The following is a 53,808-nucleotide window of genomic DNA, read 5'->3' as shown; positions in this document are numbered from 1 at the left end:
CTCCTCCTCCACCTCCTCCTCATAGCTGCAAGCGCCGGTTTGTAAAAGTCTCACTCGTGACCAAGACTCTAGGCAAGCGATTGGTCTTTGTGGCATTTTCAAGACCCTGTGGGAGCTAACTCCCAGTGTTGGAGGCATCTAACACAGCAGTATCTGATTTCCATGCATAAACTTTTCATTTGCTCAATTTATGGTCACATCTTTTCTGAAACTTCAAAAGCGCTCTGATTAATGAGTCATGCCTTCTCTTCTCAGTCAATGCGAAGCCTGTCGTGGCAAGTTTGCCCCTCAGTATTTCCGGAATTCTTCTGCCTGCAGGTTGTGTCACCTCCAGAGTAAGATAGAGAGACTCAACGAGAAATACGAGGAGAAGTGCAAGCAGTATGAGGACGTCGTGCAACAGCTTGAAGCACTAAAAGAGTTCGTTGTCTCTAATACAGGTTGCACCTCCACAGATGTTCCTGCCATCCCTGACAGACCTGCCTCCTCCACTCCAGGGGCTCCTGCCCGCCCACATGCTGTGCTTGCAGAGTCACCATTCACTTTAGTCAGTAATCGTGCCACCACCACTAATGTTAAGAAATCTTTGCCCATCTCAACACACAACAGGTACCAGATCCTAGCTGAAGAAAAGGAAGATGCACAAGAGACGAGACTGGTCGGAGACTCAATAGTCAGAGGTCAGCTCTCTGAGTTCTGTGGCAGGGCTCGTAGGACACGTAAGCGTCTATGCATGCCTGGTGGACGCTTAGACGACATCACGGCAGCATGCGACGAGGCAGCCTGCGGATCTAATAATAATACCCTCTTTATTACTCACGCAGGTACAAATGATGTCGAAAACACTAGGTCTGAAGAGCTCATGGAAAAGTTCAAGAGGATGATACAGCGCTAAATCCAATAACATTATTGTTTCAGGTATCCTCCCCCGGACCAGGGCACCGGCTGCCTTCTACAACAGAGCCTTCAGCACTAACAGCCGTCTTTGTTCTCTCTGCGCAGAGGAAGGTGTAGACTTTGTTAATCTTTGGGACAACTTTTACAATAAACCTTCTCTGTTTCAGCCGGATGGTTTACACCTGAATGGAATTGGAGCAGCGCGACTTGGCAGACTCCTTAGTAATAAAGTTTCTATTTTCAGACCAAAAAAAGACCAGCAAGATCGTGTAGCTCCAGACTCTTAGTAGACTCCTCGCACAACCCAACCTCCATGTGCAACACTATAAAAGCTTGCCTAATCAATGCTCGCAGCCTTAGAAATAAATTTTCAGATTTAGAAACCCTGGCAGCTGTAGAAAACTACCACATTATTGGTATTACTGAATCTTGGCTGAACTCTGCGAACAGAGACTTTCTTGTGGAATACAACTTGCCAGGCTATGAAATGTTCAGCAGTGAAAGAAAAGACAGGATAGGAGGCGGTGTATTGCTGTATGTGAAAGCCAGTCTTCAGCCAACCATACTAAAAACTGAAAAGATTAACAATATAGATTCAGTCTTCTTGCATTTAAGAGTACGTTCTAAGAAAACTGCTATAGGTCTTATTTATAGGCCTCCGGTTCACAATGTTTCCTCTGATAAGAATTTACAAGATCAAATTACTGAAATAAGTAACACTTTTGATAGTCATCTGTGGAGACTTCAATCTACCTGTTAACTCATGGGGAAATCCACTTAACTCTCACTCTGGTCACGACTTGTATAATAATTTATTAGAATGTTCCCTAAAGCAACACGTTCAAGAACCCACACGAGGTGACAACATATTAGATCTTGTTCTTTCAACAAACGATGACTTAATATCTAACGTTAATATTGGTCCTGAATTTAGTACGGGTGACCACAAGATTGTCTCTTTTAACATCAGCCTTCAAGCATATAAGGACATTGTTAGCAACGAAAAAGTTTTCATTTATAAAAAAGGAGACTACGAGAGACTCAGGTCAATTCTTTCTGTCGCAGATTGGAACGCTGAACTTGGCGAAAGTAACATTGAAGAATCATGGGCGAAATTTAAGTAGCTACTTTTTATAAAATGGTGTGAAGACATGTATCCCTATGCGTAAAAAACGTCCATGCAAGAGAAACAAACCTAAATGGTGGACAAACAACACTGAGTCACAACTACTGCAGAAAAATCGTGCCTACAGTAAATATTTGTTCTCTCAGAATGAGGCCGATAAACTAGAATATGACAGACTCCGACGCGAATCAAAAAAGCTCATTAGACAGAGTAAGAAAAATCTAGAAATGTATATTGCAAGCATTGCTAAATCCAGTCCCAAAGAATTTTACGGTTACGTTCGAAATAAAAAAGTCATTACATCTCACATTAATCACATTACACTAGATAACGGTAATTTTGTCACCGAAGAAACTCAGATCGCGGACACACTGAATGATTATTTTGCTTCAATTTTTACAGAGGAAAATATTCATACAATCCCCGAACCACTCCTTATGCTCCACAACATAACCCCCTTAATTGTCTGCGTTTTTCATGAAAAAGAAATAATCAATTGATAAAATGAAAACTGACAAAGCCCCCGGCCCAGATGGTATTGCACCACGTGTCCTGAAAGAAACTAGATTTCAAATTTGTAAGCCCCTTTCATTGCTTTTCACCAAATCATTTAAATGCGGTAAGGTTCCCGAGGATTGGAAGTTAGCTTACGTTAAGGCGATAATTCACTTCCAAGTCCAGTTCTGGTCACCCCATTACAAGAAAGATATAGACAAGCTGGAGAGAGTCCAAAGAAGAGTTACCAAGTTGATCCCACGACTGCGGAACAAGCCTTATGAGGAGCGCTTGAGGGAACTCAACTTGTTCAGCTTAGAGAAACGGCGAATGCGAGGAGACTTAACTGAGCTGTTTAAAATGTGTCGGGGCTTTGATAACGTAAATGTAAACAACTATATCATCATTGACAGTTCCAACACCACTAGAAATAATGGTTACAAGATTATAGGTAAGCGTTTCAGATCAGACGAGGCTAAGTATTATTTCTTCAATAAAATTATAAGTGTCTGGAACTCTCATCCAGCATATATTGTCGATAGTAATACAATAGAAACTTTTAAACAAAGGTTGGACAATCACCTCGCAGCAATCCCTCATATAATATACTTTGCGTACTTTTTTTTTTTTTTTTAGTTACTGTAGTGAATAGTATAATTTCTCTTTCATCCTTTCCTATCACATCTTAGCCTTTCCTTCTCCCTATGCTCTCTTGTTTTCCTTCCTTTGAACCCTAGTGTCCTCCAGCCTCTAACTCTTAGAATCTGTAGTGGTAGTGGTAGAATAGACACACAGACAGCCTCGTTAGGCCCAGTAGGGCTGTTGCTGTCTGTTCATTCCTTTGTATTCCTTTGTATTCCTCCTCCTCTTGTGCCAATAAAAAAAAAAAAAAAAGCCCACTAAAATGCCAGTCCCATAAAAGGGTCCAAAGCGGTAGTCAAAAATTGAAGGATAAGTGTCTTGAAACCTCCCTCTTGAAGGAATTCACGTCATAGGAAGGTGGAAATACAGAAGCAGGCAGGGAGTTCCAGAGTTTACCAGAGAAAGTGATGAATGATTGAGAATACTGGTTCACCCTTGCGTTAGAGAGGTGGACAGAATAGGGATGAGAGAAAGAAGAGTCTTGTGCAACGAGGCCATGGGAAGAGGGGAGGCATGCAGTTAGCAAGATCAGAAGAGCAATTAGCATGAAATTAGCGGTAGAAGACAGCTAGAGATGTAACACTGTGGCGATGAGAGAGGCTGAAGACAGTCAGTTAGAGGAGAGGAGTTGATGAGATGAAAAGCTTTTGATTCCACCCTGTCTAGAAGAGCAGTATGAGTAGAACCTCCCTCAGACATGTGAAACATACCCTATACATGGATGGATAAGGATGGTACAGAGTTAGCAGATAAGGGGGGGGGGGGTGAGAAAAACTGGCGGAGACATCTCAGAACACCTAAATTCTTAGAAGCTGTTTTAGATAAAGATGAGATGTCAAGTTTCCGGTTCAGATTATAAGTAAAGGACAGACCGAGGATATTCAGTGTAGAAGAGGGGGACAGTTGAGTGTCACTGAAAAAGAGGGGATAGTTGTCTGGAAGGTTGTGTCGAGTTGATAGATGAAGCCATGAGTTTTTGAGACATTGAACAATACTAAGTTTGCTCTCCCCCAATCAGAAATTTTAGAGAGATCCAAAGTCATGCGCTCTGTGGCTTCCCTGCGTGAAAGGTTTACTTCCTGTAGGGAAGTAAAGTCCTCTAGGGTTGGACGTCTATGAAAAGACGTGGAATAAGTGCAGGGTGGTATCATCAGCGTAGGAGTGTTTGGTTTAGATCATTGATGATTAATAGGAAGAGAGTGGGTGACAGGACAGAACCCTGAGGAGCTGCACTGTTAATAAAATTAAAACAGTGACTGTCTACTACAGCAGCAATAGAACAGTCAGAAAGGAAACTCGAGATGAAGCAACAGAGAGAAGGATAGAAGCCATAGGAGGGTAGTTTGGAAATCAAAGCTTTGTGCCAGACTCTATCAAAAGCTTTAGATATGCTTAATTCAACAGCAAAAGTTTCACCAAATTCTCTAAAAGAGGATGACCAAGACTCAGTAAGGAAAGCCAGAAGATCACCAGTAGAGCGGCCTTGACGGAATCCATACTGACAATCAGATAGAAGTTGTGAAGTGATAGATGTTTAAGAATCTTCTTGTTGAGGATAGATTCAAAAACTTAAATAGGCAGGAAATTACAGCAATAGGACGGTAGTTTGAGGAATTAGAACGGTCACCCTTTTTAGGAACAGGCTGAATGTAGGCAAACTTCCAGCAAGAAGGAAAGGTAGATGTTGACAGACAGAGTTAAAAGAGTTTGACTAGGCAAGGTGCAAGCACGGAGGCACAGTTTCAGAGAACAATAGGAGGGACCCCATCAGGTCCATAAGCCTTCCGAGGGCATGAAAAACATTATTGCGAAGAATTTCAATAGGTAGCATGAAGTAGTCAGATGGTGGAGGAGAGGGAGGAACAACCCCTGAATCGTCCAAGATAGAGTTTTTAGCAAAGGTTTGAACGAAGAGTTCAGCTTTAGACATAGATGTGATAGCACTAATGCCATCTGGTTGAAATAAAGGAAAGAAAGAAGAAGCAAAGTTATTGGAGATATTTTTAGCTAGATACCAGGCATCACAAGGGGAGTTAGATCTTGAAAGTTTTTCACACTTTCTATCAATAAAGGAGTTTTTTCGCTAGTTGAAGAACAGACTTGCCATGGTTCTGAGCAGAAAAAAATAAAGTGCATGAGATTCTGGTGATGGAAGGCTTAAGTATCTTTAGTGGGCCACCTCTCTATCCTGTATAGCACAAGAAGAAGCTGTGTTAAACCAAGCTTTGGAAGGTTTTGATCGAGAAAAAGAGTGAGGAATGTACGCCTCCATGCCAGACACCATCATCTCTGTTATGCGCTCAGCACACAAAGACGGATCTCTGACACGGAAGCAGTAGTCATTCCAAGGAAAATCAGCAAAATACCTCCTCAGGTTCTCCCAACTAGCAGAGGCAAAATGCTAGAGGCACCTTCACTTAGGGGGATCCTGAGTAGGGACTGGAGCAATAAGACAAGATACAGATATGAGGTTGTGATCTGAGGAGCCCAACGGAAAAAGTCAAGAATGTTGGGCATATCTCTAAGACAGTCAGGAAGACGAGTAGGGTGTCGCACCAATTGCTCTAGGTCATGGAGGATAGCAAAGTTGAAGGCTAGTTTACCAGTATGGTCAATGAAGGGAGAGGAAAGCCAAAGCTGGTGGTGAACACTAAAGTCTCCAAGTATGGAGATCTCTGAAAAAGGGAAGAGAGTCAGAATGTGCTCTACTTTGGAAGTTAAGTAGTCAAAGAATTTCTTATAGCCAGAGGAGTTAGGTGAGAGGTATACAGCACAGATAAATTTAGTTTGAGAGTGACTGTAGTCGTAGCCAGATGGTGGAAATCTCTGAAGTTTCAGGAGCGTGGGCACGCGAGTAGGATAGAGAAATTAGGAGAGAGCAGAAAAAGGGTTACTGTCAGTTGCCTTAGACACCTTTGTTTCAGTGAGGAAAAGAAGATGAGGTTTAGAAGAGGAGAGGTGGTGTTCTACAGATTGAAAATTAGATCTTAGACCGTGAATATTGCAGAAGTTAATGAAGAAAAAGTTGACGGGGGTGTCAAGACACCTCATAAGAGCAGTCCGACTTGGGGACATTTGAGGTCCCCTCCCCAAATGGGAACTCCGAGGCTGGTGTAGGAGTCGCCATGATAATTTTTAATTTTCGAGTGAAGGGTGTGTGTGTTATTAGGTGCTTGTAGTTTTGTGTGGAGGAAGAGAGTTGTCTTTAAAGGGCAGGCTCTGACTGCCCCCTTGTGTTGTGAGACACAAAGAGAAATGTTTAATGAGGTCACAGCTGGGTTTAATGATAAGTTCACAGCACCCCCTGAATAGTGCTTTAGACCTCACTGGGAGTAATTATTATTTCAGCGGGTGCCTACTGTCTTCTGTGTGTGTGTGTGTGTGTGTGCTTACCATAATCCTTGTGGTGTGACTGTTGCACGGGGAGTCGTGTGTACTCAGAGGCAACGCTGCGTGAGGCATGCCAGCTGCAGGCCGCGATGAAAGCCGACATGGGGGGCACAGAAATCCTGGCGCCACTCAAGGACATCTATGACAAGCCACCCATACCTGGCTACTCATGACAGGTGGGAAGAGCCAACGGATTTGTTTGTTTTGTTTATTTATGGGGCTTCTCTCTCTCTCTCTCTCTCTCTCTCTCTCTCTCTCTCTCTCTCTGTGTCAGGTTAGGTGAAGTGAGGTGAGGTGAAGAGTCAGTTTAGGTGAGGTAATAAGAAGAGTTGGATGATGCTGAAGTAATATTAACGTCTTCATCTGAGGGTTAGATTAGGTTTAGGTTCACTCAGTTCATTAATCTCCTTGGTGATCCCTTCATTGTGTAGACGATGAGTTGCAAAGGCACTGTACTTTGCCCAGAAATAAACAGTATCTGGAAATGAGTAGGATGTTTGGTGGTGTGTGTGGCAGGGAGACTGTTCAACATAAGTTCAACATGAGTTCTCCCTTCTATCAGTTTAATGAAAGCTGTGAGGGTTTCCAAGAGTGTGTTCACCACTAGTACTGACTGAACAGAGGTGATGTGAAGGGTGAGGTGGTGTGTGGCAGGGTGGGCTGTTGACAGTTTCACAAGGATTCTACAGTTTAGCGAAAGTTATTGGTATTTTCAAGAACTTGTTCAATTTTTTAATTGATTGAACAAAGAGTTTATACCTTCCACTTACAGTCTTTTATGGAAAATATTGCAGTTTCCAAGTGTTATTTCATGAATATAGTCATTGCCAAACACTGCCATCCCAGCAGTAAAAAGATCATCCTCAAGATTCTGATTAAAATAATCTGTTGCCTGTGAAAAACAGTCATGATGTGAGAACATAGAACACTTCTTACACAATACACAAGGACTGGTGCAGGAAGCCATCTGGCCTACATGTGGCAGTCCCTGTTTGAAGCACACCTGCCTGTTTCCACCTGTCATCCCCATCCATTCATGTGTCTAATTTCCTTTCAAAGCTCCCTAATGACTCAGCACTAACAACCTGATTCTTGAGTCCCTTCCATTCATCCACCATTCTGTTTGAGAACCAATTTTTTCCAGTCCTTTTTTAAGTATAACTTTTTTTTTTCAAGCTTGAATCCATTATCTCTTATCATCTCCATCCATACATTTATCTCATCTTTTATAGCTCCCTAATGACTCAGCACTAGCAACCCGATTCCTGTGTCCATTCTGTCCACCCAGCACTGTTTGACAAGGTGCATTTAGAAGTGCTATTCATTAGGTGCGCTATCTCTGTGTGTACTTTATTTCCGTGCACCAGTCTTGCATCTTGTTGCTCTTGTGCTGCTCAAACCACAACACTTTTGTAACGTGTCTTTTTCTCTCTCTCCTCAGATTTAAGGTACATGTCGCATTCTTACTCACAGCAGCAGCGTGATTTGTCCGAGAGGGAAAAACAAAGAAAAGAAAATGTGAAAAATGTTAAAAATATATCTTTCAAGAGAAAGAAAAATTAAAAACGTGAAAATGTGAATAAAAGTAAAAAATAAAGAAGAAAAATAAGATATTGTAATACAATTATGTATGTGTGTGAAAACCGTAACGTAAAAAATAAAACAGAAAAAAGGAAATAAAAAAAATAGTAAAATGATGTATATCAATGGGAAAAACGGAACTTGAAAAGGAAAAAAAAAAAAGGAAAAAAAAAATTCAAAATTATTGAAGCATGTGTGAAAAAAAAGTTAATTTGATGAAGAGGATAAATTAGCTTTTTTTCCTGCATAAACTTGAGCCTTGCTTTTCATGCGGCAAGAAAAACAAAGTAAAACAATGGACGTGTTTGTAAAAAAAAAATGCAAAGAAATTGAAAAAAAAATGTAACAATTATGGATGGATTCATCCAAGAGAATGAAATTACACGAAGGAAAACGAAAATACGAAGAAATGTCAAAAAGATATGTGAAGAAAATCATTAAATAAAAAAACGCTAAAAAGAAAAAAAAATAAGAAAAAGAAGAAGAATATTTTATAATAAAATTATGTATATAAGTGTGAAAACCGTAGCTTGTTCAAGAGGATGAAATAAAGAAAAGAAAAAAAGAGAATATATGTTCCTGAATATATGTATATAGTTTGTGTAAAAAAAGAAACTTGAAGAATAAAAAAAAATGAAATAAAAAAATAAAAAAAAATATAAAAAAGTAATTTAAAGAGAATAAGGAAAAAAAAGATAAACAAAAATAAAAAGAAACAGGTGCTAAGATTATGGATGGATGAGTGAAAAACTTACTTGATGAAGAAGATAAATTGTCTTTTTTTTTTTATCCTGCATGAGTCTGAGCCTTGCCTTTTATGCAGCACCAACATTATTGCGGTGGAAAAATGCGAAATAAAGGAAAAAAAAATTATAGTAAATATTTTATATATATATATATATATATATATATATATATATATATATATATATATATATATATATATATATATATATATATATATATATATATATATATATATATATATATATATATGTAAAGAGGATTAAAAATAAAAGAAAACGAAAGAAAGAAGAAAATAAGCAGTAAAATAACGGATTGATATGTGAAAAAATATAAAGAAAAAAGAAAAATCATGTACCCTAATTAGGGATGTTTGTGAGAAAAGGGTTACTTGTGTGAGACGATGAAATAAAACAAAGAAACAGGAAAACAAAGAAAAGGGGAAACATATGACTTACTGATGAGCAAAAAAACAAACTGAAACGTGAAAAAAATAAATAAAAATAAAAGAGCACAATCTTGCAATACAGTTACGTATGTATATAAGTGTGAAAGTCGTAAGTTGTCCAGAAGGATGACATGAAGAAAAGAAAAAAAATAATGTTGTAGAAAAATATGTATATAGTATGTGTGAGTTAATCATGATGAAAAAGAATAAAGGAAAAAAGAATAAAATAAAAGGAAAAAATAAAAACACGTAACTTGAAAAATAAAGAACAAAAGATATATTTGTAAACAAGACGTAACACGTTCAAGAGAATGTAAAAGAAAATACAAAAAAAAAAAAAAGGAAAATGCGCACTGTAATTATGGATGTTTGCGTGAAAAGCGAAACTTGTTGAAGAGGATGAAATATAACAAAGAAGAAAGAAAAATGCAGTAAAATTACGTATATATGTCTGAGAAATGTAAATTGAAAAGGATAAAAAAAATAACGAAAAAAAGAAAAAAAAGAGACATTAATGGATGTATGTGTGAAAAACTTAACATGATGAAGAGGATAAAAGTATTTTTAACAAAAGAAATTGGTGTCTTGTTTTTCATGCACTAACAACATTATTTCTTTGAAAAAAAAAAAAAAAACATGCCATGAAATTAAAAGGGAAAAAAAGAAAAGTGTAGTAAAAAAATGAATGCATATGTGAAAATAACAATTTCTCGAAGAGAACAACAAAAAGATTAAAAAGCATGAAAAAATAAATATATAGTAAAAAGAAAATATTTATATAAGAGAGAAAAAGACAATTTGTTCAAGAGAATGAAATGAAGAAAAAAAAAGAAAGAAAAAATCAACTTCAACAAAAATTATTTAGGAAGTATGTGCAAAAAAATAAATAAAAAATGAAATAAATAAATAAATAAAAACAAATAAAGAAAAAAAAATAGAAAAATAATGAAAGTAAAAATGAAAAAATATATTGTAATAAAATTAAGTATATATATATATATATATATATATATATATATATATATATATATATATATATATATATATATATATATATATATATATATATATATATATATATATATATATATATATATAATTATAATAATAATATTATTATTATTATACCCATTAATAATACTTCTACTACTACTACCACTACTACTACTACTACTACTACTACAAAATAACGGATTCATATGTGAAAATATAAAGAAAAAAGAAAAATCATCTACCCTACCTCTAGCTAGGGTAGGGAGTTTGTAAACATAGTAGCAGTAGTGGTAGTAGCAGTAGTAGTGGTAGTAGAAGTATTAATGGGTAGTAGAAGTATTAATGGGTATGATAATAATAATATTATTATTTGATAACATATTGCCCCTTGCATCTCTCACCTCCCGTGGGAGGCACAGGGAGGTGTTGCTCTCTCACCTCCCGTGGGCAGCTCCGTCACCTATTGTGTGTTTGTTAGGCACGTTAGGCCCACGTGGTGACGAAGCTCCATCACCACGTGGTGTTGTGTGCTTGTTAGGCACACCACACGTGGCGATGGAGAGGATGCCCTTGAAGTTTCTTGTGAGTTCTGAGTGGGGTTTGAACCCCGGCGTCCCTCACTCAAAACTCCAAAGTCCATCACTCTACCCACTGGGCCACGAGGACCCATAATAGTGGGTGTAAGGTTGGGGTATTTCCCCGTATTGTTTTCACGTCACTAAATATCACTGTAGCTTAATGATACTTTTTGTGTAGATGCGTACTGTCGTGAAACATGTTCATGAGGAGTTACAACCAGATTTATGTAAAAGAAAAAAATAGAAAAATAAAAATATGTAAAATAGAAGATGGTCTTGCTAATTGCAACATAACTCTTCAACATTTTAATTCAGTCAGTGTTTGAAGTAGTTCGTCATGCAGGGGAGCATTTTTTCTAGGTCTGTCAATAACTACTTCTTTAACAAGTCGTCGTAAAATTAATATTTATTAGAATAATTATTAGAAAACTTTTTTATTCGTATGAAAATATTTTCTTAAATGTTTTTTTTTTATTTTGATAGAAAAAAAAAAAGGGTCAGTGTCGATCATAGAGCATTTATCTATAAACAACAACAAAAAGTACGAAAAGCTGTTGATGAATGTGAAGGACGTGTGAGCAAGAGTGCAAATGACTGCATCTCCAGAAAACGGCGTCTGCCCCTCGCTCTGCTGGCTGCGTGCCTCGCACTTTTCTCTTGGCGGGTGTTTCATCGTGCCATCCAGTACATGCAGGCGTCTCAAAGTGTTTGCTGAGACAGGTGTGCCAGTGTCGCTGTAGACATTGCTCTCTGTGTGCCCAGGCCTGAGATGTGACGCTGCCTGTGCCGCGGCAAAGTCCACCCTTGCTTTCATGGCTCTCTTGTGTTGCGCAAGAGAACCAAATGTTGTGGTGCACGGACTCCTTGTCTTTTGGCTTTTGTTACCTGGACATCACAGTACATACATGTGTACTTAGTGAAGTATAAACATTCTCTCTCTCTCTCTCTCTCTCTCTCTCTCTCTCTCTCTCTCTCTCTCTCTCTCTCTCTCTCTCTCTCTCTCTCTCTCTCTCTCTCTCTCTCTCTCATACAATTATGTGCATAATTATAAAAACCGTAACTTGCTCAGGAGGATGAAAGGAAAGAAAAACGTTGAAGAAAAATATGCATATATCATGTGTGAAAGAAAAAACTTGATCATGAAAAAAATAAAGAAAAGAAATAAATATAAGATAACACAAGTTAAAAAGAATGAAAAACGTAACTTAGAGTTAAAAAAAAAAAAAAAAAAAAAAAAAAAAATTCAAAGAAAAAGTAAAATACGTGCTGTAATAATATTATCGATGTTTGTGTGGAAAGCGTAACTTGATCAAGAGGATAAAACAAAAAAAAAAAAAAAAAAAAATAGGAAAAAAGGAGAAGGTAGTAAAATTATGTATGGAAAACAAAACCTGAAAATTACAAAAAAGAAAAGAAAAAATAAAAACAATAAGATATGCAGTAAAATTAAGGATGCCTGTGTGAAAAAGAAAGACAGCGTGAAGAAGAAGATGAATTGTGTGTTTTCTTGCAAGAATCTGAGCCTTGCTTGTCACGCAGGAAGAACATTTTCTCTGTGAAATAAATGAAAAAAAAAGAAAGACAGCGTGAAGAAGAGGATTAATTGTGTGTTTTCCTAGAAGAATCTGAGCCTTGCTTGTCACGCAGGAAGAACATTTTCTCTGTGAAATAAAAAAAAACACGAAAAAAAGAAAATAATGTATTAAAATTTTACATATGTGTGTGAAAAACGTTCCCCAAAAAGAATTAAAACAGGAAAAGAAAAACCAACAAAATATAAACCAAAATAATGGATGCATTTGTGAAAAAATAAAGGAAATAAATACGCAATGTGGATGTTTGTGTGAACAGCGGGATTTGTCCGAGAGGGAAAACAAGGAAAAGAAAATGTGAAATATGTGAAAAATATATCTTTCAAGAGAATGAAAAAATAAAAACGTGAAAATGTGAATAAAAAAAATAATAAAGAAGAAAAACAAGATATTGTAATACAATTATGTATGTGTGTGAAAACCGTAACGTAAAAAAATAAAACAGAAAAAAAAAAATAAAAAAATTAGTAAGGTTATGTATATCAATGGGAAAAACGGAACTTGAAAAGGACAAAAAAGAAAAAGGAAAAAAAATGTAGTAAAATTATTGAAGCATGTGTAAAAAAAGTTAATTTGATGGAGAGGATAAATTAACTTTTTTTCCTACATAAACTTGAGCCTTGCTTTTCATGCGGCAAGAAAAACAAATGTAAAACAATGGACGTGTTTGTAAAAAAATGCAAAGAAAAAAAAAATGTAACAATTATGGATGGATTCATCCAAGAGAATGAAATTACACGAAGGAAAACGAAAATATGAAGAAATGTGAAAAAGATATGTGAAGAAAATGATTAAATAAAAAAACGCTAAAAAGATAAAAAAAAAAAAAAAAAAAGAAGAAGAATATCTTATAATAAAATTATGTATATAAGTGTGAAAACCGTAGCTTGTTCAAGAGGATGAAATAAAGAAAAAAAAAAAAGAGAATATATGTTCCTGAATTTATGTATATAGTGTGTGTAAAAAAAAGAAACTTGAAGAATAAAGAAAAAAATGAAATAAAAAACATCTTTCCCGACTGTTAACTTGGTGTACTCTTCAGGAATAACATAGCCAGTGCGAGTCAGGGGAATTGGAGGAGCTTGTTGAGCGTCCTGTCGTCACTGCCGCACGTAGCGGCTCGTAGTAGATGTGGACGGCACATGAGCCAGTGAATGTTCATCCACTTTTGACAAAACGTTAGCCACCAAAGCACGAGAACATTCTTGAGTAGAAGTAGCATCAGCTTTCAGCTCGCCCATGGCCTCCCTCGACTTCACAGCCGCAGCAGTCGTGGAATGATTGTGCCCGTTCGCACTTTCACGATAGTGAAGGTTTCATCCCCTACTGTTGTGTGAACAAGAGCCTTGCATGCAGTAGCCTCACATCGCCAGTATTGCTTGGTTCCATCGGCGTTTTTCTTCTGTGCAGCGTAGATGAAGTTAAGATCATCAACAAGCTTTTCCCTGCCACGGCTTGATAGGATTGTGTGCGGCATGTTGCTCTGACTGTGGTGGCCCACGTACTGAAAAGTGAAAATAGAAAACCGAACCAGTGAACGGTAGTCAAGCTAACAACCTGATGTATCAAATCATGATTCGAACAACACACTCACACAACATCACACACACACACACACACACACACACATTGATGGTCGGATTTTGTCGTAGTAATGGAGTTTCGTAACTAACGCGACAAAAATACAGCCAAGGGAACGAATCACCCTAGGGGACAAATAACCCTAGGGTTCCAATCCTCCAGGGATGAATACCCCGGGGATGAAGCAACCGGGACATTTCACCCGGGGACGAATCACCCTAGAACCAGTAGTAGTAGTAGTAGTAGTAGTAGTAGTGATGGTGGTGGTGATGGTAATATTGATAATAGTAGTAGTAGTAATAGTAGTAGTAGTAGTGATGGTGGTGGTGGTGGTGGTAGTAATATTGATAATAATAGTAGTGTAGTAGTAGTAATAGTAGTAGTAGTAGTAGTAGTAGTAGTAGTAGTAATGGTGGTGATGATGGTGTTAGTAATATCGGTAGTAGTAGTAGTAGTAGTAGTAGTAGTAGTAGCAGTAATAGTAGTAGTAGTGGCAGCAGCAGCAGCATATGTTTGTTAATGGAATCGGCAGCGATAAGCTCATCTCACCCATCCTAACAAAATAATACAACGGTAATCGGTAATAAATCATCAATGAAGTTTCACATTACAATAGCCTGTAACATGGAGTCATAAATATTCCTCATATCACATCATTAAGTCGTTAATAATAACAAAAACTTAACTATTGTAATATACAATTATATATAACACAAAAATAAAACGAACATCCCCCGTAACATTTCATAAACCACAATACAAAAATAACAAGCCTGGGTGCCCAGTTCTCTTGCAGCGCTTTTATTTATTTATTTTTTTTTTTTTCTGTAGTGTTATTAATCCCCAACCTATGTTCGTGCGCCCCTATGCACTGTTTTGTAACCAACCTTTCTTTAATAAACTGTTAAACTGCGACTGATGTACAGGCACAGTACAAGGTTTTCGGTACAGGTCAGAGTACGTTTCAGAAAAGATGGGATTGCTATTTTTGCTGTTCGAACTTTCTTAGGTTTCGAGACGTGAGCTCGAGGCGATGAAGGGTCGAGCCTGAGGGACTTCCCATTTTTCAGTGTGTGTGTCGTGGTGGCGAGGAGCGGTGGTGTAGCTTCCTTTGGCTGCTGCTGCTGCTGCTCCTCCTTTCTTTTCCCCCTTTAGTCTTTTTTAACGTTTGTCCTCGTGTCCCTCTTCCTCCTCGTTGCCTTTCCATCGTTATCGTTATCATCATCCTCGCCCTCTCCGCCGGCCTTGTGTTCCTCACCTTACATCTGCAGATGGGGCTCACATTCCTCTTCCTTTTTCTGCTGATTCAACGCTTCTCGATTTTAGTTTTCTTTCTCCTCGTTCTCATCTTTTATCTTGTCCTCCACCACTCCTCTCCACACGAACAAGGACACACACACGCCACACTGTCACTGTCGATCCGGTGTCATTGCAACGTCTTGTTCAGGTGAGTTTCAAGCCTTGTATTAAACAGTGGAAGTTTGCTTATCTCGTTGCAAGCGTGTGTGTGTGTGTGTGTGTGTGTGTGTGTGTGTGTGTGTGTGTTAGTTTTCATGATGTTTATAGATAAGTTTGATAAGTTTTTGTTTCATATTTCCAAGTTGGATGTAGTTCTTAAACAGTTTTTATGTAGTTTTCATGATTTTTATGGGTAAGTTTTGTTTTCATATTTCAAAGATACACGTATATCTATTTTATTTTTTTAAATGTTGGTAATGGTACTCAGACTCTTTACGTCCCTCCATCATCACCAGTTTACTTGTTTTCTCCCTCGCTTCTCCACTCGTTGGCATTTTCTCCTCCTCCCTCACTGTTTACTTGTTCTCTTCCTCCACCCTTCGCTCGTTCCTCGTTTTGCACCCTCCCACTCCTTTATGTACTTCTCTATCTTCCCTCTTGCCTCTTCTCAAGTTAATTTGTTCCTGCATCAGTAGTGAGATTTTAAAATATTTGGTAGTATTCCCAGTATCACGTGAACATTGATAATTTTTCCAATAGGTTTACAATTATTACCCTTCATCTTCTTTCCATCCTGCCCCCTGCCACCTTCCCTGCCTCCACCCGTGCCTCCTTCCTCAGACTCTACCCCCTGCTGGCCTCTGTTACTTCTTGCTGCTTTCCTCTCTCCTTCCTCCTCCTCCACTGTTCTTTCTTTGGCTGTCAGTTCGTTTCTTGGAGCATTCCACCGTTTTCCTTCTCCCTCCCTCCGCTCTAAACGTCAAGATGATAAATTTCGTTCTCTTGTTCGTTTGCTGTCTCCTGTCTACCACTTCTCTCTCCCCTTTCCTCCCTCCCTCTTCAGAGATTTATTTCCTTCACTGGTGGATGGAGAGTTGTGCATCGTGGAAGGAGGAGAGGCTGGGGAGGGGGAGTAAGGGAATGTTAGATGGCTAAGTTAGATGTACTTGGCTTCATTATCGCTTCTTTTCATGGTAATTTGGTGGTATTAGCTGGTGGTACTACTACTACTACAACTAATTATTATTATTATTATTATTACAGGATACAAGCTCTTCAAGGGTCATTCAGTCCCTCGTTTCCCCCTGATTCATGTGTTTCCTCCTTTACTCGTTAACTAGTTACTTTTTCTCCACGCCTCCATCCCCATCCTCTTCTTTTCCTTCCCTACTTTCTTTCCTCGTCCCCCTCCTCGTTTCCCTTCCTCCCTCCCTCCCTCCCTCCCTCCTAGAATTGCCTCCCAACTATTTCGTAATTAATCGTAAATCGTCCTTCTGGTGATTCATGGTTTAAAAATATTATAATTTACGTGATGCGTGTTAATGTTAAAAGTTCCTTGAATACTGGCAATGTACGCGACGTGCGTCTCGCTGATATATTTTTCATCATCCTCTTCGCGCTTCCGACTTCTGCCCTGAATATTTCTCTTTCCCTTTTCCTCTTTTCTTTAACTAACCCTCTGTTATGATCCCCACCTTTGCGTCTTTTTTTTTTTTTTCATCCGCCACCACCTCTGTCTGTCTGTCTGTCTGTCTGTCTGTCTGTGCCTCGCCCCTTTCTGTTTATCTTTGTCTATCTCTTGTCTGTCTTTCTTTCTCTGTCAGCGTCTGCCTCTCGTCGATTCCCTTTCAGTTTTCTGTTATCGCTTACTCGTGCGTGTGATAAATTACACAGATCTTTATAATTTCTTGTTTCACTTCCAAAAGCTGCTAGTATATTTACTCCATTGCTGTCTCGGTGCAAGTTTTCAAGTCCTTGAAATAATTAGGCAGTCAGTTATTTGTTATTGACGAGGATTACGGAACAACAACAATAACGAATGAACGCTTTTAGATGGTTGTGATACGTATACCACCTGTTTACCAAATATAATAATAGGAGCTTCAACTCTTGCGATCCGTATTCAAACATTTACTATAGTTCTTGTTAACACAGAAAATTAAGCCATTATAAGTGTTAGAGATTACACAAATTTCTTTGGTTTGTAACAGGAAACCGGAACAAGGAGACATGAAAGTTGGCTGTGGCTGTGGTGAGCGGCGGCGGCGGCGGCGGCGGCGGCGACGGCGGTGGCGACGACGACGACGACGACGACGACGACGACGACGTGTGGCGTGGCGAGCGGGTTTCTGCAGTATCCCTCTCCTTCCCGTTTTCTGTTATTCCCCGTTCTCTTCCTCCGCCTGGTGTACTGCTACTCGCTCTTGTACGGTGACTTTTTTTTTTTCCTTCGTTGCAATATTTTGTCTGTTTTCTCTTTTCTTTTCTTCTCGTGCTTTTTATTCACATTATTATTTCTTATTCTATTTTGTTTATTTTGTGTGTTTGTACGTGTGTATTTCCCTCTTCCACATTTTATTTGGATTTTCTTAATTTTTCTCGTATTTTTCTATTCTCCTATTCTTCCTTGTATCACACACACACACACACACACACACCGCGTAGTGTAGTGGTTGTTAGCACGCTCGGCTCACAACCAAGAAGGCCTGGGTTGGAATCCCGGGAGCGACGAGGCAAATGGGTGAGCCTCTTAATGTGTAGCCCCTGTTCACCTAGTAGCAAGTAGGTAAGGGATGTAACCCGAGGGGTTGTGACCTCGCTGTTTCGGTGTGTGGTCACACACACACACACACACTTCATCGTCTCTTACTACCGATGCCGTTGCTATGACAAGTATTTTATATTAAATTAATTTATTATTTATTAATTTATTCGCTTATTATTATTATTATTATTATTATTATTATTATTATTATTATTATTATTATTATTATTATTATTAAATAATTTGCATATTTAATTATCTACATATATTATTTATCTACATATATTATTTTTATTTTATTATTATTATTATTATTTATTTTATTTATTTATTTTTATTTTTGTGTGTGTGTCGGGGATGAGTTTTACAGCTCTCATCGCAAGTTGTATTAAAATTCAATAGCCACATTTGCTCGCTCGTGTATATATTGTTTAGTGTTATCAGCGGTTCTTAAGAAACAGGATTTTAAGAGATTATAAACTTTACGTGATATTAAGTTTTGTTTGGTTAACACTTGATGCGCTTCATCCTTCTCTCGCTCTTTGTTCGTGTTTCATTCTCTTTCCTCGTGTAAACTGCTGTCCTCATTCGTTTGTTCCCTTCTTTTATGCACTTCAACCATCCAGCCACAATTTCTCGGTTGCCTCTGCACTTGTGTTGTTGTCTTGTTCATCTTGTATTCTAAGGCAATGGAACAGTCCGTTGATTTCTGTTGATATTTTTAAATTCTTGCACTATATACATTTTTCATAGATTTTCCTCACCACACGCCACCACCGTCCCTGTTGATGCTGCCGTCAACTTTATTGGTGAGCCTTGCGTCCCAAACCTTTTTTTTTCCCTCTCTCCTGTATTCCTCACCGCTCGTTTAGGCTGTCATCTTTCCCTTCCCCTTTCTCTTTCTTTTCACCACTTTCACCTCTCTCTCTCTCTCTCTCTCTCTCTCTTTCTCTCTCTCTCTCTCTCTCTCTCTCTCTCTCTCTCTCTCTCTTGTTTTGGAATAAATTATTTAAAAATATCGTGTTTATTTACGTGATTTTTTTTTCTCATGCTTTTCTTGTCCCCATTTCCTTTCTCTCAGCTTCCATTTATTTTTCTTGAATAAATTCTAAGGCGTTAAAGCAAGAGAGCAGGATACCGAGGAAACAATATCTGCGTGTAATGTTCACCACCACGGTCTTGGAGATCACGTGTTAGACCAAAGCGAGCTATATATGTATACACCTCAGGGAAAGCGTAGAGTTCATGGCATCCTGATCAGTGAGTAAGCCTGGGAATTTTCTTAAACCACTCATCTAATCCTGTTTTTCATGTAGGAGGGGGTGAAGGAGAATATATCTGCTCCCTCTTCATGATCGCCTCTATATGTATGCTCAGGGAGATCAGTAACTTCTCGCTCATTAATTAATTTTCACTGCAACATGCAACAATTCACAGCACTAGAAACAATGTATGAAATATCTGTGAGCGTCTACAACAAACGAGAGAATTAAAGAGTATGTTCTGTAATTTCTACCCAGGATAATGTTTGGAGGCGGCTGTCAAAAAGGAAGAGATGTCTCAGCGTGCCAAATAGCAGTGAAGAAGTTAAGAATCCTTGGCATCAGAGTGCAAAGCGAAAATTGGCTTGTCAGACGATAGGTAAGGACGATACCTCACAGCTAGCGAGTAAAGTGGGGACCGGCAGCAATCAGGGAAGGACTACATGCACGCAGTTTCACTAATCTTGTTGTAGTCTTAAATTCCTTTCTCTCGTCCACTTCCACATCTTGTCTGCCTTTTCTGCTCTCTTCCCATGGACTTGAAAATATTTCCTTTTACTACTTCATCATTCTTTTTCTTTTACTACTTCATCATTCTTTTCTCTTTTGTCTTGATGGTCCTTGTCCTGCTCCTCGTCACTCGCCGCCACCTCTCCCTGTCAGCTTTATTTATTGGTGAGTTTCAAGACGTGCAATCCCAAAGCGCTCGCTCTCTCTCTCTCTCTCTCTCTCTCTCTCTCTCTCTCTCTCTCTCTCTCTCTCTCTCTGTCGTGTGTGTGTGTTCTGATTCTGGTAATGTAACTTTAGATGATATAGACTTCGTTTACATGATTTTAGACAAATTCCTTACTCTTTTTTTCGGAATCAGATTCTGATAAAACTTTTATCCCACATTTTTTCTTCACTTTTTTTCTCTCCATTTTCTCACTCGGTTTTCGTTTTTGCAAGATACCGAGAGAACAATATTTAATTAAGAAAGGATAGTTAGTGTACATGCGTGCCTATGGGTGGTATAGTCCTGTAGCAGTCTGAAGATGATCGTATAGTCCTGTAGCAGTCTTAAGATGATCATCCTGTCATCCACATCCTTCTTTTTATTGTCCTCCTTTAGGGATTCTTGCTTCTTGCACGTAAACGTATTGTCATTTACTTCCTCATTCTTTCTTCGTCTTGATGTTACTTGTCTTGCTCTTCGTCACACGCCGCCGCCTCGCCACCACGGCTGCTGTTGGTGCTGCCGGCAACTACATTGGTGAGTTTCAAGGCAAAGCTTTCTCTCTTTCCCGTATTCTTCACCGCTCGTTTAGGCTATCATCTATCTCCTCTCCCCCCCCTCTCTCTCTCTCTTTTTTTCTTTCGAGTTACTGTAACTTTACAAAGATTTAAAAGCCTTCATATTTGTGCATTTTTGATTGTGTAAATTTCTTGGTATATTTTTTGTTCGGTTCCAGATTCCATTTTTTGTTCGGTTCCAGATTCCAATCAGACTTTCAAGTTTTTTCAACCTTTCTCTCTCCATTTTTCCTTCTCTTCACTCCAAGTTTTTAATTTTTAAGGCTTTGAAGAAAGAGATCAAGATGCCGATAGAATAATGTGTGTGTGTGTGTGTGTGCGTGTGTTTGACGAGTATTGTGTATTTGCTTATTGTTTTCTACTATTTTTGGTTTTCTCTTTTGACGTTCCATTTTTTTCCACTTACCTGTCGAACTTCATTGCAGTCCTCGTCATTGCGTTCCCTCATGCGTCGCTGTCATGGCACCCTGGAACACTACAGCCACAACTGCTGCTGTCTTTTATCCTATAACAGGTGATGTGTACTACCAGTTCTCATACGTTATTCAGCAAGCGATGTTTTTCTGAAAATCATCGTAATTTTCCGAAAGAATGATAGAATTTTCAGCAAAACCGTGGACATTATATAATCTTTTCCTATTCCTGTCCCTAGATTTATTATTCTCTCCCCTTGCAAGTCTACCACCCCCCACCTCCATCCTTGCGGTGGTATCTTTCAGTTAACACCTGTGTACTGTGTTTTTACTTTTTTTTTTTTTTACCTTTCATTGACTTTTATTCCTGTCTTCTTTTTCTCTCCGTTTCATTTTTTTTTTTTTTCGCTCCGATAATGATGTTAATTTCCTCACACACTACGGCTCTTTTCTAGCAGCTGTGATTTAGGATTAGGAATATCTACTGGATGGGGTTCTGTCCCTTGATATTGCTGAGTATTAACCTACAGTTTTAGCCACAAATATTGCTGATCATTAGTTATATTATGGTGTGGTGTGGTAGTGATGTCAGGCTGCAGTGGTGAAATGTTTTCTTGATGTGGTGGTGGTTAGGAAAAGACAGTGAGAGATAATGGTATAGTGATACACAAGGTACAGTCGGCTTCAAAATGAAACACACTTTCTTACCTCTGTTCCTACCAATATTTCTAGCCTCTTACCATGTCAACTCCAGGTTTATTAGGAGGTAGTAAATATGATTGGTTGGAAGTCTGAAGCTTCCTGCACATGCGGTAAAGATAATAATGTGAATGACTTGTGATGATGAGGGGAGAAAGGTGGCGATAGATGAGGATGGTGGTGATATTGTTCAGTGAGTGAAAAAAGGTTGACGCATGGTGCTGGAGGTGGCGGGGGGTGTTAGAGTGATGGAGGATCAGAGGTGATGTGATTGTCAATGATGGGTGCTGGAGTGGAGGAGGTCACGGGAGGTTGGATAACGGCGTGATGATTAGTGATGGGAGTAATGGATATGACGTGTTGTGAGGGAATGATGATTAATGATGGGAAGTGATGTGTGCTGACAGCCTATTTTTCTTTAGGGCAATATGGGCTTCGGTTCCCTCCCATTGCTTCCTTGCAACCCTGTCTCCTTTCTCATTTACCGAGTTTCACATATTACCGTTACTGGTAATTTAAATTTTCTTTACTCTGAGTTGTGACCTTCGTTCTTTCACTCAACTGAGTGTATCGAATGATAATTTTTACGTAATGAAAAAAAAACGAAATTATTTTCAGGATTATCACTGCAGTCTCTCTCTCTCTCTCTCTCTCTCTCTCTCTCTCTCTCTCTCTCTCTCTCTCTCTCTCTCTCTCTCTCTCTCTCTCTCTCTCTCTCTCTCTCTCTCTCTCTCAGTATTGTCGATTCTCTGTTTCCATCCTCTACAGAGCACTTTACACCGTCATTCGTTCTCTCTCCCTCATCTCCTCCCCTGGGACCTAGTCTGTCCTCTCAAACGGTGTTTACGAACCACAGCCACTTACCAAAGACTTATTTAAAATCGATTTCTCTCCCCACCTCTTTCCCTATCATTGCTAGTTTTCTCAGCCTAACATGACTTGTTACCCAGCCAGGTGTGTCAGCGGTGTTGTGATCGTCGCCTAGAGGTGTCCATGTTCCGGGAGTCGCTGCCCTTCCAGTCCCCCTCCGCTGTCTGTCTGAGCAACCTGGGTGAAGAGCGGCGGACGCCGCGTTCCGTGTTAATGTTTCCTGACCAGCCGTCCTCTCTTATTTTCCCAGTCCTAGCGAGGTGAAGGAGGGACGCTTGCTTCTGCGGCAAACAAGGATTGAGGTGAAGGAGGGACGCTTGCTTCTGCGGCAAACAAGGATTGAGGTGAAGGAGGGACGCTTGCTTCTGCGGCAAACAGAAGCAATCCGCGAGGACGACAGGAAGGTGCGAACGTTTGATTGAGGTGGATGAAAATGATTAATTAATTGCTCAATATGTTGCTGACCAGCAGTCTTCAACGTTCGCACCTTGTCATCCTCGTGGGTTGCTATCTTAAACACCTTCACCACTTTATCAGAAGCCGCCTCCTTTACTAACTAGTAGGGACTGGAGAGGCAAAGAGGACGGGGCTGATCAGCAAACGGATGGAGAAACCAAGAGTATGTATGATAAGTAGTATGGGGTTGTTAATTCAGCTTGAAAACTTTGTAGTATGCAACGTAATATAGCAGGTAATGGCAGGGGGAACAGGTTAAGTTGCCTTTAAATGTGAAAACCATAATATGAAGTGAGGTGTAGTAGAGTTTATTTCGTGCGTAATTTACAGTAGTAATTAATTACTCACAAAATTCTCCTCTCGAGTTCAGTTATTCGCTGCTCTCTCGCTTCCCAGATGCCATCTCGTGTCTCCAACCCTACGGGGTGGTTGTAAGCACCGAGGACGCAAGGATGGGGATAGCCCACGAACGCCCGGCGATGTCTTTAGTACGAAAACTCTGGGAGGGCGAAGGCACGTGGCATTCAGCGGGTGAGAACTCAGCAATGTTGCTGGAAGACAAGCAAGTGTTGCAACTGTGGACATCTACCACCAGAGCGGTAGCCGGCCATCACGAATTACCCACACCATTTCGAGATGAAGAACCGGATCTGCCAAACAACAACAACGAGATGGCGCAGAAACGCTTGAAGGGACAGACGACGCCTCGCTAGGGATCCGGACTTCAGACGACGATATGCAGGAGAGAGAGAGAACAATTGCTGTTAAAGAGCGATGCCAGCGTCTGAACGTGAAGGACCACGAGGAGTAACCTGGTGCCTGCCTCACCATCCACTCATGAACCCAAACAAACCTGAGAAAGTGAAGGCTTTGTTTGCGCAGCGAAGTACAACAACGTTTCCCTCAAAGACGGAGTGATGCAGGTTCCTGACCTAAATAGCAAACTGGTGGGTGCCCTTCTGCGTTTCCGAAGTGAACTGATTGCCGCGATGGCTAATGATGTGAAGGCAATGTTTCTCATCAAGCTGGCGTGACCCCTCTTCACCGAGACTCCTTAAGATTCCTTTAGTGGAAAGATGGGGACCTAAGGAGGGTAACGCGCGCCTACCGAATGACGGGTATGTCTTTTCGGGTGTGTATGGAGTCCCTCCTGTGCTGCTTATGCATTGCAATGAACTTTGAGTTTGACCGACTGTGAGGAAGAATATCGCATGGCCAGTAGTAAACTAAGCATGGAGAGGCTTGTACGTGGACAACTTGATTCTTTCAGTACCTCCACCGAAAATGCCTCCAGATTTACTCGCGATCTTCAACAAATGCTCACAAAGAGAGGATTTCTGCTAACAAAGTGGGGTTAGTAGTAACCATAAGGAGACATAGTAGTAGTACACTGTGTCCTACAGAGAGAGACATGAATAAGAATAGATCTGAGTAAGGACGCACTGGCTACAAAACAGGATCTGGAAAGGGATCAATCAACTAGCTGTGAGGGGAGTACTGAGGGTGAGCAGTTCCGTGTATGACCCTCTTGGACTGGTCAGTCCTGTAATGATTAAGACGAAGGCGAAGAAGATCTTTCAGGACGAGTGCAACCGAAAGGAAGGATGGATGCCTCCCTCCTGCTAAATCACCACAGGTCCTAGTTGGCTTGGCTAGAGGAGTTACCACAACTGACGGTCTTTCAAATTCCCCGATGCTACAGGCGGGAGGACATGGGAGACGTTATCACTTACCAACTGCATCATTTCAGATCAAACATGCTGAGATGGTGATATTAAGAGTTGTTCAAACCACAACGTGCAAAGAAGAGATGAACCTAAAGTTAAAGTCAAAGAAAAAAAACTACAGAGGAAGCATTCGATCTGTCGAGTGGAACCCTTCATGGGTGAGGGTGGATTTTACTCCATGTGGACGGCTGGACCACGCACCGTTGCCTGCTACAAGTCGGTATCCCATTTCCATGCTCATACGGAGAGAGATCATCATATCACACAAAATTGATTCTACAAGAGTGCATGAGAACTTACTTGACAGTTCACGCAGGATGGGAGCATGTTACGTCACACTTACTGGATTCCACACACACCACCTGCCTGAGGACCGAGACTAACCCCCATGCTGGCATCATTCTCGTCAGCTGGAGTGGATTGCTTCAGACCGTTCTTGGTCAAAGTGGAAAGAAGCAGAGTGAAAGTGTTGGGGATGCCTCCACGTGCACGCACATAAGAACATAAGAAATAAGGGAAGCTGCAAGAAGCGACCAGGCTTCTTCATGCAGGGACGTGGCAGTCTCTGTATGAAATATATCTACCTATTTTTCTCTATTTCTTATCCCTATCCATAAACCTGTCTAATCTTAAAGCTCTCTAGTGTCTTTTTTTTTTTTATGTAGGAAGGACACTGGTCAAGGGCAACAAAAATACAATAAAAAAATATGCCCACTGAAATGCCAGTCCCATAAGTGTCAAAAGCAGTGGTCAAAAATTGATGAATAAGTGTCTTGAAACCTCCCTCTTGAAGGAATTCTACTCATAAGAAGGTGGAAGGAAATACAGAAGCTGGCAGGGAGTTCCAGAGTTTGGTAGAGAAAAAAAACTATGAATGATTGAGAAAACCAGTAACTCTTGCATCAGAGAGGTGGACAGAATAGGGGTGAGAGAAAGAAGAAAGTCTTGTGCAGCGAAGCCACGGAAGGAGGGGGAGGCATGCAGTTAGCAAGATCAGAAGACCCGTTAGTATGAAAATAGCGGTAGAAGAGAGCTAGATATACAACACTGCGGCGGTGAGAGAGAGGCTGAAGACAGTCAGTTAAGAGGAGAGGAGTTGATGAGACGAAAAGCTTTTGATACACCCTGCCTAGAAGAGCAGTATGAGTGGAAACCCCCAGACATGTGAAGCATCATACTCCATACATGGACGGATATGGATGGCCCTTGTACAGAGTTAGCAGCTGGGGGGTGAGAAAAACTGGCGGAGACGTCTTAGAACGGCAAGAGGAAAGCCAAAGCTGGTGGTGAACATTGAAGTCTCCAAGAATGGAGATCTCTGCAAAAGGGAAGAGGGTCAGAATGTGCTCCTCTTTATAAGAAATTCTTTGACTACTTAACTTCCAGTCAGAGGAGTTAGGTGAGAGGTATACAGCACAGATGATAAATTTAGTATGAGTGACTCTGTAGTCGTAGCAAGATGGTGGAAGATTCAAGAGCGTGGGCACGAGAGCAGGTTAAGTCATTGCGCACATAAATGCAGCATCCAGCTTTGGATCGAAAATGAGGATAGAGAAAGTAGGAGGGAACAGAAAAGGGGTTACTGTCAGTTGCCTCAGACACCTGACTTTCAGTGAGGAAAAAGATGAGGAGGTTTAGAAGAGGAGAGGTGGTGTTCTACAGATTGAAAATTAGATCTTAGACCGCGAATGTTGCAGAAATTAATGAAGAAAAGTTGAGGGGGGTGTCAAGACACTTTGGGTCGTCGACAGAAAGGCAGTCCGACCTGGGGACATTTATGGTCCCCTCCCCAGATGGGGACTCCGAGGCTGGTGTAGGAGTCGCCATGATGATTTTAAAATTTTTGAGTGAAGGGTGTGTCACGATCGCCTACCTACCTGCGATCGTACGATACCGGTTATCTCTCCAAGAAAGTGGACGTTACACTGATCCCGGAAAGTTTTAAAGGTCTGGATTTTTAAAGGCTTCGAGTGCCTACCCGACCTATCCGAAATCGTCAGAATGATCTCTTACTCCACCTTTACCTTGACTCAGCACACCTGGAATTACCTCTAATACCAGATTGTTGTTGGGGGGGGGATAGAAAACACGATTATTCCATGTTACAAGCACATATATTAATACTAATAATAATTCACAAACAACATGAGGTAGCACACGTTACTACATGACGTTCTCGTCACTTCCCACGTCACCAGAACCCGTTTACACCTCCACCAGTCACAGAAATGTTTCCCCTCAACCGCAGGAATTTACCCGGACGCCATTTCCGCGTCCCCAGACAATAATTCCCGAATTTCACCTCCTCAAACCTCACAAGAGATTACCATTATCACCAAAGATTACTCATAACACCATAACATCGTCCCCAAAATCATCAGTACACCACAACACCAACTTCCAAGGTTAACACCACAACCTCCACTCACAAAATGGCTGCCAGTTTGACCTATGACCCCTTCCAACAGCGTCACCGGCACAACTCAACAACCGAATTTCAGCGGACAAGAGCTCTTGGTACCACAAAAGACTCACTAACCTGATCCTGGATATCAAGGTTATACCGCTACACCACTAATACCTCCACAAACTCACTCCATCACCAATCCACACCAAAATCCTCCCCTGAGAGACGCCTTCCCTCCACCTTTCCTCACGACCTAAGGCGCTCTGATTTTTCCCCTCCTTGGAATGTGTTGTTGCCCACTCAAGCTCCCCTCGTTTTCAACGTATTTCACCTCAATTATACTCCCTTCCTTATACATATAAAGATATAGAGAACTTAAATTATGAAGAGAATAATACTACATGATATAAAATGGGTAAATAAGCCTTACACTACTTATAACAATAATAAGGATAATGTCCGAATGGCAGGTAACCGGAACACGGGGACACTAAGAAAACGTGATCCCATTCAAGGTAAACTCGGCCAATAACATGACATCCCCTTCCCAAAAGAGGCGTGAGGCACCTGATTAGGATGCCTCACGACTAGGTGGTGCGCGGGACAAGGCATAGGCAATAATATTCTCACTGCCTTTCACATGGTGAATCTCTAAGTTATAGTCCTGTAAGACCAGGCACCACCTCATCAGCCTCTGATTGGAGTTTTTCATTTTATGCAAGAAAATGAGCGGATTGTGGTCGGTGAAGACCTGCACAGGCTGTCCCGTCCCTCTGACGTACACTTCAAAATGACTCAAACTCAGCACTAGGCCCAAAGCCTCTTTCTCAATAGTGCTGTAAGCCCTTTGATATGGTAACAACTTCTTAGAATAATAGCCTATGGGGTGCTCCATTCCCTCATGTTCTTCTTGCATTAACACACCACCCACACCATTCTGACTGGCATCCACGTACAATACAAATGGTTTTTCATAATCAGGCATGCGCAGCACCGGGGCACTGACTAACATTTTCTTAATCTCCACAAAAGCTTCCTCACAAAGCTTATCCCAACAAAATTTTGACTTCTTATTCAGCAACTTGGTCAGGGGCATGGCAACATCAGAGAAATTCTTACAAAATCGCCTGTAATATCCACTGGCCCCTAAGAATCTCAGTATCTCCTTCCTATTGGTGGGTGGAGGGAGATTTACAATGTCCTTCACCTTGGCTTCCACGGTTCTCACTTCACCTTTCCCAACCTTGAAGCCTAAGTACTCCACGTCAGCTTGCACGAAATTACTTTTTGCTAAGTTGACAGTAAGGTTGGCATCATCCAGCCTCCTGAATACTTCCTCCAGCAGCTGCACATGTTCTTCCCAACTCTCAGTGTACAACAATATGTCATCTATGTACACAGAACATCCCTTCAAGCCCTTCAGTACTCTGTTCATTAACCTCTGAAAAGAACTCCCACTGTTCTTCATCCCAAACGGAAGAACTTTGTACTGGTATAATCCATCCATGGTGGCAAAAGCTGATATGGCTTTTGCCCTCTCAGTGAGTCCTACTTGCCAGTATCCCTTTAACAAGTCAATTTTTGTTATGAAGTTGGCACTTCCCACATGATCTATACAGTCATCAACTCTAGGGATAGGGTAAGCATCAGGTTTTGTCACCATGTTAACCTTCCTATAGTCCGTACAGAAACGGAAACTCTCTTGACCAGGCTTGGGCACCAGTACACATGGCGAGCTCCATGGGCTCTCACTGGGCTCAATCAAGTCGTGTTCCAGCATATACTCTACTTCTTTTCTCATGATCTCTCTTTTCTGCGGGTTAACTCTGTAGGGATGCTGTTTGATGGGTTCAGCCTCCCCAACATCCACATCGTGCACCACCACATTAGTTTTTCTAGGTGCATCAGGGAACAAAGAACTGAACCTTTCAATTATCTCCCTAATCCTCTCCCTCTTCTCCAGCTCCATGTGCCACAGTTTATCATTTAAATTCCCTAACACAGCTGAGTTCTCTAGCACCATCCCTTCACACCTGCTCAATTTCACTTCAGACCACTTCTCCTCCGCCTCAGTGGTTACATTTACAACACTCACAGCTCTTACTCCTCCTGCTACATCATCTCCATTTTCTCTGTCCCTTTCGTGAAATGGCTTCAGCATGTTTACATGACACAACTGGTTCTTTTTCTTCCTCCCTGGAGTTTTTACAATGTAATTTACATCACTCATTTTTCTCTCAATCTCCCAAGGCCCGCTGAACCTGGCTTTGAAAGGATCACCCTGCAATGGGAAAAGAACCAAGACCTTGTCCCCAGGCTGGAAAGATCTGGCCCTCGCCTTCTTGTCATACCAGCCTTTCATTTCACTCTGACTATTTTTCAGATTTTCCCGAGCAATTTCCCTAGCTCTCATCAATCTGTCCTTGAAATCAGATACATATTTCACCACAGTATGAAGCTCCTCTACTCCTAACCATTTTTCTTTCACCATCCTTAAAGGACCGTTCACCTCATGGCCATACACTAACTCAAATGGGCTGAAACCAGTTGACTCCTGCACACTGTCCCTTAACGCGAATAAGGCTAGTGGCAATGCCTCATCCCACTGAACACTCATCTCCTCACAATACATCCTGAGAGTGTTTTTGAGAGTTTGGTGAAATCTTTCTACACAACCCTGAGACTGAGGGTGATAAGCACTCGACAGTCTCTGTTCAATCTTTAGACCCCTTAGGATTTCCTTGAACGCACGAGAAGTGAAATTACTTCCCTGGTCTGACTGCAACACCTTAGGAATTCCCACCCAGGAGAAAAATTTCACCAGTTCCCTCACAATGTTTTTAGAGTTTATACTCCTGAGGGGAATGGCCTCAGGAAACCTGGATGACATACACATAATAGTCAGCAAGTACTGGTTCCCCCTCCGGGTCCTTGGTAAAGGACCTACACAGTCTATCACCACCTTACTGAATGGCTCCTCGACCACAGGTATAGGGTGAAGGGGGGCAGGGCGAATCACCTGGTTCGGCTTGCCCACCTTCTGACACAAACCACAAGTTTTACAAAACTCTTTCACATCACCTCTCACTCTGGGCCAGTAAAAATGACACAGGATCTTTCCTATGGTTTTTCTGACCCCCAGGTGTCCTGCCAGATTACCTTCGTGTGCCATCTCCAAAATTTTCTTCCTATACACCCATGGCACCACAATCTGCCTTTTCACCATCCAGTGATCGGAGGTTGGGGCTGTCAGGGGCCTCCAACTTCTCATTAATACCCCGTTATTCACGTAGTAGCCCACGTACTCATTGTCAAGCTCACCCAGCCTGTTAGCCTCATTCCAAGCAGACTTCAAGCTTTCATCACTCTCCTGAGCTTTTATCAACTCGTTCTTTTGTACCAGAAAATCAAGGTTGGGCCCCACCTGACCTACAACCGGTCCACCACTCGCGCGCTCCGGGTTAGTTCCTTTTTCATCAGGTTCCTCAAACAGAACGCCCAGGCCTTCGTCCTCCTGCGTTGCTCCCTCGGCGTCCATGCGTTCTTTCCGGGCCATCGCTTTTCTGTCACGATCGCCTACTTACCTGCGATCGTACGATACCGGTTATCTCTCCAAGAAAGTGGACGTTACACTGATCCCGGAAAGTTTTAAAGGTCTGGATTTTTAAAGGCTTCGAGTGCCTACCCGACCTATCCGAAATCGTCAGAATTATCTCTTACTCCACCTTTACCTTGACTCAGCACACCTGGAATTACCTCTAATACCAGATTGTTGTTGGGGGGGGGTAGAAAACACGATTATTCCATGTTACAAGCACATATATTAATACTAATAATAATTCACAAACAACATGAGGTAGCACACGTTACTACATGACGTTCTCGTCACTTCCCACGTCACCAGAACCCGTTTACACCTCCACCAGTCACAAAAATGTTTCCCCTCAACCGCAGGAATTTACCCGGACGCCATTTCCGCGTCCCCAGACAATAATTCCCGAATTTCACCTCCTCAAACCTCACAAGAGATTACCATTATCACCAAAGATTACTCATAACACCATAACATCGTCCCCAAAATCATCAGTACACCACAACACCAACTTCCAAGGTTAACACCACAACCTCCACTCACAAAATGGCTGCCAGTTTGACCTATGACCCCTCCCAACAGCGTCACCGGCACAACTCAACAACCGAATTTCAGCGGACAAGAGCTCTTGGTACCACAAAAGACTCACTAACCTGATCCTGGATATCAAGGTTATACCGCTACACCACTAATACCTCCACAAACTCACTCCATCACCAATCCACACCAAAATCCTCCCCTGAGAGACGCCTTCCCTCCACCTTTCCTCACGACCTAAGGCGCTCTGATTTTTCCCCTCCTTGGAATGTGTTGTTGCCCACTCAAGCTCCCCTCGTTTTCAACGTATTTCACCTCAATTATACTCCCTTCCTTATACATATAAAGATATAGAGAACTTAAATTATGAAGAGAATAATACTACATGATATAAAATGGGTAAATAAGCCTTACACTACTTATAACAATAATAAGGATAATGTCCGAATGGCAGGTAACCGGAACACGGGGACACTAAGAAAATGTGATCCCATTCAAGGTAAACTCGGCCAATAACATGACAGGTGTGTGTGTTATTAGGTGCTTGTAGTTTTGTGTGGAGGAAGAGAGTTGTCTTTAGAGGGCAGGCTGTGACTGCCCCCTTGTGTTGTGAGACACAAAGGGAAACAAACGTTCAGTGAGGTCACAGCTGGGTTTAATGATACAAGTTCACAGCACCCCCTGAACAGTGCTGCACACCTCACTGGGAGTAATTATCGTTTGGGCAGGTGTCTACTGCCTCCTCCTCTAGTACTGCCTCCTCCCCTTGCACTAGCGTTGTTAAACTTGATTTATCATCTACCATCATCATCTCATCTACCACTCTGAGAACAAAACATAAACTTATCTAAATTTTTCAAGCTTGAACCCATTATTTCTTGTTCTACCCTGGTTGCTGATCCTAACAATTTTGCTTATACCACTTAAAAAGACTACTTTTATATCAGGTCCCCTCTTAAAATACATCCTTCTAAAGAATGTAAATTTAACAGCTTCAATCTCGCCTCGTAAGGAATACTCCTCATCCCCTGTATCCTTTTAGTCATTCTCCTTTGTACTGATTCTATCTAACTGATTCTATCTAATAGAGACCTATATCACTGCGTAGTCTAGATGAGGTCTGACCAGCGAGCGCCAAGTATAAAACTTTAATATCACTTCCGGCCTTCTACTTTTAACACTCCTAAAAATTAATCCTAGTACCCTATTTGCCCTGTTTCTCAAGACGGAGTTCAGAGCTAACTATAACTCCTGAATCTTATCTATAAATCTACTGCCTGCAAGGCGATGGCATCCGATTCTGACCTAATCGATTCTGACCTAATCTACCTGTGTCATCCGCAAATTTACTAACATCACTACTAATTCCGCTATCCAAGTCATTGATGTATATTAAAAACAACAACGGTCCTAATACTGATCCCTGTGGCACCCCACTAATTACATGACCCCACTCGGATTTAGAGCCGTTTATTACAACTCTGTCACCTGTCGCTTAGCCATGACCTTATCCAGCCTATCACTCTCCCATCTATCCCGTGTGCCCTAACCTTTCTCAGGAGCCTCTGATGGGGTACCTTGTCAAAGGCTTTACTAAAAAGTCCAGATATAAGATATCATAACTATCACCATTATCTGCTGCCTCGTACACTTTACCGTAAAAACTTAAGTTTGTCAGGCAAGACTTCCCCTTCGTGAAGCCATGCTGTGACTGATTTATCAAGTTATATATATCTATCTGTGACTGATTTTATCAAGTCATATATATCTATATATTTGTTGTCTAAATGTTCCCTAATATTCCTCGCTATTATTGACTCTATAATAGTTTACCTACAACTTAAGTTAAGCTGACAGGTTTTATCTCCTTTATTAGAGATGGGTACTACATTAGCCTGCCTCCACATTACTGGTACCTCACCCGACTCCAGTGATTTCCTAAAGACAGAAACTAACGGCTCACTAATAATCTCTTTGCATTCCTTAAGTACTCTGGGATATATTTCATCAGGTCCTGATGTCTTGAACTTTTTTAGCCTATCTATCTCCTGTTCCACTATCTCCTCAGTTATGGAAATATGTCAGCTTCTCATTCTCATCTGCTCTAAACACCTGTTCACTATCTGACATATCCTGCATGTTTTCCTGGGTGAAGACAGTTAAAAAATAATAATTCAGAAGTTTACTAATGTCCTCCCCAGAACTAACCAGCTGCCTTTAATGGACCTATAGTATCCTTATTCTTCGTCCTGGTCCCTCTTCGAGTGGCTGGCTGGCTACCTTTAATTCATAATTGCCCTTTGCTTTCCTCGTTAACTTCCTGACTGTTCTAACTAATCCATTATATTGTGACCTTATAACTTAATCATCTGACCTTAATTTCTTAATATATATATATATATATATATATATATATATATATATATATATATATATATATATATATATATATATATATATATATATATATATATATATATATATATATATATATATATATATATATATACTTCCCTTCCGCCCTATATAATGTTTTACCCAGCAGTCATCCGGACAATTTTTCTGTGATCTTACTACTCTATACGGGATATTTGCTAACTGACCTGTATGAACTTTATCTACGAAATATTTATACAATTCATCTACATTTACTTCACCTAGTCCCCTCATCTCGTCCCCTACCATCCTCTCCACTCCCTCATCTACTCGCCTTGACCTCACCTCTCTCATTTCAGCATGACCTGACATTCCAACATACTCACACCTATCTCCCCATTCCTCTTTCCTCCTTCCTTCCGGACACATCTTCCCTCTTGTCCTACACCCTCACGCCTCACCTCACCTCTCTCATCCTGCCTTATCTCTTTGAACTCCGTCCCGGACCTGACCTCACCCTGCATCCGTTGCCAGTCCACTCCTTGGAGGTACCTTTTTAATTCCTCAAAATCTGCTGTCCTAAAGTCAGGTATTTTACTAGTGTTTTTGCTTCTAGAAGTTTCTACTCATTTTAAATTGTACCTAATTTCCTAATGGTCACTGTTACCTAGCTGTCCTCCAACCTCTACCTGCGTGACTGCTTCCTCCCTGTTAGTAAGAATTAAATCTAGATTATTATTCCCCCTTGTGGGTTCTACGACTACCTGTTTTAAAAAATTATCCTGTTAAGAAATTCCTCTGCTTCCTTGTTACCCACAATCAGGCTCCAGTCGATATTCCAAAAACTAAAATCTACCACACATACCTGACTGTACCTGCCTGCTCTATTTATTTCCTGCCACAGTGAGGTGTTAATTTCCTTTGTACTGGTCGGTGGTCTGTACACTACTCCCAGTACTACTGACTGCGATCCTACCCATATCGACTCTGTTTTGTGTTATCCGATTTAATTCTACTGTTAATACAACACTAATGTGTCCCTAACGTATAACGCGTCGCCGCCTCCTCTCCTGTTTCCCCTGTCTTTATAGAACAATGTGTATAACCGTCTATCTTAACCTCTGGATTAAATACTTTTCCTGACATATCTAACCAAATTTCAGTTAAAGCAATGATAAATTTCTCTACACACGCTATTCCTCTAAGCAAGTCTATTTTATTAAAAATACTTCTACAGTTTGCGTAGTAAACACTTAAGCTATTTCTCACCTTCCCTGAGCTAGCTACCTTTCTAGATTTAAGCTATTTCTCACCTTCCCTGAGCTAGCTACCTTTCTAGATTTAAGCTATTTCTCACCTTCCCTGAGCTAGCTACCTTTCTAGATTTAAGCTATTTCTCACCTTCCCTGAGCTAGCTACCTTTCTAGATTTAAGCTATTTCTCACCTTCCCTGAGCTAGCTTCCTTTCTAGATTTAACTAATTTGCCCCTCGCCTTCTCCTCACTACCCCTTCTTCCCTCCCGACTAACGAAAAAAGCGCTGGAGTGCAGTAACCTCCCGCTTGAGTGTTCCGGCCAAAACACGGAACAGCCTGGCGTGATAAATGCACTCCATCCCTGGCGTACAAGGTGTCCCTGCCATAGAAAAGGTCTCAGTTGTCGATGAACGTCCATCCATTACTCTTACACTCTTACACGAACGGAGCTCGACGAGGTTTGCCGTTATTTGTACGGCCATGCGACGATGGGAGAGAGAGACGCTAGAGGAACTTTACACAAGAAGGGATTAGAGTGGAGATTCAACCCACCAAGGGCGTCCCATATGGGTGGAGTTTGGGAGCGCCAAATACTGACTGTACGCAATCAGCTGCTGGACGATGAGAGGTTACATACACTTTTCTGTGAGGCAAAGGTCATTGTGAACAGCAGCAGACCGTTAACTCAGTTGTCAAACGACCCAGTGATCCATCTATAGGCACTGACGCCTACGCACCTAATACGTGCGTCATGGGGATGATGATACATGGGACTCATGAAACATTTACTGACGAAAGTGAATCTCTCAAATAAGGGAAAATGCAACCGCCATCCTGAGGCGGTGGAAGCACGCTCAGTACTTGGATAACCTGTTCTGGAAACGTTGGCCACATGAATACGTGCCATTGCTTCACCACCGCGAGACCTGATGACGCGTCGAAACCTCATCATTGTTACAGATGAAATTCTGCCTCGGAAATTATGGAGATTAGTGTGAACACGAGAGTCGTAGACACCAAGGTTAGCGACGACGGCTTGGTACTACAGGCACGAGTACAAAATTAAAAAAGGGATTGTGGTCCAGCGCCCTTATAACAAACTCTGCTTCCTGGAGCTCTATGACTAGAGGGATGCAACCCCTGCAAGTGAGGAGACCCATTCTTTTCCAAAGTTGTGTAACCAGACATTTTTCTTTACCTTGGAGGCATGTGAAGACAGGCAGGTGCCGGCAACATAGCAATGTTGGTCAAGACTGCCCAAAGGGAGTGTTACCGCTAGTGATGGAAGTCTTGAATATGAGAAGGTAAAGGAGAAGGTGGGAGAGTGAGTTGTGAGGTGGAAGTCTTGAATATGAGAAGGTAAAGGAGAAGGTGGGAGAGTGAGTTGTGAGGGTGATGATGACCATGTTTACACTAAAAGATGCTGACCTATATATAGGATAGGGCCATAATGAAACCCTTGTAGTGATCGTATGTTGCTCGCAACATTCCTAACGGCGGAAGGCAGATGGCCACCATTACTCACAGACCTGCGTTCTACACCCGTCGCCCGTGCTCATTCATGAAGCCTTCTCATTCATGAAGCCTTCAATACGTAAGTGTACAAAACAGATTAAGTGTGCGGTAGATATATATAGCTTAATACATTTTGTAGTGAGTAGATGAAATTTATTTATATAAGCATAACGGCAAAATATGCTTATGGTGCGTTACGTGTTCAATTTATATGATTACAGCCTTGACCGGATTCAGAATAAACAGTACTGTGTAGTGTTGGTTCACTACACCTGTTATACCGAGCAGCGACATCAGGCATGAATGAACACCTGAGCCAACCTCAACTGACGGTATATTCTTACTGTCTTCCTAATTGCGTCTACACAAGAACACTTAGCAACTTTTTCATAAAGGATATAAACACACAAAACAAAAATACATTACCGAATAACTTAGAAATGGAGGACACCACCAAGACGACGTGTCAGAGGGCAGGCAGTCTTGTCCTTGTTGCTATGGGAGGTCCGTGAAGAAGTGGAGGAAGGAGTATCACTTTTCATTCTCTCACTTGTTTGACATACATCTGACGGATAAAACTTGTTGCATTAAAAAAATATATGGTTAAGGATGAGGCAAAAAAGCAGTCGAGGATAGAAGTCTGAGGTAGAGGAAAGAGGGAAAAAGTGAGACGGAGTTAGGAGGAAAAAAAATATGGAAACTAAGTGGAAGATGATGTGAGAAACATGGATGTGTAGATGAAAAAAAGAACATGGGGCCACAACAACGAAAAATAGAAAAAGGCGAAAATGGGAATCGGGAACAATGAAGTGGAGAGAGAGAGAGAGAGAGAGAGAGAGAGAGAGAGAGAGAGAGAGAGAGAGAGAGAGAGAGAGAGAGAGAGAGAGAGAGACTAGCAATGAATTATGGGATCAACGCTAATACAAATAATGCCGAATGATACAGACTTGCGTTAGATTACACAAATAGCAAGGAGGAGTACGAAGGAGTGACAAGGAGTGAGTGGTGGATGAGAGCGGAAATTGAGGAAGGACAAAGGTTAAAGGAATTTTAAGTGAATAGTCCTAAGTGGCGGATTCGGAGAAAAAAAAAAATTATATATATATATATATATATATATATATATATATATATATATATATATATATATATATATATATATATATATATATATATATATATATATATATATATATATATATATATATATACACACACACACACACACAATGAAATACAAGAGTGGTAATGGTAAATCCTATCATGAAACAAAAACACTGACTAAATATTCCATGCACGCTAAACAGTAACACACTCGAGACGCGTGATCAAATATGCGCCCCTCCACTGAGTGCCTTCCTCTCCTTCTACCATGACTACTCGCAAAAAATGTTTCCGGATCCATCACTGGAGAAAACGCCTCGCCGGAAAAGGGGGAGACTAAAGGAAGAGATGTGGAGAGGAAGAGAGCAAGCGAACAAGGTAAAGAACACAGCAAGTGGGTGGCGGAAGTGTTGAAAATGGAGGAGGAAGCGAGCGAGGAGAGCAAGCCGGGAGCGCAGTGGGAGAAAGAGAAAGGCAGATAACAATAGCAAACCACGACAATCACTTTTTTAACCATCTGAATATAGACAATGATGAATTAATTACTTGCGGCAATGGAATTTACTCTGCTATGCAAACTATTTGTCTGAAGAGTACTCCAGACCTCCAGCAGCAGTAGTGGTGGTGGAAGCGGCAGCATCAGAGGTGGGGTGGGGTACTGACAGGAACAGCAGTGTCTGGAGTGGTGATGGTGGTGGAGGAGGATGACGATGGTGGCCAAAGACAACAAAACACACGGTCAAACACTGCCTGCAACTCCAGCGGTCTTGTTTTCGCGTTTAAAAAAATAAATAAATAAATAATAAACTAAAAAAAAAATAGCGTGGAAGAAGAGAGAACCGTGAACAGAAAAGGTAGAAGAACAGGTGAGGCGAAAGATTTTCCGGCAATCTGAAACGCAGAAAACATTTTGGAATTTTGGCATAAATTCAAGGAAGTAGTTTAAAAATTACCCAAAATGCCAAGATTAAATTATTGCTAGTTTCTTACTAACATTTCTTTAAATAAAGGAAATCAAGGAAAATAAGTAGGGCAGGCAGCAGTGAGGTAATTACGAATGGAGGTAACAGCATACTGCCGAGGTTCATCGGGAAGAGGGAGAGACACTAAAGGTGACGGACGTGAGGGAGTGCGAATGAAGGGTAATTCTTTCCAAAAGGCCACACCAACCTACAAGTATTCCCATCCATATTCCTCCTATAACCCCATAGTCTTACCTAGGTCACTAACCTAACTCCACCTAACCTGGAGGTGGGACGAGGGACGGTGCGCACATTCTGTCAAGAATAACTAAAAAAATCATCTGCCTGGGAGCAAGTCGTCGAACGATTAATCGATTTAATTTTGTTCCGCAACACAAGTCAACGAGGCCTTGGTGGACGAACAGGAAACGTTATGAATGTGGGACGTTTATCATAATGCACACTATCTTACTGGAAATGCAAGTAACCATTCTGAATATTTATTTCCCAACAGCAGTGATAATGAAAAAAAAAAAAGTCAACACTAAATCCACTGTTTAGTACAAACCACTGAACGACGCAAGTAACAAGCCGCTGATTCCTCATCCCCCACAGGCTCTTCCAAGTCCCGCCTCCACCTCAGCCTGCACCCAGACATGTCACCACCAGCTGCTCTTAGTACATAAACGGACCACCACAAACCTTACCCAAAACTTGTCATCATCAGCTACACCACCAACTAACAATTATCAACACCTACTTCCATGCATGATTAAGTTCTAACGATCATTCACTTAAGTAACTATCTTGTTCCCTTGTTACGTGATATCTTAACTTTTCTCAAACTCCATATACATTTATTGTACACAAAATTGCCACTACATGGAAAATTCCACTCAGTTTCGAATAGGCTGCTTAAAATTCACCAAAACTCACCAGACTGTTTGGGGACGACAGCAGGGTTGTGTTGAGGAGCGCGTGGCCGTGACGGGTGTGGGGGGAGGACGAAGCGGAGGTAATACAATGAGGAAGAAACTAGTAAAATGGAAAAATAAGGATCGGTAGAAAAAAAAATAGAAAGCAAACTATAGAAATTAAAACAAGATAGAGAAAGTGAGCCACAGAAGAGCAAGCACGTCCACCCCTTACCACAGCTGCTCGCGAACCGAGCCTCCCTGCCTGTCCTGACTCCCTCCTCTCCTGAACCTGTCTTGTCTCGCTTCACTGTTCCGAAATCTCGAGTACAATTACCACGCAAACCACCGTACGAGAACTTTCTTTGATGAGACCCACTCATTATAAGATGCACATTAACCAGTCGCTTTACAAATTAATGAATCCTTATAATGACAATGATACTAAAAAATGTGATTTCCAAATTAAGACAAAAAAGTATGATTGGTTAGAATGACACATGAGAACATAATCCGAAGCAGTGACATTCATTGGCTGTTCACCTGCTTCTTGTGAATGACTACTCGCTTGTTAAGGATAATTGCTTATCTTGTGATAAAACGTTTTTTTACAAATGGTTACGTGAACAAATTGTTAATTTTACATTCCTAAATAGTCATTAAGAATTTGCGTGATATCGAGCAGGAAACACTGCTTTAGGATAAGGAAATCTGCACACTTAGGTACGCATTAAATAAACACACACACACACACACACACACCTAGTATCACTTAACACAAAGGTAATCATACATAGTTTCAAGTTTACTTTATTGTTAATACCATATAAATGTATAAAACATTTCGTATTCAATAATATGGTCACTCTGGCTTTTCTTATTCTTCCTCTGATTCATCAAATGAGATAAAGAATAAATAAAATAAAAATACTAACTAAACTCCTACAAACATTCCACAGCACCACAACGGGAGCCTAAGATAAATACATACGAAAAAATAAACAACTAGTCATTCTTCTCATAACGAAACACGTGCCTAAATCTTGAAGAATAATTAAAACAAAACGATCACTGAAAAAAAAAACTTCCATTGATATTAGCACACTGTAGAATACTCTAAGGAGGCTTTTCTGCTCCTGCTACCTAAAGGCAGCCTCCCGCACTCCTCCACTCCCTCCTGCAGCCTCCCGCACTCCTCCACTCCCTCCTGCAGGTGGTGAGTGCCGGGATGGAGGGCGCCAGGCTGAAGGTGAAGTGAGGGCCGTGACCGAGGTGCCACAGGTCATCGTCCGTGGCTGAGAGGACGCCCAGTAGGGAAGGCGGCGCGCCCTCCTTCACGTACAGCAGTGTGGGCGGCAGGAGACGCGGCGGGCAATCATTCACATCACTGACAGTAATGGTGAGGGTGGCGGTGGAGGACACAGGAGGGCGCCCTTCGTCCACGCCCACCACTCTGGCTACGCCAACCTCTCCACCAGGAGTTTCACGATCCAGGGCACGCCACAGCCTCACGCCCCCTCCAAGATCCACTCTTAGGACGCCCCAGCCTCCCTCCACGTGGTAGTTCACTCTTTGGTGGCCAGTCTGGGGAATGAAGAGAAAAACAGTGTTGAAACCAAGGAAGCTAAAACTAACTAACTAACTAACTAACACTCTCTCTCTCTCTCTCTCTCTCTCTCTCTCTCTCTCTCTCTCTCTCTCTCTCTCTCTCTCTCTCTCTCTCTCTCTCTCTCTCCACACACACACAATATATATATATATATATATATATATATATATATATATATATATATATATATATATATATATATATATATATATATATATATATATATATATATATATATATATATATATATATATATATATATATATATATATATATATATATATATATATATATATATATATATATATATATATATATATATATATATATATATATATATATATATATATATATATATATATTTTTTTTTTTTTTTCTTTTTTTTTTTCTATGCTGGTGAATATCCCTATTACTCGTCATCACGCCATGGTAAGTCCCAGTAACACGCCCTCCACGGGCCGACCATCAGACTACCTTATCTATGGCGCATTTGAACTTATATCCAGCTCACACATTAATCTGTTTTAGCGCAGATGTGTTCCATTATGAGAAATTACTAAAATGTAGCCATGGTCACAGAAATTTACTGGTTACTGACAATAAATTTTAAGTTTTCTGACTCACTGGATACGTTTTAAAGAAAATGGGGGAATTCAAAGGATGACTTTTATAACATGTAACTCGAATACTGATGCAGAAAATATTCTAACAGAATGCAATTAAAAATACATACACTAATTGGAATTTATTTTAGGAGAATTGAGCATTTCTCTCAGGATATATTGCTTCCTCTACTTCCACTGTAACTTATTTTCTTTCCTGTGAGGGGAAAGAACCTTAAAGATTTACAGACCTCGAAAAAAGTGGGGTTTATGTTTCAGAGCGAATAATTCCACCTGGATGTGAAGGAAGTACTCTGGATTCTCACACTAACTCGTCCCCACAAGAGAGTGTTGCAGATGTCTGGGTAATGACTGTGAATACTGAGTGATGGCCGGAGCTAACAACTGGTGGTTGCTAAATATCTGGGGCATCGAATTCTTACCGACACAACCATAAGCAGCATGGTTTGCTGTAATAAACACGTTTCCGTGAGAACAGAGGAACCTCAAGATTTAATGGCAGGTTTCGAGGGCAGGCAAAAAACGGTCAATCTAAAATAATAATGAAAGGTTCGTGAGAACTACATATCAGCGCAAACAAATGACTAAATTCTAACACCAAGAAAATATGGATAAGTGTTACACTTTGAAATTAATTTAATCTAAACGAAAATCTCCAACAAAATTAATATGTGTTAGTTTAGAACTTTAGAAGCATATGCTAGTGTTTTGAATGATACAATATATAAATAATGATAACAAAACATAATCCATTAATATATTTATAAAAAAAATCCATCAGCTTTTTAGAAGCCCTTGTATTAGAGGACAGTTATACCGACTGCATAGTGTAGGAACTGTGCAGATGAAGAGCGAATAGATTTTATAAATTCATGAGAGAAAGGTCTTCACCATTTCATTCTAAACGGGCTGTTTCTTCAAATTTGGATTTTTTTTTCCCCCCATTAGAAACAGTGATGTAGGATACCATTTGTGTGCATTTATGTGTATCTTTAATTCGTGTCGTCAGCTTTGTATGTCTCAGCGTCTACCGGTGTGCTCACACTCCAGAAATACAAGTTTCATGCGAAACTTGTATTTCTGGAGTAATGGAGCCTAACAAGGAGTTCACGCGATGTCTGTCTGCGAATATTGGCGAGCAGCAAGCCTACAGGCACTGCTGATCCATGCCGAGCACACGTTTTTTGGAATAAAGAGAAGACCACGACGGGATTTTTGTACGAAGCTGAAGGAACTTTATCAATTAGTAAAAAAACAGGAACAAACGGCTGCCGTTTACCTTCCCTGACCTACTTTTTGGGCCATTAAACTTTTCCAATAAAAACTCACCTTTACAAGCACAGATATCAACCAGGCAATCTCTCTCTCTCTCTCTCTCTCTCTCTCTCTCTCTCTCTCTCTCTCTCTCTCTCTCTCTCTCTCTCTCTCTCTCTGTGTGTGTGTGTGTGTGTGTGTGTGTGTGTGTGTGTGTGTGTGTGTGTGTGTGTCTCAACTCGCTTGCTTGTATGTTTTATACTTTTTTTAACATCAAATCTCAAAGATAACTGAAATAAAAGGATGAACTAATATATAAATAATCAAAGAGAATTCGTCTTGGCGATTGTCTCAGTGAAGTGCACCTCGGTTTCAATTCTGCCCATTTATCCTCAGCATCGTAGACACAAAGTTTCTTCGTCACAGACTGGAAGGAACAAGGACGTGTGCACTTGGATAAAATTCACAAACTCAAAAAAAAGTTGGAAATCTTGTTGTTTAAGAAATTCAAGGTTGACAAACCCTGTAACCTGTACTTAATTTCTACAAGAAGAAATATGCATTCTAGAATCTTAGCAAGGTAGAAACCAATTAATATGCGGTGCACCACATTCTATCCTTTAACAAATGTCACATTAAAATCGAAGTATTTAACTTTCCTGCAACGACATCAAATAAATCTTGGACAAAAGCATCCTCGCTTTCGCATGCTTGACTTTACAGAAAAAGATAACAGTAAAAGATCGGTAAGTTAGGACAAGGTAAGCCAGGTGGCTCAAACATCTTAATAAAAAAGTTTTCCTGTAGAAAATATTGCAAAAGGAGGATAAGATTAAACAGTTTATACTACAAAGACATATAATGGAAGAAAATTAATCAAAACATATAAAATCACATTAACTTATTTGCGCATGTGAAGTTAATATAAAGTGTATGTATAATATAATATTGTATATGTGTCATTTATTGCTGTCGATTTGATTTGGCTGCCTGTCATGTTTTACGTTATGCAAAAAAAAAAAAAAAAAAAAAAAAAAACTCATTAAGTTGAAATTTCCGCACACAGATGAATGAAGACAATTGCTTGATGAAACTGTCATCCTTTCATGACCATTAACCGTATTGTTCAATGAATCCCTGCAGTCCGGCACAGTGCCTGATGAGTGGAAGCTTGCTAACGTAACTCCGATTTTCAAAAAAGGCAGTATATCTTAACCATGTAATTACCGGCCAGTCAGCTTAACCTGAGTCGTATGCAAAATGCCTGAAACACTAATAAGAGATTAACTCGTTAATCACTTAGAAGAAAACAACTTACTTAAAAATATTCAACACGGCTTCCGCAACAAACGCTCTTGTTTGACGAACCTCTTACACTTGTGTGATATTCTGAACCAGTGTGACGAGAGTAAAGCGGTAGATATAATGTATCTTGATTCTCAAAAGTTCTTCGACAAAGTCCCCCACAAACGTTTACTGATCAAACTAAAATCACACGGTACCCAAGGCGACGTGTTGCGATGGGTTGCAAACTGGCTAAACAACCGTAAACAAAGAGTAGCAATGAATGGAAAACCATTCAAGTGGACTAACGTAACCAGCGGGATGCCACAGGGATCAGACTTAGGAGCTGTTCTTGTTCTCTTCCTTGTTTATATTAACGGCATAGATGAGGGCGTTACCAGTATAATATCGAAGTTTGCTGATGACACCAAAATAGCGAATTCCGTAGACTCTAACGAACAAGTAATAGAAATGCAGAAAAATGTAGACAAATTGACAGTGGGGGCAAACCTGGCAGATGAGTTTTAATGCAGATAAGTGCAAAGTGCTTCACATAGTGTATAGAAACGAGAAAGCAAAGTATATTTTTAAATGATAAATGTTAAAACGTTGCCTTTTAAGTTTTCAGCCATTATTTCTTGTTACTGAGTGCAAAGAGATCTGGAAAAGATTTTCGTAATCTATCTTATCGATATTTTTGAGTATTTTGAAAGTTTCGATGAGATCACCTCTGACTCGACGATCTCTTAGGGAGAACATATGTAATCTTTTCAATCGTTCCTCGGGTGTTTTACAATGGAAGCAACGCGCAATGAATCCCAAGATGGTGTTTGCTTCACGCCTTGCTGCCGAGCACTGTGTACCGCATTTCAAGTCACTTCTTACTGTTACGTCCAGGTCCTTCTCTTCAGTAACTCTCAGCAAATTTTGTTCTTGTAATTTATAGTTCTACTTAACATTGTTGTGGCCGACGTGCATAACTTTAAGCTTAGCTCCATTAAAATGTAACAGCCATTTCTCACTCCAAGTACTTAGGTTATCTAAATCCCGCTGGATGGCTTCACAGTCGTCTCTAGTCAGTACTTTACCGCCTAGATTAGTATCATCGGCAAATTTGGATATTTTCGATACAATTCCGCAGTCTAAATCATTAATGTATTCTCCACTGTACTGATTCTAATGGACCTATATCTTTCCTATAATGTCGGGACCAGAACGGCACAGCGTAGTCTAGATGAGGTCTGACCAGTGCCAAATATAACTTTGATATTACTTCGGACCTTCTACTTTTAACACTCCTAAAATTAATCCTAATACCCTATTTGCCTTGTTTCTGGCCTCTATGCATTGCTTTCCTAGACGGAGTTCAGAGTTAACTATAACTCCTTAATCTTTTTCGTATCCCGTACCTACCAGAGTTTCCTTGTTTATTGTGTACCTATTGTGTGGGTTTCCTCTACCTACGCCAAGTACTTTGCATTTGTTGATATTAAACTGCATTTGCCATCTGTCCGTCCATTCATTCATCCTATCTAAATCTGCCTGCAAGGCGATGGCATCCGATTCTGACCAAATTAATCTACCTATCTGTGTCATCCGCAAATTTACTATCATCACTACTAATTCCACTATCCATGTCATTGACGTATATTAAAAACAACAACGGCCCTAATACTGATCCCTGTGGCGCCCCACTAATTACATGACCCCAGTCGGATTTAGAGCCGTTTTATACAACTCTTTGTCGCCTGTCGCTTAGCCATGACCTTATCCAGCCTATCACCCTCCCATCTATCCCGTGTGCCCTAACCTTTCTCAGGAGCCTCTGATGGGGTACCTTGACAAAGGCTTTACTAAAGTCCAGATATAAGATGTCATAACTATCACCATTATCTGCTGCCTCGTACACTTTACTGTAAAAACTTAACAAGTTTGTCAGGCAAGACTTCTCCTTCGTGAAGCCATGCTGTGACTGATTTATCAATTATGTTTGTCTAAATGCTCTCTAATGTTCCTCGTTATTATTGACGCCAATAATTGACCCACAACTGAAGTTAAGCTGACAAGTCTATAATTAGACGCTAAAGTTTTATCTCCTTTCTTAAAGATGGGTACTACATTAGCCTGCCTCCACATTACTGGTACCTCACCTGACTCAAGTGATTTCCTAAAGACAGAAACTAGCGGCTCACTAATAACCTCAAAAAGAATTCGCATTATCTCTGCCGTGACCAGGATTCGAACCTGGGTTATTGCGGCCACAACGCAATGTACTAACCACTATACGATCACGGCCACTGAAGCTTGTAACGGCCACTGAAGATTGTACGACCACTGAAGCTTGCACGGCCACTGAAGCTTGGAAGGAGGAGGGGATGCGAGTGCGCAGCACCTCCCTATCCTCCCCAAAGCAGGTGAGTGCACAGCAGCAAGGAAGGCAGGTGAGTGCACAGCAGCAAGGAAGGCAGGTGAGTGCACAGCAGCAGGGAAGGCAGGTGAGTGCACAGCAGCAAGGAAGGCAGGTGAGTGCACAGCAGCAGGGAAGGCAGGTGAGTGCACAGCAGCAAGGAAGGCAGGTGAGTGCACAGCAGCAAGGAAGGCGTGTGAGTGCACAGCACCTCCTTACCACCCCCGGGGAGAGTAAGGAGGTGAGTGCACAGCACTTCCCTTCTCTCCCCACCTAACCCTGACAAGTCTACGGACTACCAGGTAAAATAAATAAATAAATAAATAAATAAAATGAATAAAATAAATAAATAAATAAATAAAACCAATAAAAGAAATACACAAAAAAATAAAAAGGTGCGGACTACCAACTTGACTGACCCTGGCACCACCAGCCTGACTGACCCTGGCACCACCAGCCTGACTGACCCTGGCACCACCAGCCTGACTGACCCTGGCACCACCAGCCTGACTGACCTTGGCACCACCAGCCTGACTGACCCTGGCACCACCAGCCTGACTGACCCTGGCACCACCAGCCTGACTGACCCTGGCACCACCAGCCTGACTGACCCTGGCACCACCAGCCTGACTGACCCTGGCACCACCAGCCTGACTGACCCTGGCACCACCAGCCTGACTGACCCTGGCACCACCAGCCTGACTGCCCCTGGCACCACCAGCCTGACTGACCCTGGCACCACCAGCCTGACTGACCCTGGCACCACCAGCCTGACTGACCCTGGCACCACCAGCCTGACTGACTGACCCTGGCACCACCAGCCTGACTGACTGACCCTGGCACCACCAGCCTGACTGACCCTGGCACCACCAGCCTGACTGACCCTGGCACCACCAGCCTGACTGACCCTGGCACCACCAGCCTGACTGACTGACCCTGGCACCACCAGCCTGACTGACCCTGGCACCACCAGCCTGACTGACCCTGGCACCACCAGCCTGACTGACCCTGGCACCACCAGCCTGACTGACTGACCCTGGCACCACCAGCCTGACTGACCCTGGCACCACCAGCCTGACTGACCCTGGCACCACCAGCCTGACTGACCCTGGCACCACCAGCCTGACTGACTGACCCTGGCACCACCAGCCTGACTGATCCTGGCACCACCAGCCTGACTGACTGACCCTGGCACCACCAGCCTGACTGACCCTGGCACCACCAGCCTGACTGACCCTGGCACCACCAGCCTGACTGACCCTGGCACCACCAGCCTGACTGACTGACCCTGGCACCACCAGCCTGACTGACCCTGGCACCACCAGCCTGACTGACCCTGGCACCACCAGCCTGACTGACCCTGGCACCACCAGCCTGACTGACCCTGGCACCACCAGCCTGACTGACCCTGGCACCACCAGCCTGACTGACTGACCCTGGCACCACCAGCCTGACTGACCCTGGCACCACCAGCCTGACTGACCCTGGCACCACCAGCCTGACTGACCCTGGCACCACCAGCCTGACTGACCCTGGCACCACCAGCCTGACTGACCCTGGCACCACCAGCCTGACTGACCCTGGCACCACCAGCCTGACTGACCCTGGCACCACCAGCCTGACTGACCCTGGCACCACCAGCCTGACTGACTGACCCTGGCACCACCAGCCTGACTGACCCTGGCACCACCAGCCTGACTGACCCTGGCACCACCAGCCTGACTGACCCTGGCACCACCAGCCTGACTGACTGACCCTGGCACCACCAGCCTGACTGACCCTGGCACCACCAGCCTGACTGACCCTGGCACCACCAGCCTGACTGACCCTGGCACCACCAGCCTGACTGACTGACCCTGGCACCACCAGCCTGACTGACCCTGGCACCACCAGCCTGACTGACCCTGGCACCACCAGCCTGACTGACCCTGGCACCACCAGCTTGACTGACCCTGGCACCACCAGCCTGACTGACTGACCCTGGCACCACCAGCCTGACTGACCCTGGCACCACCAGCCTGACTGACTGACCCTGGCACCACCAGCCTGACTGACCCTGGCACCACCAGCCTGACTGACCCTGGCACCACCAGCCTGACTGACCCTGGCACCACCAGCCTGACTGACTGACCCTGGCACCACCAGCCTGACTGACCCTGGCACCACCAGCCTGACTGACTGACCCTGGCACCACCAGCCTGACTGACCCTGGCACCACCAGCCTGACTGACCCTGGCACCACCAGCCTGACTGACTGACCCTGGCACCACCAGCCTGACTGACCCTGGCACCACCAGCCTGACTGACTGACCCTGGCACCACCAACCTGACTGACCCTGGCACCACCAGCCTGACTGACCCTGGGAATCATGGGAGGTGATGTGCAGCACCTCCCTGCCTGTCTGACCACCTCTGGCAACTGACCCTGGCTGGTCATTACCGCCATCAGAGGAAGAAAACAAGAAAAAGCAGAATAACTACCACCAGTGCTATCGGAAAAAGAAAAAGCACCACCACCGCCATCAGAGGAAAAGAAGATCAAAGCAGCAAAAGCACCACCACCGCCATCAGAAGAAGAAGAAGAAGAAGAAGCACCACCACCATCATTGAATTGGCTCCGATATATCCATAAATACATTATATTCATTTGTACTACGACTGACCAAACCTCCTGTGGCGCCAGGCAAAGTTCAACCTGTGATGGGCTGTGTTTAGAGAGGGGAAAAAAGTTCCAGGGGTCAATGTTGCATGGCGTTCATGAAAGGAAAGTATGCTGACTCAGTTAGTGGACTGCTTGACTGACTGCTGCCAGGCAAGGCTGCTGCACCGGCCTTCACACATCCACACCTCCACCTCAACTATTCATGCACCGCATTGCAACTGCCAAGCACCTGCACGTTCCCCCAACAAAGTACACAAATTACACTTTTTTTTTTTTTTCAGTAGCACATGGTTGCTCTTCTTTTCATGACATCGTCGGCTGGTGGTGGAGAGGAGCTGTTCCTTCTCCTTTTATTCTGTCTCCTCTTTCTTATTCTCCTTCTCCTCATCTTCTGTCTCCTGCATTACTTCTCTCTTGTTCCTAATTTTTCTCATAATTTATTCAATGTCAGTTTTTTTTTTTTCATTCCTAGTTCTTTTCTAAACTGATGCACCTTCAGAGAGCTTTTAATAAACTTATGTACACTTGAGCTTTGGACAACTAATTACAAAAGAATTACATGAATATCTGACATTTTCTGTAGTCTTCAGACGCCACATCTCAGACACAAGTTGCGTCTCAGTGTACTGTGATATACTAATATAATACATGAATTTGTGACACTTTAAGCACAATTTATATCTTTTCCTACTCAGCACTCTTATGCACACTAGTCATGTGAGGTACACTTCCATGTATCCTACAATTGTGGGTAATATCATGCTTCCTGGTGTGCACCATGCAACCAGGCTGCCTCATACCACTCAAAGGCCTCTGTCAGGTCTCTGCTTAACCTACGCCTCTGTAAGGAATGTAAATTCAAAAGTTCAGTCTTCTTTCGCAAGGAATGGTCCTCATCCCTGTATACTTTCAGTCTTTCTCCTTTGTACTGAGAGTAAGGGGACTGTAGTGTGGGGACCACAAATGCACACCATAATCTGTGTAGATGTACAACTTTAATAATAGTTCTGGACTTGTACTTTAACAACAAAATTAATCCTACCACACGGTTTGCTTTATTCCTGCTCTCTATGCATTGTTTTCTCTGACAGAGCTTCCCTCACCCACTCATCAACCCCTTAACCCTTCACCTCTTCACAGCTTTCATCTTTGCTGCTTCATCCCTTTATTTTTGTCCTTATATTTCAAACATTCCTATTTACACGACGTCGTGATCAGAAACATCAAGAAATTAATATATATATTTTTTTAAGAGCATAAGAACATGAAAAAAAAAAACAGTAGGTGTACAGGTGGCAGGTGTTGTACAACACATGCAAACCTGTGTCCACTTATCCTCGCTATCCAGAAATTGATCTAATCTTGTACAGTTCCCCATTAGGCAGCTACCATTGGATTACTGCCTTTATCCAGTCATACACGTACATGAGCATATTCACGGGCAGCAAACATGCAAGGTACACTCAAATACTGAGGAGCAAAGCTGTCTCACCTTGTTTCACTGATCACCTGACTCTTGCACACTCTTAAACCAAAGCCATTTTTCACTTGCAATCGACGATTTTATATTCGGATCAAAATTTAAATGATGATTGAGGGCTTTCGTCCTAATGGGGAGATAAGGGCTCCTTCCATAGAGTCTGGTGAATGATGACGCCGGGCTGAACAACTCGCCATGAACGAGGGCACGCCGTGCACCATGCACCAGACACTGGCAGTACGAGGGGTCCTTTAGGGGAGAAAAGGGCTCACTTCATGACAGTGGTTGGGGAGTGGTGTGTGGTGGGTCACCGCTCATGGCGACCCGTGTGGGGCGCGGCAAGGTTGCATCGTCACTGCCCTCACACCCACGGGGCTGGGAGCAGACATAGCTATCGTTTAGCTATCGCCATCGCCCGCATCGTTATCGTGGAAACTCGTATCATTATCGTAGAAAATGGAATCGCATCGTTATCGTGGAAATTCGTATCGTTATCGTGGAATCGCATCGTTATCGTGGAAAATGAAATCGCATCGTTATCGTGGAAAATAAAATCGCATCGTTATCGTGGAAATTCGTATCGTTATCGTGGAAAATGAGATCGCATCGTTATCGTGAAAATTCGTATCGTTATCGTGGAAAATGAAATCGCATCGTTATCGTGGAAAATGGAATCGCATCGTTATCGTGGAAAATGAAATTGCATCGTTATCGTGGAATCGCATCGTTATCTTCGTGACACGGATCGTAAACATCGTTATTTATTTATTTATTTATTTATTTATTTATTATTTATTTATTTATCGTAACATGAAATTCGTAATCTTTAAAATAGTTATCATTATTTCAGTTTTATATAACACATAACTCATACATGATAACAAATCCAGCAGTACAAGTCCTCTATGACAAAAAGTCCAGCAAGGCTCGATACTTTTTTGTAACATGTATCGTATAATTGCGGGAGATGAAATACATCAAGGTGAAATGATGTTAAAATTCCCTTAAACTTTCTTATGTCATTTGAAAGACGCACTGAGCACTGCTCGTAAAGCTGCAGCTGTTACAAGATTTCAACACATCACCCTCCTCCTCCTCCTCCTGCATGGCGCTCTGTTTATCGTTTTCTTTTCTTTCCTTTCCTTCTCTCTCTCTCTCTCTCTCTCTCTCTCTCTCTCTCTCTCTCTCTCTCTCTCTAATGGGTTTCTTTGGTTTTCTTCCGGACATTCTTCGTCCTACACACACACACACACAAAAAAAATAATAAAAAATAAATAAATTAATTAATTAATAAATAAATAAATAAATAATAAACACTCGTGACACTACAGACAAACAAACAGACAAAACAAACAAACAAACACTCTTCACACAGGCAGTGTGTATGACGTGTACAAAAATTAATAACAAACTTCATTAAGGAAATGAAGAAAAAATAAATAAAATTTTGAATTTCAATTACTTTCTGAGAGAGAGAGAGAGAGAGAGAGAGAGAGAGAGAGAGAGAGAGAGAGAGAGAGAGAGAGAGAGAGAGAGAGAGAGAGAGAGAGAATGAAGTAATGTTATATTATGAATTAGAAAATAATAAAAACAAAAACATCCATTATAAGTGAATATTTTAATTTAGCACATACTGACTGGGAAAATTGCGCATGTGACAATGAGGCATCCCGGCTACTCAAAATAGTGAACAAGCTACATCTTTCTCACTTCGTAAGAAAACCCACCCTAGATAACAATACACAGGATATTGTCTTGGCATCAGACGCCGAGTCAATAAATGCTGGTGAGGTTGGCGAGGTCCTGGCTAACAGCGAGCATAAAATTGTACGATGTGAAATAAATTGCGAGGTTGATACCAAAGAAAATGCACTTCTTGTCGCCAGTTATATAAAAAAAAGGTAACATACTGGCCCTTAAATCAGAATTACAAGAAACAATTGGCGATCCGTGTTTGCAAATAAAAACACGGAGCAGATGTGCGCAAGTTTGACAAGCATTCTTCTTGAAGCTGCAAGTAAATGGATCCCTCAAATAAGAAAACGGATAAGTAACACTACAACTCCTCAGTGGATGAGGAAAGACACAGAACACATCCTCGCCAGAAAAACGAGCTTATATGTCAATTGTAAACAATGGAAATCAGATGACGACCATATACTTCATGTAACAACCAAACGATGTTGTGAGAGGGACATCACAAAATAAAAACGTCACCTTCAAATAAATGTATCAAAAAAGCCAAAACTAACCCTAAAAAAACTCTTTCAATAAATACGTAGTAAACAACTGTTAAAGGAAAAATTGCACCGACTAAAGATACTAATAACATGCTTGTTAGTGACAACAATAACATGGCTGCGATTCTTAATAATGTCTTCCATAGCGTGTTTATCACCGAAGATATCTCGACATTACCGACCGCGATCAATATGTTCAAAAAATCTGACATTGAAAGGCTAAGAATAGGTATAATTAGCGAAGACGATGTAACCAAACACCTACGAAGCCTAGATCCCAATAAAAGCACAGGCGCTGATAAAATATCAACAAGACTATTGCGACAATGTCAAGATGAACTTACGTTACCCCTGAAATTACTCTTCAGTAGATCGTTACGTGAAGGAACAGTACCGAGTCATTGGAAATGTGCAAATGTCACAACGATATTCAAGAAAGGTAATAAAAGCGAAGCTGGCAACTACTCACCCATCAGTCTTACCTCGGTACTTATTGAAATTTTAGAAAGACGTCGCAAGGCCTCCTGTCACTCGTATTTCCTGTGTATTCCTGTGTAAACACTCCATTCTCTTCAAGTTAGGCGTTCTGAGACGTCTCCGCCAGTTTTTCTCATCCCCCCCCCAGCTGCTAACTCTGTACAAGGGCCTTATCCGTCCATGTATGGAGTATGCTTCACATGTCTGGGGGGGTTCCACTCCTACTGCTCTTCTAGACAGGGTGGAATCAAAAGCTTTTCGTCTCATCAACTCCTCTCCTCTAACTGACTGTCTTCAGCTTCTCTCTCACCGCCGCAAAG

The 53,808-nt window shown here is 41.6% G+C and overlaps 1 protein-coding gene, 2 long non-coding RNA genes and 1 other non-coding gene across 6 annotated transcripts in view; 1 reads left to right on the top strand and 3 right to left on the bottom strand.

Moving 5' to 3' along the window:
* The first annotated feature begins 14,899 nt into the window (after positions 1-14,899).
* LOC135112251 (uncharacterized) lies at positions 14,900-25,398 on the top strand. Of its 2 annotated transcripts, XR_010274215.1 has the most exons (5): positions 14,900-15,514; positions 17,517-20,584; positions 21,051-22,909; positions 22,952-23,226; positions 23,460-25,398. It is a non-coding gene; the product is annotated as an uncharacterized LOC135112251 (long non-coding RNA). The 2 variants fall into 2 exon arrangements; XR_010274214.1 differs by having other exon boundaries at positions 21,051-23,226.
* LOC135112250 (uncharacterized) lies at positions 23,234-39,794 on the bottom strand. The gene is made up of 3 exons (XR_010274213.1): positions 39,475-39,794; positions 36,899-37,037; positions 23,234-23,785 (listed from the first exon to the last, which is right to left on the bottom strand). It is a non-coding gene; the product is annotated as an uncharacterized LOC135112250 (long non-coding RNA).
* A 6,651-nt stretch (positions 39,795-46,445) lies between these two features.
* On the bottom strand, positions 46,446-46,517 carry Trnah-gug (transfer RNA histidin (anticodon GUG)). Its single transcript has one exon. It is a non-coding gene; the product is annotated as a tRNA-His (tRNA).
* Positions 46,518-50,271: 3,754 nt separating this feature from the next.
* Positions 50,272-53,808, bottom strand: part of LOC135112249 (Y+L amino acid transporter 2-like) — a 168,078-nt gene continuing 164,541 nt past the window's right edge. Inside the window, exon 17 of one of the 2 annotated variants that reach the window (XM_064026510.1) lies at positions 50,272-53,808. This exon is cut by the window's right edge and continues 1,374 nt beyond it. The gene's annotated coding sequence lies outside the window, so the exon portion shown is untranslated. The other variant, XM_064026509.1, reaches the window with a different exon arrangement.

Source organism: Scylla paramamosain, chromosome 23 (genome assembly GCF_035594125.1).
Source record: "Scylla paramamosain isolate STU-SP2022 chromosome 23, ASM3559412v1, whole genome shotgun sequence".
Lineage (NCBI taxonomy): Eukaryota > Metazoa > Arthropoda > Malacostraca > Decapoda > Portunidae > Scylla > Scylla paramamosain.
This window is presented reverse-complemented; position numbering and strand designations above follow the sequence as displayed.